The sequence below is a fragment of the Asterias amurensis genome, chromosome 14 (genome assembly GCF_032118995.1).
Source record: "Asterias amurensis chromosome 14, ASM3211899v1".
Lineage (NCBI taxonomy): Eukaryota > Metazoa > Echinodermata > Asteroidea > Forcipulatida > Asteriidae > Asterias > Asterias amurensis.
Window position 1 is genome coordinate 10,411,489 of NC_092661.1, and position 60,272 is coordinate 10,471,760.

Below are 60,272 nucleotides of genomic sequence, written 5' to 3' on the forward strand. Positions count from 1 at the left end.
AGGACATGTAGAAAAATTACCACACAGCACGTCAGATAACCCATTCCACAAACCTTAATAAAATGAGGACATAAAATTTGGTATTTAGACAGTAATTATAAGGAAGTATTTTTAACTGAACTTTCAAATTTGTTCAGGGACACAATGTTTTATCTTCAAATGAGAATTCAGAAACAATTTAGAGGTCTACAGGCAGAGTTTGTCTTTCTATGAAAATAAACATAGGCCTACATAACATTCAGGATAGGGCCATAGAAATTGTTTTTTTGTTAATGCTATGCTGATTTATATGCCAAATTGTAAAGAATTATAGAATAAAAGTCACATTATGTGACAATTTCAGCCGAATACTGTGTCTACTAGTTGACCGAACAGAAAAAAAACTGTCACTGTATTTTCATCCTACTTGAATCCATCCACATTCAGCAAAGTGAAATACCAGCTGCATATCGATTCACAACATTCACCATCGGAAACCAACCATAAAGAATCTGAGAAACGATGCATGCTTAAATCATTTTGCAGATTCAAGTTTTTGGGGTAAAATTTGTTCCAACATCAAAGGGAATCATTTCTAAAATGTTTTATACTGTCACCAAGTGCAGTTATTCATACCCATTAGTTGTTTGGAATCATACTATTTTTCAGTAATACATTACCTACCTACCTATGACCCTACCTATTCATGTATGTTTTAAAGATAACATTTAACAAATTTGTTTATACTATTGAACTTGGTTATTAACGACTGCTAGAAAATCTCATGGCATGTACAGTACAGAGTACCATTTGACAATTTGACAATTGAGTAAAATATTTCATACTGTTCAAGGAACTTCACTGCATCCCCCACCCATAAATACAGAAAGGATAGACAAACAGGTGTGCTTTTCAACTACTCATTTTGTCATCACTTGCTTCACCCCCTCCATCACACACATATTGTATCAATCAACATATTTTACAGTGTGTATGAGCATTTTCATGAGTAACATCCAATATTTTAGGGGAAAACATAGTTTTTAGGCTGCAGTATTTGTGACTGATAAAGGGTACTGCACCCAGGTGTCTTACACACAACGCAACTTAAGCTGTTGATAGCAGTCATGATCTGATAAAAAATCCAAGTCCATTAAAATTGACTGCCGTAAAAAATTATCTCCTTTTTAAGTTAACTGTCTGTCGTCAGGATTCGAACCCACCATCCTCTTGATCATCACCAAAAGAACTTGGGTCCAGTTACCAACCACTTGTAATATTTATCTCCTTTTTTATGTAGATCTCTTGCAGTCAGAAGCTGGACTAATTATTCTCCTGATCTTCACCAGAAGAATCTAAGTCCAGTTCTGACAGCTCTATAAGCTTCTATTTGATGTAGATTATGGTAGTCCGGAGTCGGGCTAATTATTCTCCTGATCTTCACCGCAAGAATCTAAGTCCATTTACGGACTACCCCCATCATTGCTTCACGGTTTTGACTACTTGCATTCAAGAGTCAGACCTGTTATTTTCATGTGGATCATTATTTAACATATGTATCTCCTATGATGCTCATATGATGTTCATAAAGTGAGTCAAGATTACGATCACCACAAAAAAGGGTTGTTTTATACTATGGCAATAAGTGTTGTACATCACCAACATGATTAGTTCATTGAAGAAAGTCTGTTGAAGAAAGCTCATTTCCTCATTTGATGATGAATGTAAGATTACGATCACCACAAAAACGGTTTGTTTTATACTATGGCAATAAGTGTTGTTAGATGTACATCACCAACATGATTAGTTCATATTTGAAGTCTGTTGAGGAGAGCTCTTTTCCTCATTTCACGATGAATGTTTACTGCCACACACTGGTCAGCAACAACATGGAAGATTAAGTAGCTTTGCTTGTCTGAGATGTTGAACACATCCACAAGTAATTTGATTCATGACAAACTAGGTTTCTCCTCATTTAACCAATCAAGTAAAATACATGAGTTGATGACTCCTAATTAACTAATATTCCCAACCGACTGTACATCTTTCTACCATACTGCAAATGCCATGAGAGAAGTCTTCAGCTGAACAAATAACACCTACTTATAAAATACTTATAAAATATCAAACTATGAATGACAACTACTGAGATCAAGATTGATACATTTATGAATCAGGTTGACAGTTAGCCTTTCTGCTTTATATCCTAAACATTGAAGTTGCCTCCAACCCCAACTTTTAGAATAATGTACTTGATTGCAATGATGAGATGTATACATGTCAATGTGACTGCCACCTTTCAGTCTGTGACTGTTCAGTCAATAAAGAAGCATTGAAAGGAGCATGTTGATGTCTTCACTTTTTTTGTTTTCTCAAGTTGCAAAGTTTAAGATTACAGATAGTGTTGGTTTGAGGGAAGTTTACCATTCTGCCAATTCTGAACATTAAAAACAACCCTCATTCAAACTTTCAGAATTATTCACTTGATTGAAAAAGTGAGATGTATACATGTCAATATTATGTGTGTCACCTCTCAGTTAGTTCTCATTCATAGAATGTAGAATGTCACCACATAATTTGTTATTTGTGCTCAAGTTGCACTGCTTGTTTCCAAATCTTACTAAGAAATAAAGTTTCATTCCTAGGAGGTGAAACACAGAAAAATTGCTCAAACCATTCGTAACTTTCACTTGAGTTAATCACTTATAGTGCTTGTTGAATGAAAGTCAGCCTTATTAAGACACTAGGAGCCGCCCCCCTTTTTTTTAAGAATCAATTAATTCATTATTTATGTGTTGACATTCAAAACGTATCTTTGTAAAATAACAAAAATGAAATGTTTATTTGATCATCCTCAGCCATTACAAATTATTTATAAACTGCTTTCAGTGTCAGGGGTGAGAGTCATAGCTGACAAAAAGGCCTGAAACAGGAGGTGTATGTTGAAATTGTGGTAACTATGGTAACCCTACCAGCTATAGAATTATAGAAGCCTTTTAGGAACATTATTCTCAGCCCTACACAATAAGTAGATCATTGTGCATAATTTCTACGAGAAAACCAACGGCTAGTCTTCCCAACAGGCAGACATTAAAAGTGTATTAGTTCACTCAGATAAAGGTCTGACATTTCTCACCCCTGTACATGAAAAGCACATGTTGTTTTTGTTTCACTATTGAAATTTGCAGTTAGTATTTGGAATCATTATTCCTAAGACCATCGTCTCAAGAACCTGATTCCAGTAACTGTCTTCTGCTGGTACATTAAAGGAAACTTGAACAATCTGATTTCTGTGCTCTTTGTTAAAAGTAATGAAACTGCACGAAAGCATGTGAAATAATTACATAATTTGAATAATTCATTAAAAATAAAATTTTTAATAAATCCCTTGGCATATATACTGAACAATATTGCAGGTGTTTTTTACCACTGAACCCCCCCCCCCAACCCCCAATTCTAACCTTTTCCATTGTAACAACATATCCCCTTTATTTTATATCCGATATGAAGTCAGCTTGTTGGTTATATTAATATCCTTCCAATAGCTTTGGTAAATGCACGTAAATTCATGTCAGTGATCCTGATGACAAAATTCTGGTATTTGAACTTTTATTTCAGCAGTCAAATTGGCCCACAGCCTCGAGTATATATAAGTAAAATAAACATTATGATTAAAGAGATGGTCAATCAATGGATTGTATTTATTCCAATCCTCTATAGTTCCCAAGAAATTAAACTAACTTACAAAAAGCTTACTGAACTAAGGTGGGTCTTATTTACAAAGAAACTGTGGTTGATAGATTCTGCATACCCACCTCTTTTCCCCCTTTTTAGAAATCAGCTTTTGATTTTGGATCTCTTGAACTTCAACCATGTCTTTGTACATAACTCTTTATTATATTTGCTAAAATCACTACACTGCAAAAAATTCAGAGTTAAAATGATTCTCTTGGTTATGGTAGGATACTACATAGGGCTGCTGCCAATTATCCCAATTGCTTTTATGTAAACAATTATTTTTTTGTTTTTACCCATACACCGATGTGTTAGCACTGTTTACTCAGTACTTTCCCGAGTCCTGTGAAAACAAATCACAGGCATGTTACTCAGGTGGAATTCGAACCCACGACCCTTGCAATTCTAGAGCAGTGTCTTACAAACTGCAAGGGTCGTGGGTTCAAATCCTACCCGAGTAACATGCCTGTGATATATTTTTACAGGACTCGGGAAAGTACCGAGTAAACAGTGCTAACACACATCGGTGTATGAGTGGAAAAAAAAGGAAAGTAATATTCTTTATCTCTGATGCAAATTTAACATTATAAAATTTCTTATATGCTTTTATGTTGGTGAAGTTAACATTGTCGGTGTTGTCACTACCAAGAGAACTAATTTTAAAACTGTACATTTTCAGCCATCTACTTGATCACAGTTAGACTGAATGATGAGTTGACTGGGCAAAATCAAATTGAAACTATCATCATGTAATACATCTAGGAAAAAAAATATTTAAGGGAGCTTTGTTTGTTACTGCCTGGCAATAAATGAACGAACGTAACTCTGAGGTCAAGTTGTGCTAAATATTGTGAGGTCTGAGAGCAAAGGTGAATAAGTCATTGTGCTAAGTCTGAGCATGACAGAGACCAAAAGCCCAAATTACCAGTAGTTTAGAACCACCAGGAATATGTTTCTAATTATTCCATGGCAGTAAGATTCAAATTGTTTAGAAATATGAATTGATTTGTGTTCACTGGCATTGTAGTGCAGGCCAGTAAATTCAAAGCAATCTTGTATTTGTTACATTTTCCTTTTGTTTTCTTGTTTGATATGTGAGAAAGAGGGTTCAAAAAGAGTGTGCACACTCAGTGCTAATCTAAACTCGTTTCTCTGTGATGAGGATACCCTTCAAGAATGTTTTGTGATTAAGATTTAAAAAAGACAAAAGTTAAGATGACTAAAAGAGGAATATTCACTTCTGTTGTCTTTGAACTGTAAATCAGATCAGGGATTAGCATAAAGGGAGTACAGATAATGGTGAAGGTTTAAAGCAGAAAAGTGATCGAAGAGAAAGAGTGGAGTGTTTTGGTTTTTTTTCTTTGTTTTTTTTTCTTTGTTTTTTTTTCTTTTGGTGGGCTGGTTTAGGGGAGGGGGGTCTCAAAGATGTGGTTTTTTTTTCAACAACAAAGCTCCCACAAGGATATAGTCCAGGTTGGAAACAGCCAATCTTGTTTCATATAAACATTGCTTGAACGTCTATGATTATGAACTGAAAATCAATCCAAACTGTAATGCAAGGTCACAGTGAAATCCTCGACTGGATTCGAACCCACAACCTGCAGTCTAACCACTTCAGGTCTGATCCTTCACAGAGGCAACGGATGCAATTGCCTCCATGCGCCCTGGTCATTGCTCCAGTATATAGAAACTTACAATTTCCTCATAGGGTGCCCTTAACCAATGACAAAATGCCTTGGCGCCCTTGCCCTTTCAAAAAAGAACCATACAGGCATGCACTTGACCATTGGGACACACCACTTAAATCACAATGATACCAATAGTGGAATTGTCTTTCATAAAAGATGAATGAAGAGTGTCCCAATATCCTACATGTACCAGATTGAAGAGAAGTAAAGATTTGAGTAATTGTCTTTCATTAAGGATGAATGAAGAGTAGTGTCTCAACATCCTTACAGACCAACGAGGGGAAACTTTGATGAAGGTTGAATGAGTAGTAGTGTCTCAACATCTTAACAAATCAAAGAGGAGGAAAGTATAGAGATATTGGCTTTGATGAGGGTTGAATGAAGAGTAGTGTCTCAACATCCTAACAGATCAAAGAGGAGTAAAGTATAGAGACATTGGCTTTGATGAAGGTTGAATGAGTAGTAGTGTCTCAACATCTTAACAAATCAAAGAGGAGGAAAGTATAGAGATATTGGCTTTGATGAAGGTTGAATGAAGAGTAGTGTCTCAACATCCTAACAGATCAAAGAGGAGTAAAGTATAGATATATTGGTTTTGATGAAGGTTGAATGAAGAGTAGTGTCTCAACATAACAGATCAAAGAGGAGGAAAGTATAGAGATATTGGCTTTGATGAAGGTTGAATGAAGAGTAGTGTCTCAACATCCTAACAGATCAAAGAGCAGGAAAGTATAGAGATACTGGCTTTGATGAAGGTTGAATTAAGAGTTGTGTCTCAACATCCTAAAAGAAAGAACGACAAGTAGTGTCTAAGAGTAGCAACTGACCTGCATTACAGAAAGTACAAAATATGTGCGTGTATACCAGTGGACGTTGCTCTCTGTGCCAAAAGTCTTCTCCCCAAAACAATAGTTTTAATAGATGAACATTTTTAAAGCAATAAACATTTCAGGGGATTTCAGCACTAAATAAATTGCGATAATTGTTTGTTTTGTTATTAATAGAAAACAATTCTTAGGGGAACAGGCATGTGCTTCTTTTTGTAAACAATGGGGGGGGGGGGTCAAACCATTATGTCTTGAAGTTGACTCTGATAAGTGATACGAATAGAATAATACAATGTTGAGTCAATCATTATCCCACTATGGTAGCATTTCTAATAGTTTGCAGTGCAATTCAAACTCAAATGTTTGTATTGTAAAGTTTGCATATTTTGTTTTTGGTTGAAATCAAATGCTATTAAAAGAGGTATGATCCTAAAACACGGCAGAATGAAATAATATGCAGACAGCTTCAGAATACTCACTGTCCTGTGTACATTGTTTAACTTCCTATTTCTTACTTCATGTAATGTACACCAACCAAAGTATTCCTGGGAAAAATTGGTTTGATAATAAAGGGGACTTGAATTTCAGCCAGGATAAGATAAATCACACCAAGGGCATTGAAGAAACCAAGGAGGTTAAGGTTTGACTTTTTGTGCAAGGTACTGTACGAGCAACAGCCTAACAGGGGAAAAAGAGGGTCTTTTCCCAACAGACAAGACCTTATCTACAAATTCTTTTAAAAAAAAACCTCACAGAGCTACGTAAGGGTCAAAGCCCTTTAATTTTCAACAAGTTTCAGGACCTAACACGAAAAAAAGTTTGTACAATAACACTAGATAGCATGACCAATGTATAACGACAGTTGTCATTTTTTTGTTAACATGTGACATACCAGGATTCTCCATTTGATCGATTGAAATTAGCCTACATTGTGCGAGCATTATGCTAATAAAGAGGTACAACATTTTTTCTTTTCCCAAATCGACGGATTGATTTACGATTTAAGTTTGGCATTTTCACAGAGCGATTAATCTATGTTGATGAATAAGTTTGTACACAGCACTCCACACACCTTTTTTTAGGGGTTCTTTTCCCCATATTTAGGAAAATATTTAAAAAGTTTCATGGTAAACCTTGGGTGTGTTACCTGGCTACATGTACATGGCAGTTAACAGATGCCCGACTTTTGACTTAGCACTAGGTCTAGTAACCAAACAAATATTTTGACAAAATTAGGGAGACTGCTGGCGCCAACAAAAGGCTAAATGTATCTCAGTTAACAGGCTACAGCACGTTCATCTGGAGGTCATTGGTTCAAATCCTGCTCCTTTATTTTTTTTGAGCATTAAGTCAACAACTAAAACTTTATGTCAGTCTTGGTCAAAAGAAAATCATGACTGCTTTCATTGAATGATAAATTAATTGAGTACAAACTTGTGCCATAATGCATCCTCAACTCTATCAGTTCCATTTACAAACTTGTTCACTAAAGGTACTCAAAAAGTTAGTGCCTAACAATTATTCATGTATCCAGTTACAATGTGAAATGATGGCTGAAAGATGTGATAATGAGACAACTTGGATTATGAGGGTCACAATAAAATCATCCAGCACGCCACTATGGCTTACATTATTCTAATTATTAAGATATTCAGTTCAAATAAGCCTGCCTCAACTTGCATCAGTGATTCTCGGCAGTAAAAATTCAAGGAAAATTTTGTTGAGTTGGTGGTTGATGCACTGGTCTCACACAATAAAGACTTTTTTGGGGGGCACAGTACTTATTTGACAGCAACTCGTGGAAGTCAAATATCGACATTCTCTGACACTACTGAAGTCAGCAGCTATAAAGTTAGAGGGTGCACAGTCAAAGTTTTGTCTCAGAAGGAGTTAAGTTATCAACCTTGTAGTGAATTAAGTAATAGTTACGCAATATTTGTCAATTTAAGTTCCTTATCAAACTCACCCATACACATGGTAGAACATGGCTGTAATAAACATGTTAATTAGCAAACTTCCACAATCACATAAATATTTCACAAATATTATTTGTTTTCATATTACAATAGCAAATTTGAGTTGTTGCATTCTAATACTATCCCCTGAAATAGGGAGTGCCCCAACATGTGGACAGATAGCTCATTAGAGCACCAGCCAAGCTTCAAATCCTAATACTCTTATTTTGGCATTGTTTTACTTAAGTTATTAAAAGATACTCAATTCTCTCACAGAAGGAATGAAATGTTTGTTTCACATAACTGCATCAAACACAATTGTTGCATGATCTAATTTCACCTGAAATGAGCAGCAGGTGCCAGAACACAAATGTTGTACTGAAGGTTTTGAGAAAGTAAAAAGTGTTGTGTTTTGACCCTCTGATGTAACGAACCAAAATGATTAAGCAATCATCTGACATAGGTGCAAGATCATCAAAGAACAATGTAACATACCGTACTGCATTATGACTTTATCCTTTTCTATAACTTTCAAAAATGAGAGATTTACTTGAATTTTATCAGCTACTACTTATTTCATGAAAAACACCAAAACACAAAACAGTGTATTAGGGTGATCTGAAGTTTTTAATTTGTTTATAAACATCCACTAAAATGGGAAACATTTATTTTACATTTTTGTTTGAACAAAAAACTTTTGTCTGTCCACTTAAAAATAGATTTGTCTGACCTTTTCAAGTATACTTTGACAATATTTTCACTGGTATGTCTCCCATTGACAATAAAAATACACATTAGATTGTAAGCTCACCTGCTCAGATTGATATTGAAGATTGATGTCACACCAGGCAGGTCTTTGATGACATCATACAGGGCCTCCAGTCTCATGATGCAGTCAATCGCTGGCATGGTATTCGGTTGATGTTAACTCAGTCCGTCCTCATGAAAGACGACTTGTCGTTGGACTTGTTCATTTAATCCATTTGACACCAGTGAGTGTGAAATTGCTAATCCCCATAGCTCATCAGACTGCAGGCAAAATAAAACATATATACATTTTTTTCTTATAAATGTTGCATTGTCAGCTCACTTGAGGCACGCGTTGAAGAATGCCGTGTCTACTTTCTGACGCCATTTCACTGTAAGATATTCAACAATAATGGAGTAGAAATTGATCGTTAAATAAGACTTCATTGCATGCACAGTCGAGTACAGTTCAAACTTATTCATAAAAACACACGCAATCGCAAAGACGATTTTACCTCTGACGTCACTCAAAAACCATAACATGATTCGCGCGCATATCGCGGACAAAACCTTTGTGTTTTGGCAGCCAGCTAGAAAGTGTATGCAATCTTACCATGACTACGCGTCTTTTTGCTTGGCGAATTATGACGTATAATATCCAGTGTTTTTTCAACTGAGAGTGGTTTGAAGTAAACAAAGGTCACATTGTCTATACCACCTGCGCGCGAACCCAGTCAGGTTTTAACCCAGTCTGGTTTGACCATTACGATAGGACACCTATTGACTTTCTGTGGTTCCTGTATTAACCATTTGTACATCTGCTTTGTCATTTTGTCAAATAATCTTTATACAGGCCTCAACCTTTAGCTTCAGAGGGGCAAGGCCACTTGGCCTCAAAAGCTCTAAAAAAGCAAGGGGCACCAAGGCCAACTGAAAGGGCACCAAGGCCATTTTCAAACCTTTATTTGTTGATGATTATGTTAATATACTTTCCACTGATTTCAAGATGGTGGTCAACTTTCAAACCCATATTTATTTCATTGTCGCTGTTTACATGCTATGCAACTGAAATATTTGTTTCTAAATTATTTACAGTTTTTTTGCAGCACTCGAATTGCAAAGATTACCCCAGTAATTAACTTACCCAATTTTACCCCTAACCCCCTCCCCTTATTTATCGACTCAATTAAACTCCCTTCTGCTCATCTGAAAACAAATCATTGCTCCAGAACAAAGAATTGTTGAAAAAATCATACAGAAAAAAATATTAAGAAAATTAGTTCCCTACATGTCAATCTGAAGAAAAAAGATCAATTATAGTCTCTGGCTCACCACTACCCCAACTCTGCGCGACAAACGAGCCCCACCCAGCCCACGCCAAAAACCCACCAACAACCCGGAGGCTCAGCTAAATCCGATGATTTGGATTTTCTTTTTTCTTTTTTATATTTTTTATATTATATAAATATGATTATGAAAGTTAAAAACGAACCCCCTTAGCACAAAATAATTGGCCTAGCATTTAGCTAAACTTGTAAGTTGTATTTTGCCTGCCACGCTAGACTGCGCTAAATAAATACTATAAAAATGTAAACAAACGCACCTAATTAAAAAATGCTTCTAAAGTTGGCACTTTGCTGCCACCACTCCAGCCCTTTCGCCTTCCTGCTTATTTTTGCATCTTTTGTGGGATGGCATACTGATTAACCAATAATGAACTTGATGGAGTATGATGATTTCCAAAATTAGGGCTCTGCCGTTACCTCCATTTAGTCCGATTTTGACGTTTTACAACTCCACGCTTGTTGTGTGTACACAAACATGTGTTTGGCAATGAAAACCAAAGTCGCAAGGCAGGCAGATCACTGGTAGTGGTGGGTCACAAACATTAATCATGTACAAGCCTTGGACACCAGCGAAATAGCCAGGGGGAAAACATAGACTGTATCCAGCCTCCGGCCGCACGCGTCCCCCGCCCCATCCGCTACAAATACAGATCTCAATAGACAAAATCAGTGCGAAAATGCGTAATTTAGTGTAGGGACTTGTGGTGAGTTTATACATTGGAGTAGTCTGGTGCTTCGTTTTAGTAGTAAACAGCTCAACTAAGTTTGATATGGTTACCATGCCACGTTCTCGAAACATTTTTTAGTGCACAGAATCAGCATCAGCATGTGAAAACTAGTGTGCGGGATCGTACGTTCCGAATTTTACCTCCATATAAATTAAATGGGTCACAATGTTAACATTAAATAACATTTTCGAATAAATAATGTTATGGAATCAATGAAAAAGGGCACGACGGCCAAGTGGCCGTAAGGTACGTGATTTTTAAAAGGGCTTCACGGCAATTCGCTGGGGCATCGCGGCAATGGCCGCTGGTGGCCGCTGCAGAGGTCGAGGCCTACTTTATATTTGTTTTTTTTTATACTGTATTTTTGTCTTAATGTTTTTTTAAGGAGCTGATCTGCTGTTGTAATTGCCTGTAAAGGATTATTAAAGTTTTTGTAATTGAACTGGTTTTGTACACAAATGACTAGATGAGGACCCATGAAAACAAAACAAAACGACTAGTGAGAAAAATGTCCTCGAAGGGAAGGCTCTAGTTAATTGTTTTTGTTCAACCCAAAATCATTTATAAATGTACCCAGTCAGTTTCCCTTGTGGTTTATTAGTTGATATGAAATAGTATTAATAATAGTGTCTAATTTGCCTCAATGAGATATCCCTTTTTGTAAAAATGATTGAAAAGTGGTGGCGCCATACGGAAAAATACCCGTTGTAAGTTTGTAAGACGCAACTATTACTTAGATGAAAATTAAAATCCAAAACCTTCATTTGTCTTGTATTGTAACACCCCCAGCCCCACCAAACACCCCCCCCCCCCCCCTATTTTATTTTTAAAAATTAGTTTCTAAGGGCTTTGTTTTTTATCAATTTTACCAGCACGAGAATGTACTCTTCATTTTGCATGCAACGCAATGTCACGTCTCAATTTTCCGCCTCCCCCTCAGCACCCGATGCCCATGAATCATGATGCTAGCGCCGCCAGCGGAGAACTCTGGAGAGTGCGTCAGAAATGGAAAGTTTTTGACTTTTTTAGAATACTTTGACCAAACAAAAACTCACAAATGCAGCTTGAGTATACACCGCTCGGAATAAACATGTTTTCATGCTTTATAGACTTATAGAAATGTATAAATTTAAATAAAGTTTTGGGTTCTTACCTTCGATCGAGTGTTAAGCTTGACGCCATCTTGAAAATCCAGGTCTCTGGCGCGCAGGCGTGTTCACGTGTTGCATGACGACATTCTCACAGTCATTCATTTCTACATTTTATATTACAAGCCGCCAACAAAATAACGGAAGCGAAGGTTGAGAAAGAGAAGTTATTATACCATAACTTTGACATTGTAATTTATAATCATACCCTTTTCTGTCATAAGATTATGACTTGGCCAAAGTAATAATTATGCCAATGTGTTATTCAAAGCCTGGTGTAATATAAAACTTTGTAATTTTGTAGAATACTGAGTGGTCTAGTTGGTAAGAAATCTCCTTCCCGGTCAAAAAGTTGCGGGTTCAAATCCCAACTAAATGTTACAGTTTTTTGCCACAAAACTTTTGGAAAGTTCCGAATACAGTGCAGAAAGACCAAACCAAAATAACTATTATTTTGTTACTTTTTGATTTAACTCTTTAGGCCTTCACCCATACACGAATAAATGACATTTTTTTTGCATAGCCATTTCATTGACTTGTTGAAGTTACTGGAGCGGGATAATTCGCATTGCACTATAATTTTATGGGTCTCTTTATTAAAGACAGTATTGGTCATTGTCAAAGACCAGTGATATCACTTGGTGTATCTCAACATAATATGCATAAAATAACAAACCTGTGAAATAAGCTCAATTGGTCGTCTAAGCTGGGAGAATTTAATGAAAGAAAAAACAACTTGTCACACGAAGTTGTGTGCATTTAGATGGTTGACTTCGAGACCTCAAATTCTAAATCCGAGGTATCGAAATCAAATTTGTGGAAAATTACTCCTCTCTCAAAAACTATGTCACTTCAGAGGGAGCCGTTCCTCACAATGTTTTATACCATCAACCTCTCACCATTACTCGCCACCAAGTTAGGTTTTATGATAATAATCAATTTGAGTAATTACCAACAGTGTCCACTGCCTTTAAACCGTAGCACGTACACAATTCCTGCCTTTTGATTGATTTAAAGTTGCACGTCACATGATTTATACTATCCAATGGCTGCAACAGCAGTTTTGTGGTACCTGGTTGAGAACGTCTATATTTATATTAGAGATGTTTGCGGTTCAAATCTCATCTCATAGTGTTGATTCTGAAAAAACCGGTGGATAAACGACTCTCAACGTTTCGATCAGTATGCTCTGATCGACTCCAAGACGTATTGCTACACATGGGGCCAATTTCGTATAAAGCTGATTGCTTTGCTAAGCACAAATTGAGTGGGGCATCGGTCACAGAATGTAATTTGGGCTGCTAACCTATTTCTGTTAGGCAATATTTTTCAGCGCTTAGCAAGATTTTTGCTTACAGGCTTTATGAAATTGAACCCCGATGCTTATGTACTGCCTTAGGGGATTAACTGATAGCTGGGCTTGGATCGCTCGGTTGTGCGCGAAGGCGGGAACAGGAACTAGATAAGCTCGGCTTAGCTTGGTGTGGGATGGTGAATGGTGAAGCGTGTAGGCTGGAGCTAGCTGGGACTAACCTAAGATTAAACCAACAGGGAATGTGAATTGAATCATTTGTGACAACAGGGAAAGTGGTAGAGGTAGTATCCCTGACCTTCCCTGTGTTTATCACAAACTGTTTAAAGGCAGTGGACACTATTTACTCAAAATAATTATCAACACAAAAACCTTTCTTTATTACAATGGGGAGAGGTTGATGGTATAAAACATTGTGAGAAACGGCTCCCTCTGAAGTGACATAGTTTGGAGAAAGAAGTAATTTTCCACGAATTTGATTTCGAGACCTCAAGTTTAGAATTTGAGGTCTCGAAATCAATCATATAAAAGCACACAACTTCATGTGACAAGAGTGTTTTTTTCTTTCATTATTACCTGACAACTTCGACGACCGATTGAGCTCAAATTTTCACAGGTTTGTTATTTTATGCATATGTTGAGATACGCTAACTGTGAAAACTAGTCTTTGACAATTACCAATAGTGTCCACTGTCTTTAAGTTCACTGAGCACACTCTCTATAATATACCAACTTTAAGTTGGTTTCAGAACTAAAGACATTTCTTTTATGAATTTATGCCCGAGGAATTGAGCATAATAATTGTATTGACATAAGCCATTCTGAGATATGGTGGCTCTGTTTTGTTTACCCGAACTTTGCACTTCGACAGTGTACACCAGAAAGGTATGCCCTTGTTTAGCTCTGATATTTGCAGAAAGTATTATTGTTGCGTCACGCTGTGTTACACAGCCTGTGTGCCAATGGTGGACCTCGGATTATAATACAACTGTGTTTGGCTAAAGGCCTACACGTCACTATAAAGTGCAATGAATGACTTCGCTCTTTTTCTTAGTTATAGCCAAAGCTACATGTTGACCCAGCCATTTCCCTATCTTGACACCGACCAGTGAACACCCTCAGACGAAAGCAAAATGACGACTTACAAGTTACAGTATTTCGATGGTCGTGGTCGAGGGGAGGTTATTCGCATGCTGCTAAGTTTGGGCGGCAAGAAGTTCGAAGATGTGCGGTACAGTATGGCGCAGTGGGGAGATGTAAAGAAAGGTATGTGGTTTTCTCCCTTTAAACACCTTTTGCGTGTGACAGCTCTATGTTCCGACACTCGTGTTCCGACACACCCCTAAAGGCTAATATTCCGAACATGCTTATAGGTTTGGTTAGGGTTTACACACCGTGTTTTGGAACACTGGGGTGTCGGAACACTTGGTGTCGGAACATCAAAGCTATAGGGGTATCCGAACATGGGTGTCGGAACACAGGTGTGTCTGAACATCGATGTGTCGAACCACGTGTAACAATTGATTTACTTTAAGAAAATTAATGCTGTAACCAAGTTCACTTTTTGGGGTATACTGTTGTAACTATAATGTTTAACTGCTTAAAAGAGTGAGCCTGACGCGAACGCTGATTTTGATATAGGGCATTAATTTGCTTGCAAAAGGCCATATAAAAAAATAAAATACAAAAAACGTTGAACGTCTCCGCCCGCTTCCGTTAAGAGGCTGCCTCCTTTTCGGTCTACTTTTTAACGACGAAGAACATACATTTTGAAATAGCCCAGGCGGTTTTTTTTTAAAATGGGGGTTACTAAAAAAGAAAATAATATTTATTATGCTATAATTATTCATGTATTATTGTTATACAGATCTACCGCTTGCACAACTGCCTATACTTTACGTAGACGGCAAACCACTCTGTGATAGTTCAGCCATTTCTTCTTATTTGGCAAGAGAGTTTGGTATGTATCATAAACCATTGCATCTTACATGGGTTTATTTCATAAAACTGTTAAGCAGAAAATTATTTCTTTGCTAAGCAAAATAAATAGCTTAGCAAAAAAAATATATATACATGGTTGGGCACCAGTTCTAACCTTGCAAACTGTATCGAGTTTTTGGCTGGTGATCATCTGTTGAGTATGATTCGTGTGTACTTAGCAAGTTTTTACGCAAACAGGCTCTGAAGGGTCTATGTACTTTTTGTAAAATAAAAAAAAACAATGTCTACAGATTTACACCAAACTTACACAGTTTGTATATAGTGATAGTAGAAAGCTTCCCTGAAAATAGTACTCGCTGAGGTGCTAAAGTTTTTGAGAAATAAGTATTAAAAAAAAAGGTAGCTAGGGGCAGTCAGAATCATTATGATTCAGCAGCGTTAATGCTGGCCTTAAAGGCATTGGATACTATTGGTAATTACTCAAAATAATTTTTAGCATAAAACTTTTCTTGGTGACGATTAATGGGGAGAGATTGATGGTATAAAACATTGTGAGAAACGGCTCCCTCTGAAGTGCCATGGTTTTCGAGAAAGCAGTAATTTTCCACGAATTTGATTTCGAGACCTCAGATTTAGAACTTGTGGTCTCAAAACCAACCATCTAATCGCACACAACTTCGTGTGACATTGGTGTTTTTTCTTTCATTATTATCTCGCAAGTTCGATGACCGATTGAGCTCAAATTTTCACAGGTTTGTTATTTTATGCATAATTATGTAGAGATACACCCACTGTTAAGGTCCACTGCCTTTAAAGAATTATACAGTCGCGGTTTTGGGTCTACCAACACTGTCGTACATGAGGAGGAGAGCAGTTGTGATTCAGGTTTTCCGTATGCTATCAGGCATCGATAACATTGACACCACACAATTCTGTGAATTTCAACAGGAACAGCAGCTTAACCTCTCAATAGTTAATGCTGAATCACTGAACATTTTCAAGAGTTTGCTCAACAAACATTTGGCCAACATTCCAATGAAATTTGAGAACTGGTGTGACACTTCAAGGGTGGCACAAATAGACCAAGTCTAACTTGAGACCGACGTTCCGTAAGTATTCTGTAAGTAAAGGATTAACCAAAATAAATATTCTTCATTCAAGTCAATTCTTTGTCTTTCAGGATACTACGGCAGTAACAATTGGGAGGCCGCACTGATTGACCAAGTTGTGGGCGTAATAATCGATCTGTGGACCCCTCTTGTCATGACAATATTCCTCCCAGACGAAGCAGCTCAGGTAAACACTTGAAAAAAAATACTTTAAAGGAGAATAGTAATCGTAAGCGCAGAATTCGTTGGTAAGCACAGGCATGAAGTTGGGCCTATTAGCTCTGATATTGCATCTTTATCGACAAAGTGGATTCGTTTAACATTAACAGTAGATTTTTTTATGCCAATTTTTTTGTATCTCTTATTATTTTCTTAGTTAGCAAAACAGAAGGAGATCTTTGATGGGAAGGCACACGGTTTTCTGAAGTTTCTTGAAGATGCACTGTGTAAGAATAAAGAGGGAGATGGGTTCTTCGTTGGTGATAAGGTAACTACGTCAAAAAGAGAATCCTTTTTTAACATACCTGGGGCCATTTTCAAAACACTGCTTAAACCAATATCTGATAAGCACAAATACGCGGGGACCAGTTACAAAGTGAGCACATAGTATCTGGCATTATGAATGGTGCGGTAACCTATTTCATTTTCTTGGTTGATATATCGTGCTTGAGCAGCTCTTTGAAATTGGCTTACCATGTGTGGTTGTGGTTTTACACAAGTTTGACAAACGCCGACCTATGACATCACTATCAGGGACCATACACACAATGACTTTTGTTAACCGATTGAGGGCGCGTCTATGAGGTCCTGGGCAGCTCTGTTCCTCTGGGTCAAATCTAAGCAGAAAATAATGCTTGACAAATTTCTATGCAAAGCAAATATTTAGTCGGGAACCAGCCAGACCAATGCAAACTTAATTCAATTTGGACAGGTCACCGTCTTCTGCTAAGCAATAATATTCTGTGCTAAGCAATTGCTTACAGGCTTTATGAAAATGGGCCATGATGAACAACTATCACCGAGGGTGTTAAATTAAACATTATACAATTGTTGCACGCTGTGATGGGGTCCATGGCAGACGAACAAGAAACAATTCCCTCGAACCCGCGGTTGTTTCGTACACAGCGCTGGAAATCGACCAACGCCGGGAACGATCAAGGTGATGTACACCGGTGTAGATCACTTTTCATGTTACCCGACCCCCGAGCCATGTTACATGCGTTTTTGTTGCGCGTCACATGATTGGTTTTTGACCAATCAAACTTCACAGTTTGTTACCGAGGTATAACAATGTATTTTGGTTTCATGTTTGTGTTGACAGATCTCTCTTGCTGATCTAAACTTCCACACTTCATGGGAAACTCTACAGAATCTAAAATACACCGAGAAGAACTTGGATAAATACCCCAAGTTGGCGGCCCTTCAAGCTCGCCTCTCGGCTGATAAAGACCTATCGGGATATCTAGCAGCAAGACCAAAGCATAACGTTTAGACTTTTTCTTGGGAGCAGTCATCATGAGCACAGGAATTACTGGACTGTTAAATCGACACTGTTAACTGATTACAGTGAAATCGAACACAATCAAATACCTCGAAATGGCGAAACTTTTTAAATAATGTCCTTTTTTACCTAAAGTTTATTCGAGTAGGCATAGGGGGGGGGGGCCTATCGGTAACCATAGTGCAGGGCATTGTCCACAAGATAACATTGACCTAAGCGTTGGATTTTCTTTTGTGAAAGTGTTCCTGTGGCACTGTACACGGAATTGTGACCCTTTGCGAAACTACGACTTCGGCTTTGGGCTTTGGCTCCGTCAGATAAACGCGCTTTCCTTAAATTAGAGGAACACGTTGCCTTGGATCGGACGAGTTGGTCTATAAAAAGCGTTTGAAACCGTTTGTTATGAAATGCATATGGTTAGAAAGATGTTTTAAAAGTAGAATATAATTATCCACACAAGTATCACTCAAAATTGCACGGTTTTCATTATACGTCGCGAACTAACACGGTCGGCCATTAATGGGAGTCAAAAATTTGATTCCCATAAATGGCCGACCGTGTTAGTCGACGAGGTAAAAAAAAACACGCAATTTCGAGGAACATTTGTGTAGATCATTGTATTCTACTTTTTCAGCATCTTTCCAACCATGCCAATTGTATAACAAACTGTTGCAGATCGCTTTTCAAGGACCAACTCGACTGATCCAAGACAACGTGTTCCTTTAAGGTGTAAGAAGCCCAAGACCAAACAAAGCCGCGGTTACGCAAAGGCCGGCGTTCACATTAACTGAGTGAGAGAATCCACTTTATACTGGTGTTAACAATTTCAAACTTCTTCCTTAGTGACTGCCATAGGCAGGTGATGCATGTAATGTTCTTATTTTTATAAACATAGCAGCTGAAGAACATCATAAAGTAGGGGCAAGAACATGCCGCAACCAGTATAATTTTTATTCCGGCCACATTTAGATATTCAACATTTTCACCATAATTTTATTGATATCTAATGATAATCAACATTTGTATTTCACAAACATACGAAAAAAAATTGCAGAATTATTATCATTATGTTATGTTTGTATTAGCAAACTAATATCAATACTAAACCGCAAGTACATACAATAAGAACAGTAAAGAAAACAAAACCATGCACATACTAGGAGAGAGAGAAAAAAGTTATTCATAAAACAAGGCAAAAACAAGCGTATAAATAAATTATTTTATTTTTGCAAACTCAATTATTGCCAAGTCTGTTTTATTTCGACTAAAATGATTTATTGTTCTCTTCAGTATAACATTGTTTTGTCAAAACTTCTGTTCATCTAATGACGACGTCATCATGACGTATAGAGTGTGGTCTTGATGTTGCAGTTCAACTTGCAGTTTAATTGTGTAGTTTTTTTGCTGCAGAGACAAGATTGAAGAAATACCGAAATGGTCTTTCAGGGATACTGTAAGTTTGCTTTTCAGGCCGATTGTGCAAACACTGTTTACCATAACCAAAGGTTATAGAGCGCCGTAGGCGCAAGATGCGGAACTCGGGCTGACATGTGAAATCCCACTGGACGCCATTTCGGTGCCTTCGGCGCTCTATAATCTTTACCATGACTAATACGCAACGGTTACTTCTAGGAAGAAAAAAGGTTGTCATCCACAGCTAGTAATAACGTTTTGGAGGTGAATGTTTCCTTTGATGATGCCGGCCTCTGTGACGTCAATTTGCTTCACTCGCAGCTGAGGTCAGAAAAAGATTCGGCTTTTTATTTGAAAGTCGTCCAAATTGGTTTCCTATTATCTCCAAAGTTGTTGGGGTAACTGACCCTTGGCGTACAGGAATGGGTAGTCAGTTAGGTCGGTACTGGTATCGTTGAAGCATCTTGCAGATATAAGGTAACTTATAATGACAAGGGTAATCATTCCAACCCATATCGGCCCCCATTTGGACACAATCCTCGTTACCAGCTGCGTTATCAGGTTGGTTAGGATGCCACCAGTCTTGGGACCCGGTGGGTTGCCCGTCCTGCCACACCCAGTTCCCTTCTATAGCGATGTCAGTTAACCCGATCCAGGCACTACCGTGCTGAATGTACCCAGCGAGGAACGCAGCTTCGTCCGTGTCCAGCACCGAGGTGAGATGGGACTCTCTGCCACCTTGCGCCTGGGCGTTGCAGTTGCTCTCGGCGGTGTTGAAAGTCTCTCGTTGTTCCACGTACAGATAGCAATGCCGTCTATAAGCATCCCATCCCAGCGGGCAGAGACAGCCTGCATGCCCGTAGTGCACGATACCTGCTAGTAGAGCTAACAACTTGAAGTCGAAGAGGAAATGCATTCTTATAGGAGTCGTTGTGAAATAAAGTGTTTATCAGAATGCGTCTCTTTGGGTTTTTTTTTTTTTTTCAAATTGCATTGACCATCGAGTTTAGTTGTTGAAACGATGAACACCAGGATACAAGTGTCTTCTCTTTTCATATAGAGATGTTTATTAAAAGGAGACAACATTTAATATTCATGTAAAATTTATCCACAGTGGAGTTACTGATTGAGTCGAAATATTCGTCGTTTGAGGACTGTCATTCATCAATTATTCATTGTGCTTGTTCTACCTGGTTCAAAATCGTTAAAAAGTATTATAAATTAATGAAGACAGAGAAAAAGAAAGAAAAAATCGACGCGTGGGACTTTGGCAGTGCCCTGTCGTTGTCTAATAATTTGCCTCAGAATGGTAATTTGCCTGGGAACAAACCACCTGTACAAACAAGGCCCCAAATTCATATAAGCGTGTAAGCACAAAAACTTGCTAAGCACGGGAAAATATTGCTTAGCAAAAACGGGTTACCAGCCAAAATCGTTGTGACTGGTAAACTACTCATATTTTGATTAGCAAATAGATTTTATCAGCATTTTTATGAAATAGGGCCATTGGGCCCTTTCGAAACCCTGGCTTGTTGGGCTGCGACATCAAGTTTGGAGCAGTGTAGTGCACAGTGTTTCCAATATCAAACGGAGCCTGGAGCGAGAGCCGGCCAGAGCCAACGCCGAGGTTTGGGAAATGCCCGTACATTACACATTGTTTCCCGTCCTTGGCGCTTTCAAATTATCACTCATTAGTGGCAATAAAAACTTACTTATAGTTAAAATAACAATAGTTTTCGATAATGAGCATTTTGAGGATCATTGCACTTCGAAGAAATGTGGCTGTGGAAAAATTTGTGTCAGTTTTTATCCCCAAAATCTTGAATCTGAAAAACATGTCTGTCAGTAACATTTACTTACTATAATTCCATAACAACTCCAGGTTTTCGGCGATATCTTTCTAAAAACTTTCCCACCTTTCGAAATGAAATTTCCACAGGTTAGTTTACCATACAATATCTACATATTTAAAAGGTTTAAATATTCGATCAGAACGGTTATCACGTGTTAGATAGCTTGAATTAGTGAACGTCCAACACCCAAACGTTTGTTCGTGTTCAACATTGACGGCTATATCGATGCGGCTATGGGTTCCGCTTAGACAACAAGCTTCAACGTTGTTATAATATGACGATTGCTAAAACAGCCAAATATTGCTGAGTAAAACTGTTCAACCCACATCCTCTTAAAGACACTGGACACTATTGTCACTTGGTGTATCCTGACATATGAATAAAAAGAATGACAAACCTGTGGAAAGTTTGGCTCAAATGGTCATCGAATTTGCAAGAGAATAATTAAATCAAAAACACACACACACATGTTGTATGCAATACGTTATGTGCTTTCAAAAATGCGTAATATAAGGCTTCAGCTGAGGTATTTTGTTATTTGAGTGAGAAACTACCTCATTCTCAAAAACTATACGTTACTTCAGAGGGAGTCGTTTCTCATAATGTGGTATACTATCAGCAGCTCTTCATTGCTCGTGAACAAGTAAGTTTTTATGCTAACAATTATTCTGAGTAATTACCAATGTGTCCAGTGGTGAATTCTGGGTAAGATTTCACAAAGCATATCATGATTCTTCTAAAGTTGTTTCAAGTTGCCATAGTAATTTATTTTGTGGCATCTACATAAAATGGTTTGCTTGAAAGGGTCTATGTAACTTTTGAAGGACAAAAACACCAAGTCCACAGATTTACACTAAACTTACACAATTTGAAGATAATGATAGTAGAAAGCCTCCCTGAAAATATTACAACGCTGAGGTGCTGTAGTGTTGGGGAAATGAGTTAAACAATGTCATGAAAATAGTTTTCGTCTCATGAGACGAAAATTGTTTTAATAATTTACAAACGTATTTGCATGACTTTGTTTTACTCATTTCTCAAAAACTACAGCACCTCAGTAAGTAATATTTGAAGGGAAGATTTCCACTATCATTATCTTCAAACCCTGTAGGTTCAATGTAAATCTATGGACATTTTGAAAAGGTACCCAAATCCTTTAACATCAATTTGAACTTAGTTTGTTTGTGAAATCAATTGCTCGGACTAAGTGCACAGTAACTCAGCTATTTCTTCAATAATAATATTTACAACGATACAAGTTTATATATAGGCGAATAAACAACCAGTTTCTTTAAAGGCAGAGGACACTATTGGTTATTACTCAAAATAATTACTATCATAAAACCTTTCTTGATTACAAGTAATGGGGAGAGGTTGATGGTATGAAACATTGTGAGAAACGGCTCCCTCTGAAGTGACATAGTTTTTGAGAAAGAAGTAATTTTCCACGAATTTGATTTTGAGACCTCAGATTTAGAATTTGAGGTCTCGAAATCAAGCATCAGAAAGCACACAACTTCGTGACACAAGGTTTTCTCTTCTTTCATTATTATCTCGCAAATTCGACGACCGATTGAGCTCAAATTTTCACAGGTTTGTCATTTTGTGCATGTTGAGATATACAGCAAGTGAGAAGACTGATGTTTGACAATTACCAATAGTGTCCAGTGTCTTTAACGTTGACTTATGCAAATTTGTTATTAAACAACTCACCACCAATTGGTACACGTGCTCTCTGTCCAGGCACATTCACACTGGTCAACGCGCGTCCACTTTCATAGAATCTTCTGGGTAAAATAAGAAGGATACACTCACAGTGTGGCTAAGCAAAAATTGAGTAGGGCACTTATTTCATGTAAGTTTGGCTGGTAGGCCAACCTGTTTTTGTTGAGCAAGACTTTGTGCTCAAAAGCTTTATGAAGTCGGGCCTTTCTCTAAGAGGTCCAAACCTTTTTAAACTGGTATCGCGTAAATTTACGCAAAAATTGAAAGCAGGGTTATTAAAGGAACACGTTGCCTTGGATCGGTCGAGTTGGTCTTTCAAATGCGTTCTGTAATCGTTTGTTGTAAAATGTATATGGTTTGAAAGATATTGTAAAAGTATAATACAATGATCTACACAAATATGCCTCGAAATTGCGTGGTTTTCTTTTTACCCTGTCGACTAACACGGTCGGCCATTTATGGGAGTCAAATTTTTGACTCCCATAAATGGCCGACCGTGATAGTTCGCGACGTAAAAGGAAAACCGTGCAATTTCGAGTGATACTTATGTGGATCATTATATTCTACGTTTAAAAGATCTTTCTAACCATATGCATTTCATAACAAACGGTTTCAAACGCTTTTAATAGACCAACTCGTCCGATCCAAGGCAACGTGTTCCTTTAATTTGAATTCAAGAAAATAATTATTAGTAATATCTTAATTTCTGCAAATAGTAGCCTACAAACATTAAAACCTGCCATATGGTGCTTAAAGGCTTTTGTTTTTAATATTTGGTTGGAAAATATATTTCATGTTCAAGCTTTCATTACAACAAAATTACTGTCTGAAAAATTACTGACTTTGGTTGGAATTTTTGTCTAAAGTGGACAAAGAAATAATGTACAATTTCTGACGCAACTATGTACCTGAACATTGTTGTCAGTTAGATCTTGCAATGATCCGATAAAAACAATTCAACTAGCTTTGTTATAAAAAAATGTTTACACTTTTACTTCGGATTTAACTGCGAATCTTTAAGACCATGAAGGCCATGTGAAATGAATGTGAGGTCAAAGGTGATTATGGACGTGGGCTTTAAGGCAGATCTCTGGTGTAAATCACAAGCTTCGAAGTGTGACGTCCAGTTCAGGCTAATGGAGCACTAGTGGAGGTCTGTATTGATATCGCTGTAACATCTTACACACGTACGGATACATATTGGTAGAACAATATGGGTAATTCAACCAGTAGTGATTGGCAACATCAGCAAATAGAACACAGTTTTCACCGGTGGAATACGGATAGGGATAATTAGTGCCCCATTTGGAGAATGTGTACGGCTCTCCGTCTGTCCATTGCCATGAGTAGTAGTAGCCTTTAAGTCCAATCCAGAAATAAGAATACTTGTCCACCGATGCTAATTCTGCGATGAAGTCCGCTTCCCTATCATCGAGTACCGAAGCGAGGTGCGATTCGCGACCGTTGATGCTCTTGCTCAGACAGATTGCTTCGGCATTGTAGAAGAAATCCGGCTGTGACACGTAAAGATAGCAGTGCCTGCCGTAGACGGACCAGCCTTTGGGACAAACACACTTTGCGTGCCCTGAAGACGGCAACATCAACATCAGCAAAATCATGAAGAACTTCATGGCGATTGTAAAATGGAATAGACAAGTGTGTTGTCGGTTCACGATTGATAATGACGATCCAATCTTTTTAAACTCCAGTTTAGCAAAACGCCACAGTAGCTCTGCTTCACTTTCTACGAAAGTTGACTGAAGAAAACCCAAGCACCGCCTTATAAATCATCCCCCCCGCATTTCCTCTATAGATGGTGGATGAGTGTTTTGTAACAATTTGTAAATATTAATTTACTAGGCCTGCAGTGAATTAAGTATTGATGGAACTCAACACACATTGGTTATGGCGTGTGATGTGGAAGAGTTTCGAAAATATGAAAATACTTACGCCAATTGGAATTTTCTAATGCTGGTGTGTATGAGGCCGTATGGCAACTGACTCTTTTATTTCGGGTTATACCATGGAGGTAGAATGAAACTGGCATCAGCAAGTCATTCTTTTCACGGATGTTTAAAATATGATACGGGGAGCCCCCTCCCCGTATCATTTTAACGGGGAGTGTTACGTCACTATTGGTGTGGATTAACAATGCATCTGATGTTGGGCGAGCAATGAAGAAAAATTGGCTCCTCGAATATTATTATTGTTTTTTATTTTTATTTTTTTATTTTTATATGTCTTGGCAACGTCAGATTGCATTTAGTGCCGGTGTCGCATGCAATTATGTCCTCTATGCAATACTATCCGGAGGACTATTGCATATGCAATAATGTCCGCCGGACGGTTTTGCGTATGCAATCGTGTCCGCACATTAAAATTGCCATCCTCAAAAATCGTCTTGATTTTATTTTTAAGGATCCCCTATAATCGATTTCGAAGAGATTCCCAATTGAAAAGCACAACAAAATTGCCCCGACTGAAAAGGCCGCAATAAACACGTGAGCCCAGGGGTGAGTCTTGGACCCGAGGTTTCAAGGCACCTGGGCCCATTTCATGGCTCTGCTTACCGCCGAGTTCTGCGCTTACGATCGCGATTCCCCGCTTACGTGCAAGCGCCGAATTTCTGCGCTAGCCTTGTAAGCGTAGAATGCCTAGTAACGCCGCTAGTATTCGCCGCTAACCCGCGAATTCTGTGCTTACGGTAAACAGGGCCATGAAATTGGGCCCAGGTATACTGCTACACACCATCCAAATTATAGATTAAATTAATAAAATACTTGATGCGGGCTTTTTGTTTGCGTTTCGGTCAAAACATAATGTTTAGACATTGTTAAAGCAGCCTAGATCGATGTACGCACATGTCACTTTCTCAACCATAGTCTCGCTAAAGTTTGGTATCGGAAAGCCTCCATTAACTTATTAACTGTGTCAGTAAAATGGCTGCATGACATTTTACGAAATTACCACATTGCATCGTAACGAACTGAAAATGTATGTAACTGATTAATTGAAAACAAATTAGGCCTATAATTTGATTTGTACCAAATTACAGTTATCTTTGTCTGAGAAGATTGCTTGTTTTCAAATATCATAAACAATAACTTCATTCACAAAAACAACACGCTAAAATGTTTTCCTACAAGTATTTATAGACATGTTGTTTCGTTATTAAGTGCAATAGTCACATAATTTTAATTGCATCATGGCAAATGACATGAAAACAGTTTCCTAATCTCTTTCTAACCGTGACACCAAAACAACAACACATTAATTAATGCACGTGCCAGTTGGCACATTAGTCACCGAAATTGAAAGTAGGTCCATTTATCAACCAATCACAAGCCTTATAGTTGCGCGTCTGAAACACCTGTGGTTATGTTGCAATACGTGCGCTTTCTCCATCTTATCACAACAACTTGCAAACAAACAAGCCGAGTATTTTTATCAACCAATCACAGGCCTTAGATGCGCGTCTCAACAAGCCTTAGTTGCGCGTCTCAAACACCTTGTTTTACTAGTAACCAATCACAAGCCTTAGTTGTGCGACTCAAACACCTGTGGTCATTTTGAAATACGTGCACTTTCTCCACTAATTTTATATCACAGCAAGTTGCAATTAAACAAATACATTCGTCCAATGTTATAATGCAAAGTGTTACTATAAACCAATCACAAGCCTTAGTTGCGCGTCTCAAACACCTGTTTTTATTCCGTAATACGCGCACTTTCTCCATCACAACAAGCTTGCAAATGAACAAACAATCATACAATGTCATTATGCCGAGTGTTGATTTGTCAACATAATTAGGCTACTACGGCAAATCAAATGCAAAGTCACGAAGGGCAATTCCAAACGCCTTGGAGTCAACCAACTGCATGCGCTGTAAGGGGAACATTTCTTATTTCTGTAACTCACTATTTCCCAACATAAAATTTCCTTTTTGGAGATTGCCTACTACTAGTATAGGAACGTGCCTTTCGAACATGCACTATTAAACAACTCATTGCATTGATGTTGTTTTAGGGGGGGGTGTTGCTAGTGCTCTCATAAGGTTTTATGCTGATGATTATTTTTTTAGAAACAGTGTCCACTGCCTCAAAACGTTATATTTGCAGTAGTGTCATTTTTGTATAGAGAAGAGTCCGAAAAAATAATTGTTACTACATAAATTACTACCATAACATCTATATTTTGGTGTGGTTTAGTTTAGTAGACGACTATTTTCTTGTGGCATGACAAATTGTAGAATGTCGTCGTGCAACACGTTAACACATGCGCCTGCTGCGTCTGCGCCTGCGCCCTAGACGTTGGTGTTGTACAAGATGGCGTCGTCTTGCTTTAATTAAACAGGTAAGAAAGTTTGTTTTAAATCCAACTTTATTTATCATTGTCACTGTCAATACCACACAGAGACATATTTAAGTTATTCGTTTGTAATTCAAGCTTGACCTAGTCCATATTTTGGTCGGCAAAGTTGGCCATGAATACAGACATTTTACATTTCTGCAAAACGGTCCGTGCGAGCATGACCAAAATTATTTTCAGACAATAGCGGCGCCAGCCATGATGTTGTAAAACTCGACACAGCTAAAGCTTGATTTCTGTGGGTGAGGAAACTTGGTGTAAAATAGTGGTTAATTATATTTTGCTCAGGTGTTACGGGATTTAGTACATGTGGTGGGGTTGGGCGAGGGGGGGGGGGGCCTGACAGCTGTGTATTTTGACAGTTAGATCATGGATGTGTTTTAATATTATTTCTAAAATATAATATTGCAACTATTTAGCTTAACTACTGTGTAATGTATAATAAACACTTATGTTTAAGTGCATAACTAGTGAGTGTGTGTTTCCCTGTTTTGTTGTCCCCTCAGCCCAATTTCAAAAAGCTGTTTAAAGGAAAGCTAAATGATATTGATAGAGCTGCTAAGCACACAAATTTGCTTAGCATGAACTTTCTTCCTTGACAAAAACAACCAAATTTCAAAGTGATTTTCAGGATAATCAACAAACAGCTGAATACCAGAAACAAGCAATACACAACAGTATGGAATTTTGTTTGGTTATCCTGTTTTTATCAAGGAAGAAAAGTCATGCTAAGCACATTTTTGTGCTTAGCAGCTCTATGAAATTGGGCCTTGGTCATGTTTCAAGTTTACAATTTTTGCTAACCCTTCGTCTTTGGTTCATACTTTTGACCACTTATTTTTGACAGGCACTTGTTAGAACTGATTTTAATTTGTCAATAAAGGGATCAAGCAAAGGCATAAACAGAACAACATTTGAATTAATTTCTTCTCAAAAAGTCCAAATGCTCAGAATGCACACAACATCTCTATCACCAAACTGACATTCACATGTCTCTCTTCTTGAACAAAAGCGAGGTGACTTTATTTTCATTTAGTATTTATTTGACATTAGTAAAGTCAAGTCACCCCTTACTCAATCCTTTCCTGTCTTTAGTTAATGCTTGTAAAGGCTGATGAATAGTGTTTACCTCCATCCACCAACATGTTGCCTGATGTACTGGGCCCAATTTCATAGAGCTGCTAAGCACAAAATTGCTTAGCATGAAATTTCTTCTTTGATAAAAACAGGATTACCAACCAAATTTATATTTTTGCATATTGCTTGTTACTCGTATTCAGCTGGTGTTTGTTTATCCTGAAAATCACATGGAAATTTGGTTGGTAATCCTGTTGTAATCAAGGAAGAAATTTCATGCTAGCAATTTTTAAGCAGCTCTATGAAATTGGGCTTAGGTAGTCACGACTATTTTTGTAGCAGTCCTGATCGCATGATTAACTGCGCAGTTTAAAAGTGGTAGTCTCGACTCGACTGAGCAATAAATAGTTGCGACTTTGACACAAGTCGCACTAGTCTACCAGGCTTAATTTACTACATCCCTCTGCCCATCATTGCCAATGATCAGTCATGTGAAAGATACAATGTAATTAAGTTTTGGCAGTTCCAGAACTTTGGGACTTGGTTCTGGTTCTGAAAAAAAAACATTTGAGGTTAAGTTTTAAAGTTTATACTCAAGTGAAAAGAGAAGGAAACTTTTGCTGAATTCAAATTGGGACAGAACAATTTTGATGGTTTACTTTAATTAAACATTATTTCTTGATTATCTGATAATTGATGTGCATCCATTTTCATTTTCATTTTGCAGTGATCCTGATGAGCTACTGAGGGAGAGTGATCTAACTTCTCATGGATGTCACACTGGCCTGGCTTGTTGAGTCTGAGATGAACAATAACTCATGGATGTCACACTGGCCTGGCTTGTTGAGTCTGAGATGAACAATAACTCATGGATGTCACACTGGCCTGGCTTGTTGAGCCTGAGATGAACAATTACTCATGGATGTCACACTGTCCTTGCTTGTTGAGTCTGAGATGAACAATAACTCATGGATGTCACACTGGCCTGGCTTGTTGAGTCTGAGATGAACAATTACTCATGGATGTCACACTGGCCTGGCTTGTTGAGTCTGAGATGAACAATTACTCATGGATGTCACACTGTCCTTGCTTGTTGAGTCTGAGATGAACAATAACTCATGGATGTCACACTGGCCTGGCTTGTTGAGTCTGAGATGAACAATAACTCATGGATGTCACACTGGCCTGGCTTGTTGAGTCTGAGATGAACAATTACTCATGGATGTCACACTGTCCTTGCTTGTTGAGTCTGAGATGAACAATAACTCATGGATGTCACACTGGCCTGGCTTGTTGAGTCTGAGATGAACAATTACTCATGGATGTCACACTGGCCTGGCTTGTTGAGCCTGAGATGAACAATTACTCATGGATGTCACACTGTCCTTGCTTGTTGAGCCTGAGATATACAATTACTCATGAATGCCACACTGGCCCGACTTGTTGGGTCTGAGACCAACTATTACTCATGGATGCCATACTGGCGTGGCTTTTTGAGCCTGAGACGAACAATTACTCATGGATGTCACACTGGCCTGGCTTGTTGAGCCTGAAACAAACATTTACTCATGGATGTCAAACTGGCCTGGCTTATTTGGTCTGAGACGAACAATTACTCATGGATTTCACACTGGCCTGGCTTGTTGAATCTGAGACCAAACAATTACTCATGGATGTCAAACTGGCCTGGCTTGTTGAATCTGAGACCAACAATTACTAATGGATGTCACACTGGCCTGGCTTGTTGAGCCTGAGACAAACAATTACTCATGGACATCACACTGGTCGGACTTGTTGAATCTGAGACCAACAATTAATCATGGATGTAACACTGGCCCGGCTTAATGAGTCTGAAATGAACAATTACTCATGGACCTCACACTGGCCCGGCTTAATGAGTCTGAGATGAACAATTACTCACATTTACTCACTGATGTCAAACTGGCCCGGCTTGATGAGTCCACTGGCCTGGCTTGGTGGACCTGAGACAAACATTTACTCATTGATGTCCCACTATTTTGGCGATGAGCGACCAACTGTGTTGTGCTTCGATGTAAATTACTTTCAGTCATCAAGTTTTATCTGAGCTTTCATCCAGAAGAAAGTCATGCTGTGTGATGTCACCACACATCAAAGACCTTCCTGCTGTGACACCAGTCTTCAACATGAATCTGAAGAGGTGAGTTCACAATCTAATGAGTATGGGTATGTGGTTACACACTGATCAATGATATATGTGCAAGTGAAATTTTCACTGTCCTGTAAGTGAAACTGAAAAATTCAGTTAAACTGATGAAGAAGTGAGGGATTTTGTAGTACACTCATTCATTTCAACAGTTTTTTCAAAGGAAATATTTTCATTACCTTTGACAAACATACAAGTTCATGTTGCCCCAAAACTTTTACATAGGATGTCTATAGCTAAGCAATAATGTCTATAAAAAAAAATTATCATTGTAGTATTTGGTGAAATGAGGAGCTGTCAAAATGTCTTAGATATTTTCCAGCCATTAAGTACCCATTGCATATATTACATTGCAAAAACATGTTTATCCCTTAAATGCATGTTCTTATAAAACCCAAAGATTACAGTTTGAGAATTTCAACTACAGGATCCAAAATCATTTCTCATTCCAAACCATGTTCAACGATTAAGTTATACGTGTGTCTGGTGAAATATCAGCAAACATCACTCAGTTAGACCAATTTTAGTGACGGGCTTTTAGGCCCAATTTAGTCCGCCAAAGGCTAGCGGTTCAACAAAACAATTCATGTATTTGATATGGGGCCATCATTGCTGAAGTGCAATCTCTAGGAGGCACAGTGTATTTTTGCTCAAGAGTGCTGGGCGAAATTTGGTAGCATTAATAGTTAATGCATTTTTAATGAGGTATGGGAAATGTGTGCCATATTATGGCTTTGTGCCTGTACATTTGTAAATGTTGTGAATAACCTGTTTATATGTTACAGCCAGATTCCTACCATCCCATGTAAGGTAAGGGGTAATGTTAAGATGTCAGGTGAAATGCATTATGGTCATCAATGATAAACTTTCACTTTAGTTCAGCCTAAGAGAAACTATTGATCTCTTGAAATAATCCAATAGACCGTATTGAATAAGCCCTTTTTTGTTATGAAAGTCGCCATCGTGTAGGTCAAACCGTACATGCGCGTCTACATGCGTACATCAAAGAACACACAGCTGTCCCGGTTTGATTTCTATGGCACAAGCACACATACGCACACGCTCGCAGACGCCATCTTGTAGGGCAGATATTTGAACGGTGACGTCATAGTCATATTCAATACGGTCTATTGACAGTGGATTCTTAAAGGTTTAATTCACATAATCTAATTATGACCATGCGATCCAATGCAATAGTATCTTAAACTGTGAGTTAATTTGATACATTTGCATTGACATTGTCAATTTGACAATATTTCTTTTAGTGTACTTTGATACATAAATACTTAACAACCAATCAACACACTATATAAGTAGGTGACCCAAGTTGAGTTAATCTATTGGGAATGCATGAAAGACAAAGTTTAAATTTGCATCTTAGATGAAGTTAGTTTTTAACATACTCCAATGTGTAGTAAGCACTGTAAATACTCTGTGCTTTCCAGAGCCCTGGTTGGTTGAGATTCGAACCCGCAACCCCCATAAATCACATTAACGTGGCATGATGAGACTTATTAGGAGGCAGTTTTAACATCTAGTGTATAGACTCGTATCTTGAGGTACTCCTTTGTTTCTAATACTTTCTTTCTCAAAAATCTGTTAAAATTTTGAGGCTGTGGGCCCAATTTTATAAAGCCTGTTAGCACAAAAACTTGTTGAGCACAGACAAACATCGCTTAGCGAGTGGTTATGAGGCGCTACTCTTCATTCAACCTCCAACAGCTCCTTTGATTCTAATGCTTTCTTCCTTATAAATCTGGAAGAATAATGAGGCACTACTCTTCACTTCATCCTCCAACAGCTCCTTTTTTTCTATACTTTCTTCCCTAAAACTGTTAGAATGTTGAGGCATTACTCTTCATTCAACCTCCAACAGCTCCTTCGTTTCTATGTTTTCTTTCTTAGAGTCATAAATCTGTTAGAATGTTGAGGCACTACTCTTCATTCAACCTAAACAACTCCTCTTTTATTCGTATGCTGTATTTCACATAAATCTGTGAGAATAATGAGGAACTAGGCCTACTCCTTATTCAAACTCCCAAACTGTAGTTATGTGCCTAACCAACACATGATTGATACTTGTCCAAATATTTATCCCCCATGAACAGTAGAAATCTCATCTCATCTTCTGACTTTATCACCAGCCAAAAATGTCCACTCAACTCAATGTCCAAATCAAACTAAGATAACACAACCCATTCTTGTTGATGGAGTGCAGCTGGCTTTGTGTTTAATTTTGAGTTCATAATCAACCATGCTATGCTAGCATTTTGATCTTTTGTTTTACAATACCATGATGTCTAGGTCATAATGAAAGGCTTTCAGTTTTAAAAAATAAAACAAGACAGAAATTCTGAAATCCCAAATCACAAATGCCACCAATCTAACCAATGTTTAGTTTAAAACAGTAGGTCATAATCTAAGTGGCGTCACCGGCAGCGAAAACAATAAATTAACTTGTTCTTTTTTAAGTAAACTGTAACTAGCAGGGCCAACAAATAAAGAGTGTTTTGTTTTGTTGCTCTGAGTAATTGGTAAAATAATGGGAGAAGAGAGAAAAAAAAAAAAAAAATAGGGCAGGATTGTAACAGTTTTATGGTCTGATTTCTTGAAAAAAAATATATTAAAAAAATTAAAGCATTTCTACAGCTACCAAAAAGCTTGGATAGACTTTTAGTTCTGTCATGAAGAGAACGATGAATAGTAGGATGGATTTAGGCTAATTTTGTTGAAACCTTAAGTTGAACAAAATTAAATCAAACTTTAAAATATGCTTGGTTAATTCTGGCCAAACAGGATAAATCATAAAGTCTATAAGATTATGATGACACTCTCATGGTGTTAACAATGCGTTGTCTCGTTGAACCATTATTCAGTCTAACTGCAAGGAGTTATGTTAAAGGCACTGGACACCGTTGGTAATATTGTCAAAGACCAGTATTCTCACTTGTATCCCAGCATATGCATAAAATAACAAACCTGTGAAAATTTTGATTCAACTGGTTGAGAAAATAATGGGGGAAAAAACACCCTTGTCGCACAAGTGGTGTTTTTAAGATGCTTTCAGCTGAGGTCTCCAATTTGATTCAGATATTCTAAGGAGAAAATACTTCTTTCTCAAAAAAATGCATTACTTCAGAGGGAGTCGTTTCTCACAATGTAGCAACAGCTCTCCATTGCTCTTTACCAAGTAGGTTTTTATTCTAACAATTATTTTGAGTAATTACCAATAGTGTACACTGCCTTTAAAGGCTTGGTAAAATTATTGAGGTTATTGAAAAGAACAGAAAATGTCACGCATGTGTAGACAATTGTCAATGGGCATACTCTCCCCCCAAAAATAAAAAATAAAAAATAAATAAATAAATAAAGTTTGATTTAACTGATCTTTTTCTCTTCTCTGGCAAGGAAAACAAATCAGATTTAAAATAATATGGATAAAAATTACATGTGAAAAAAACCCAATGTTGTATCAAAAAACTCAGTTGACTGACCTGATTACAGGTTATGTTTATTTTCATTAGAAATGAGAGGATTGGAATGAACACAATCGAAAGATTTACCAAACCTTTAACTATTTTAATTTGTAAATTTTATTTATAGTTTCAACGTGGTTAATTCATGGCTTTGTTATTGTAACAAACATCTCAGAAGTCGAACATTCACTGTTTGTTTTATAGAATCACTTCTATACCCAAAAAGACAACAATTTGACCTAGGATATTAGTGTTACAACAAAGAAGCTGATCTCAGTTGTTTGTTTTGAGGGCAAAAAGCAGGACGACAAATTTATTTGAATCGACACTCAGAAGTCAGATTGGACTTGGATTCTTGTGGTGAGGATTGTGAGAATAGTGAGTCTGAAACCTGACTGCAAATTGAAAAGTTCAGCAAAAACACAAAAGCCTCAAAATAGTATGGAGTATATTGAACAGTTGTCACTTTGAAAAGCTGTTTTATTTAAAAAAAAAATCATGTTGCTATGTAGCCTAAGATGAGATGTAAACCTAGAACTGTAGCATATTTTGATTAAACAAATATTCTGGAATGTCAACACATAAATAAATCAACTTATTTAGATCAAGACTAAAATACAAATGTCTTGACTTCAGAAGAAATTACATGTACATGAGGTCAATAATGATGATTCAATGAGCTTTGTTTTATTTGACGAAAGAGATTTATGTCATTTATATGCTTTATTGCTCTCCACCTGGGAAGGATCTCTACAGATCTTTGAAGTGAACTTTTTAAATTTAAGAATGAAGCATCAATCCATGCACCTTGGAGTCAAATTTTAAATCTTCACAAGCGACTGTCATTAAATTGTGCAATTAAAAGCACAAATAAGATTATGTGGTGACATTCTGAATGTTAGCTAAAATGAAAAGTATACTTTTGGTCAAACTCAAGTCTTCAACTCCTTAAAAAATACAATGAAAGTAAAGGACACCATATAGTGTTGAAGTCATTACATTGTTATTTCACCAATATTTCAGTGTGTCTTTATCAATAATCAGATACGCTTAAATTTACACATCAGATCATTGCAATCAAGTGAATTATTCTAAAAGTTGGAGTTGGTGTCAACTTCAATGTTTAGGATAAGCGATTGGTAAACTTTGTTGCCAAATGCATCAAACTTGATCTCAGTCACAATGTACTACAATTTGATATTTTAGGTACTAAAAGTGTCCATGTTGATACAACTATGATCCTGTCATTGCTTCTTTATTGACATAATGTTCATAGACATGTTCAAATATACACCAGATCATTGCAATCAAGATATTGTTCTGAAAGTTGGAGTTGGAGCCAACTTCAATGTTTAGGATAAGTAGACTGGTTAACTCTTCCCATGGTTGCTAAATGCTTCAATCTTAATATCAGCAATGAACCATTATTAAGACATTTTGAACAAAAGTGTAAGTTTCTAGTTCAAGGCTTCGTTATGGCATGTTCAGTATTGTGGAAAAATATTATGTAGAATGGGATAAAACAATTCAATTGATTCAATCTTGAATTTGGTTGGTTAAGGCTTGGCTTAGGTGACATTAACTACAGTTATGAAATGATTTTTGATATTCAAAAGTTTTTTCAAAGAGACAAAGTTTCCATATTTGTCATGGACTCATAGGTAGACTCACGTGAAGATGTTTACTACTGACAAGACAGCAATAAGTAGCTTAAGAGTCTTGAATGTACTTTTGATGTTTGTTGTAGTATACAGCAACCATAACTAGAATTTAACTCTTCAAAAGTATTTATTATTCAATTAACATAGTGACCCAGAAATGACATGGTATAATGGGGACTTTTACTCTTGAGGCATTGGTAAATTAAACAGAAATGGGTCAGAATCCTGATATCAAATTGTTGAAATCTAAAACTAAAACATTTGTCAGTAATTGGACTTGGATTCTTGTGGTGAAGGTCATCGGAATAGTGAGTTGAAATCCTGACAGCAAATCTTCAAAATCATTCAGCAGAGATTCAGTCTAGATGGTCATCAGTAATAATATTGACTGTTGACTGCAACTAGTAACATGAAAGAGATATCAGGGGCTGTCAGTGAACCTAGATTCAGAGTAGGGAGTTCAAATCCTGACAGCAAAAACTCAAAATCATTCAGCAGAGATTCAGTGACTGAATGGTCATCAGTAATAATATTGACTGTTGACTGCATCTAGTAGCATGGAAGAGATATTAGGGGCTGTCAGTGAACTTAGATTCAGAGTAGGGAGCTCAAATCCTGACAGCAAATATTCAAAATCAATCGGCAAAGATTCAGTAACTGGTCGGTAGTTAGTAACAATATTGACTGTTGATCAGTAATATGAAAGAGATATAGGGGTGGTCAGTGGACTTTGGTTCAGATTAGTGAGTTGAAATCCTGACAGCAAAAACTCAAAATCCTCATTCAGCAGAGATTCAGTAACTGGATGGTCATCAGTAATTATATTGACTGTTGACTGCAACTAGTAACATGATGTAGATATGTACATGCGTTAGGGGTGGTCAGTGGACTTAGATTCTGGTGTCGACGGGCGTCAGAGTAGCGAGTTCAATTCCTGACTGCTGTAATCAACATGAAAAAGGCGGGCCTGGAATAAGACGGAGGCCATGGCTTTCATTGCCCCTAGTCTTGGCTTTAGTGCCCTGTCAAAAGTTTCACATACAGACTTTATGATTTTCCAATACAAATCAAAATGGCCTTGCCCTTTCAGAGATAAAGTTCAAGGCCTCCAACCAAAGTCACAAATTAAGAAATCTGTCAGAAATGGCCTTTGTCTGTCTCTATAGCAAGAAAAGGCTCATTAAAACACTTGAAGAGTCTTAGTTTATTGAAGCTGCTTGAGAGGGTGTAGCACTTAAAGACAAATACACAAAACATCTTTTTTTATGGGGGGGGGGGACAAATTGAAACCATCATTAGTGTGGATAAAATAATAACTTAATAAGTTAATATTTTAAATGTTTTCACTGTACTGTGCATGCCATGAGATGCTAAAATAAAATTATCCATTAAGTTTTTAAAGTATCATTTTTTCATCAAAATGAAATATACATGAAAGTTTAATTTAATGAGTGAGATAAATTTATAAATATAAAATCTAAGTTTGTATTTGATAGACTTGTAAGAAGTATATACACAATGTCCGATTACATTCAATCTGATGAGAAATGTCCACTAGGCAAAGTTTATCTTTGAAACATAGAAACATCTTTCTAGTTACAAAGTATATCTTTATGATAATGAATTTTCAATCTTGCCAGTGGCTGTGTGGTTGATGATCTATGTATCTTTCCAGTTGTAAGAAACACAAAGAAGAAACAAAATTCTTACAATAGCGCTCAATTTAATCACTCGGTTTTTGTTTTATGCTACAATTGCAACAAATAATTTAATGACACGAAGCTTGTATGTCTGAAAGTAACACAAACCCACATCAGATTCGTAAACATGTTTATAGTGCTTTCCTGGTCACATGTAACTTTAGGGACTTTGTAAGGGTAGCGGGTAGCGGGAGCTACTTCAGGATTGACACTCCTGCCCACGCAATGTTACAGGTCCACTTTCCCTCAGTGGTTCCACCTGGTTGGGCCCTACCCGGGGTTAAAGGGTTGTTTGCGGTAACTATAAGAACTGAGCAGCGAAGAACAATCAAATTCAATCGTTCAAAATGGCAGCTGAAATTTTCAACAATAAAGAAATGCAGAGATGTGAAGAACTTGAACAAAGTTATCCCTGTCTGCTTCAATTACCCTCAAAGATGCATTCAAATGAGACAGCGAACATTACTTTCAGAACAAGTGAGATTCTGAGGAAGAATTCTTAGGTTTTACTAAAGGAAGAGATTGACAAACCCAGAGAAGACTTGCGAACATAGAGTGTTACAGTATTGAGGACATACTGCCACCCAGGACCCAGTCATTACAAGACGCTTGAAACCAATGGAGGATGAATGTATCCATTGCTAATAGTGTATTGATGACATCAAGATCCTTACAACCTGTTCATCAATCCTGCTCCCATTCCAGACACTCTGATTTAAAGAAATGGAATCCAATTCATCAGCATCAACTAACCTGTTATCGATAACCACTGGAGACCCTTCAAAATGATTGAGTACGGTTTGATGATTTCAAGGAACGGAATCACATTCAACATCAGCTTGACTGTTATCGATTCCCACTGGAAACCCTTCAAAATGATTGAATACAGTTTGATGATTTCAAGGAATGGAATCAGATTCAACATCAGCTTGACTGTTGTCAATAACCACTGGGCACCTTCAAAATGATTGAACACAGTTTGATGATTTCAAGGAATGGAGTGACATTCAGCATTATCAAGAGAACTGTTTTCCGGCAGTGGAACGAAGATGAACTTATTGCTCGAAAAGACAGCATTTCATTCCAGTCGTCCAGTCCAATTAAATAATGTAATAATTACTTATGCATGTGACTTGGATAGCTGAAAGTTTATTGTAAAAATGTTCATTAAAGCTCAACATTACTTTCAATATTTTATGAATCAGTTTTATTTAAGGGGAATGGACCTGATGAGTACGAAATACAACCTTGTTCAAAGCAAAGTGAAGCAATTTGTTTTATACTTGCAATTATAAGTTTGTTGGGTTTTGCATTTTTAGAATGCCAATTCAAAAATTTTTCTTCAAAACAGTGTCAGAATCATAATGGATATTTACATCCGAAATCAATGGTTCATTCCTCCTAAATGAATAGGGTTCTTACAATTGGATTTACAGGTGGACTGAATAATTATATGTTACGCAAAGTGCAACAATTCTTTAGTTATTTTACTACCATTAGGATTTATTCTGTTTGTCTAGAATTAACCAAGCATGTTTTCAAAGTTTGATTTGATTTGTTTCAAGTTAAGTTTTCAAGATATTAACCTAAATTCATCCTACTGTTTATTGTTCTCCTCATGACAGAACTAAAAGTCAAAATCAAAGTTCTTGGTCGATATAGAAGGGCTCTATATATTTATTTTTCTTCAAGAAATCAGATCATAAACTTTTACAATCCTGCCCTATTTTTATTTGCATTTTTCTCTCATTAATTTATCAATCAGAGCAACAAAACAAAACACTCCATAATTGTGACCCTGCTAGTTACAGTTAACTTTAAAAAACTTGATTATCAATTTTGTTTGCTGCTGGTGCTATGTAGGTTGTCGCCACTAAGATTTATGACCCACTGTGATATCTAAAAACAATGCATTGGTTAGATTTTCAAACCCCTTCCCAAGATTAGGGTTTATGTTCCCTCTCTTCAAACTCTCTTCTCGAACCAATCCGTTTTGTTGGCCCTTCTCGCTAATTAATTGGTTACTGTGTAGTTACAGAAACTTGTTTACTTCTGTGGTTGCTTCGGATATTTTTTTGCTCTGCCTTCTCTAAAACCTGTCCACACTGTCTTTGGTTGGGCTTCCATTTTCTTAACAAGTATTTTGTGCTTTTATTCATTTTTTTCAAACTCTCTTCCAAATTCATGGACTTGTGATCTTATTGTGTGTAAACCATAGCAATCGCTCAAATTAGAAAAACTTGTAAATTCACTCATGATTTTTACTGATGAGCTTTGATCTCTTTAGGCAAAGCTTGTATTATTTATTTATTTTGGTTGTACATCCCTGCCTGTAATCTCCGAAGACATGGGGTGATAATCCACATGGATGTCAAATTTCTTCCTAAATTTCTTGGTTTTCTTATTTTCTCCTTCCTAAAGCATTTCCACTTTGCTATTTTAAGAATCTTGAATCAATAATAAAGGTCAATTAGGAGAAAAGGGTATTCAAGTTTAGTAGCAAAAAATTTGCACTCATACACTCTTAATATTAAAGAGCTTTCATCTTTAGATAAAACATGAATCACAAACATAATGTCAGGAACAACGATACTAAGTTCAACTTCTGTTTTCCATTCATTATGATGGCCCTTGCCTTTCATTTTAAGAGCTCAAGATGCTAATCCACTATCTTTAAATAAGACAATCCCTTAAGAATCTCCTGCTTTTCAACTGTCCTTCAGTCTTCAAGTAAGATTTTCATCTTCTAAATTGTCAAGCAAATAGAACTTCTGCTGGTCCTTGCCTTTCATCTCTTAAGTCTCATCAGGGTGATACTCCGCTATATCCTTAAATAAGACATGGATCGGATTTCCAATCCCGTCTAGAATCTCCTCCCTTTCCTCTGTCCATTAAAGATTTTCCTCTTCTGAATTGTCTAGGTAGTAAAAAGACTATGCAAAGCTTAATACACATCGGTGTAAGGGTTAAACAAATTATATTCTTTATCCTCGATGCAAAACTAACATCAAGTTGATGAGGTACAAGATGCAAGGGGTTCGAATCCCGCCCGAGCGATTTGTCTGTGGAGTCTCTTTTCACTGAAATCGGAAATGTACTGAGCATATTTTGATTAATACACATCGGAGTCAGGGTAAAAATAAATTATGTTCTTTATCCCTGAAATTAATATCCATCAAATCGTTACGACCGGGCTAACTCAGTGGTCTAGTGGTAAGACATTTGCTCTAGAAATGCAAAGGTTGAGGGTTTGAATTCAACCAAGTGATTTGCCAGGGAAAGCACTGACTGGTGTAAAAACTAATTCCAATAGATGTTGTTTTCAGGAAATATTTAACATTACCCATTGACTTTTAGCAAACTGAGTTGTGTGACATGACCATTCACCATGCGTTCGTTAAGGTCGCAAACTGAGTTCTGTCACATGACCATTCACCATACACGCGTTCGTGAAGGTCACAAACAGAGTTCTGTCACATGACCATTCACCATACACGCGTTCGTGAAGGTCGCAAACAGAGTTCTGTCACATGACCATTCACCATACATGCGTTCGTGAAGGTCGCAAACTGAGTTCTGTCACATGACCATTCACCATACACGCATTCGTGAAGGTCGCAAACTGAGTTCTGTAACATGACCTTCACTATACATGCGTTCGTGAAGGTCGATCTGCTCCACTCTCATCGCCCTAAAGTGGGCTGTCTCAACTTGTTGCACATTAACTGCACAGTTGGTTAAAGTGTAAACCATCGTGAATATTCAAGCAATATTTGAAAGATTTATGCAATTTCATTGCGGGGTACATAGATGTACATGTAATATTTACAGACTTTATTCATCAACTAGAATACAGTCGCTGTATTGAAATGACCAAGTTGTGCGCTTATTGTAATGACTTCACTACAGAAATAGTGTTATGGAAATATTGTATGATGGATGTGATTCCAAGGCAGGGTACAGGATGTTTTATAATCACATAACCAATATAGTTCACATGTACTAAAATTTACTTCACTCTTGTCTGATTGCTGAGTGAACAATTTGAAAGTAATGGTATAACTGAAAAGATTTACTTCATTCACCCTTGTTTACATTCTGAGTGAACAATTTGAAAGTAATGATAACTGAAAAGCACTTCATTGTAATTTCTAAGGATAGATCCTCTATTTTCATGTAGAGAGTGCATTTTACAACAACTCCCAATTTTCTATGAATTGCTTTTAGTATAACAGCACAGCAAGAAATGTTACCGATAACTTTGTTATGAGAAACGTTTAAAACTATGAACATTGAGAAAATAGATTTTTCTGGAGAAAATCTTGAAATTATAACGTTGCGGTCGAATCCTGTACCCTGTCTTTCAAAGCTTTACTATCTTGAAAATCTAATGCATTTATTACATTTTATTTGCAGTGAGCTTTTGGTGTTGAGGAGATGGATCAGCTCTGGATGGAACAATTCTTGATCATTGATGTCTCATCTCATTTGTCTGGATCTTCAGTGAGGTCTGCAACAGCCTCCTTAGTAACTCACAACAAGGCAATGGGAACATGTTATGCAGTGTGTTATAATGGAAGAGCAAATCCATGGTAGTGGAAAGGATATAAGGTTATAAGCTTAAAAACCAGGCACATGGTAGAAAAGGGCCTTTACCAGCTAGAAATGTGTAAAATACTTCAATCAAGCTTAGTAGAATGTCTTGCTAAGTTATGCCTAAAAAGCCCACTACACTTGTACAAAGAAGTGCTAAGATTCAAAAACTAAACTTGAACAGCGAGTTGACTTGCTGAAAATGTTTTGAAAATTAACTAAAAGTTTCACTTGGTAAGTTAAAACATATTGCAGCAACTCATTTGAAATTTGTCACAGTGTTTTTGCAATTTCTGTTCTGGCCAAACAGAAATTACATGCAGAATAGTTTTCCTGAGGTAGAGGGCATTATGATAATTTATGTACAATATAACAGTGACAAAATTGCATTTCAACAAATTTTGTTAAACTCATACTTGCGAGACATCAACCACATTGGTAATTTGGTGAAAAAAAGGCTTGATAGATTTTCTCCATGTGCCTGGTTACAAAGTCAAAGCACAGCATCCATTTATTCATTGCAAAATATATCAAATACTTAGGTCTTATATAGCTCTTTTATCACATTAGAAAGGCATCTCAAAGCACTCATTATTTTTGCAACAGATATTAAGAGCTTATTTTGATTCATGAGATCCATTTATATAGCACCTTGTTAAGGTTTAAGGTGATGCAGCGTAGTCTGCTGTCAACCATGCCAGAAACACTGAAGCAAACCCTTTCTCTGAATGATAAAGTGTATTTGGTTCCTTCAAATTAATTTTACCCCAAATAGAACCTCCAACTTTACATCCATTCAAAGGATGAAACAGTTATGGTCCAGTGTTTTGCTCTGGACACAAGTGCCAAAATGAGACTTTAACCTAATCACGTCCACCAGAATTTTTGTCTAGCGCAATAAAATGAATTTTGAAGGGTGAAAAGAAAACCCTCAATCCTTAGTTCGACAGATATTAGGAATGATCAAAATTTGACATTCCAACCAATCATTTGAAGCTAACTTGTCATCTCATTATAGCAGTACCTTCTAATTGATGTGTTTCATTGAACTTGAAACTCTCTCAACTCAAGACAAGAATACATGAAGTTTGACACTGTCGGTGCACCACCTCATTTTTGGTCATGGTGAATACTTTACATTAACAAGGATGCTGTGCTTTGGCTTTAAAAAGTTTACGAAGGGAATTTTAATGTGTTATTTTATCTATCATGATCTATTACTAGTTATAGTGATTGAGTTTTGAATTAGATAGATTGAATTGAATATAAGACTTTGATAATGATGAAAATGTACACTGGCACATCATATTTCTACTTGTAATCCAACTATAAATACTGGTCAAAATGTAGCTTTTATACAGATCCAGTCGGGTAAAAGAGCAACTAAATAATGTGAGTCGTTAGACGTCATGGATCACCATGAACTTCAGACAGAGTACTGTAGTATATTCCACTAGCAGTGTACTGCTGTGCATGAATCTCCAGAGAGCATAACAACTTGTGTAAAATCACAAGTAGAGAACTTGAGTTTGTGCATTCATCCCACGCACATCGCTACAGTTAGCGTTTGAGTGCGAAGCGCTACAATGGTGAAACGAGCACTGATAAAGCGCTAAAGCTGAGCAAAGAATGGCAAAGTGTCACGGTGTTTTTATTACACACCAAAAAAACTGATCGAGAATCAAACCTCAAGCAAGCCAGTTAACAAACCAAGGCTGGTAAGCTAGCTATTTGCTAACAAGCAGCTACCAGCACTGATATTGATCACTCTAACCTAAAGAGTGAAGGAATTGCTCTCAAAAAAGCATCTGATTGCAGTGTTACAGAATCGACACGACTCCGATTTCTGTGATTTTACAAAAAACGCAAACCTGCATTGACTGCAATTGTACTCTACTCTAATACTCCGTCCTCCCGCGACTGTCATGTATCAATAAGTGAGCTGACAACTTTATGAATACATGGTACACACACTTCATCTTGGTCATTCTGTAGAAAACACTTTTTGAGAGGAAAAAAAACCTTTACATGTCAATGTATGAATTGTGTTGCATTCAAAAACTATCTTTGAAACAGAATTGAATCAGATCAGTCTGCTAGACTTGAATGTACATATAGTAGGTGTTCATTGTGAAAAATTCAACTCACTTTTCAGTTATAAAATCATTCAAGATTCAATGGTGGTGTGTGTACCTTTAGTAAGAAGGAATATGATGTGCCAGTGTACATAGTGTTGATATTTAATAAAAAAAGAATCTATTGTTGTGTTTATTTTGTTGTCTGTTATGTGTTGGGAAGCATCTGCTTTCTATTTCAATCTTGTTGCAGCACTGGACCTTTATCACGCAAACGCCATCTTGTTTTTATTATTGATTTTTTTTTTTCTTTCACGGTAAAAAAAAGCAAGGCTGAAAAAACAGAGTTTAGCCATTTACATGTTCGTTGATTGATCTGTCTTGAAGGCACAAGGAGTGATATATGATAGCATTGATATATTGCCGGTGCTGTTACAGCAATATTGCTAACAAAACTTGCAATTGTGGCCAATCCAAATTATGAGTCATCTTTAGTCACAATGTGATGGGCAGAGCAGCATTGCCAATGGCATGTAGTCAGACTGCTCTCGCTGTTGATGAAGTCAACCAATTTCTGAGACCAAGTTGTTGTTTCAAATACAGGGACAATTGAAGAGTGTAATCTGTTTGTACTCAGATGATGAAACAATGCAACATTATCTCACCTGAGCAATGAACAAAAAGTTCGATATCATATCTTAATAAAAAACATTTTTTTAGGGCAAAGCAACGTCAAAAAGATGGCATAATTGAAGTGTTCAACCTGTGTGTACACAGAGAATGAAACAATGCCAAATCAAGTCACCAGAGCAATGACCTGAAAGTTCAACATCAGATCATTAATGAAGCAACGTCAATTAGACACTTGTTTCAATTACTAGGCATAACCAGTGCCCTTACAATGGACACAGCATACTCTCCGAAACTTGAGTCCACCGGTTCCAGCGGAACCAAATACTCAAAAGAGAGATTTTTACCACTTGCATTCTTACTTATCACCAGTGTCATCTGATTGTACTCAAATGACGAAACCGCAAATCCGATCATGTGAGCAAGAAACAAAGGCAAAGTTTTAGCTTCACTTAGTATGCAATGAAAACCTTATTTTTTACCAAAACAAGTTGCTTTGCCCAACAAGATGGCGTGATAAAGGTCCGAAACACTTCTTGTATATATGTGAACGGTGAGTGCAAGGGAAGGTACAATGTTAGAAACAATTTACCAAACTACGACCAAAAGGTCACAAGGTTCCTTAATTGAAGGAAACAATTCTCCGCTAAAACTACAAAGAGTTGTTGGACAACATCTTTTTGTAACACATGAAAACCAACATGTGTGTTTTCTCACAAAATGGTGAAATTTCAAGGAGACACGTTACTTTCAAAAGTGTGAAAAAACTTCTTGGAAAAATTTAAATGCAAATACTTTATCACTAAAAATGTGTCTTACAATTCGATCAATATTTTTTACTGTTTGAGCAGTTTAAATGCAAGAAAAACTTGCATTTTAATCTATAAAAGTTGTCTATCAATTTCAACCAACAAAAGTTGTCTAACAATTTCAACCAAATTTGTGGTGCTGTTTAAGCACTTAAACGCAAGAAAAACTTGTGTTTGCTTTATCTTTAAAAGTTGTTTTACGACTTTAACTAAATTAGTTAAGCTGTTTGAGTATTTTAAGGCCAAAAAACATGGCCGACAACTTCAACTTAATTTGTTATGTTGTTTGAGCATTTCAGCACAAGAAAAACTTGTGTGAAGTTGACATCTCTAAAAGAGTCGCACAATTTTTACCAAAATTCAAACTGTTTGAGCATTGTAATGCAAGAAAAGTTTGCGTTTTTATCTCTAAAAGATGCCTGACAATTTCAACCAAATTTGTTGTACTGTTTGAGCATGTTAACATAAGAAAAACTTATGTTTTTTATCTCTAAAAGAGTCGCACAATTTTGACCAAAAGTCACACTGTTTGAGCAATAAAAACTTGCTTTTTTTTTATCTCTCAAAGAGATGTTTAAAAAGGCCACAAATAAACTGTTACAATTTCTATGAAGTTTGTTAGACAACTTAAACTCCTTGAAAATAGTACCTTCCCTTTAAGTTCACATATAAAATAGTGCTGCAACTTGTATTGAAATAGAAAGCAGATGCATTATGGGGGGCCTAGGGACTTTATATATGGGGAGGGTAAGGACTTAGAGGGCAGTACACACCACTTAGAGGGGCAGCAGAGTCTGAAATAAAGACTAAGTATACACCAGAGTTCATGTCTCTTGTTATTTATTCACATGTGATCATGAATATTCATATTAAAATTTAAATTTGACCTTTGAACTTTGACCTTTAAAAAAAATAAAAAAAGGGAGTAGCACCCCAGTGAATGCAAGCCCCCCCTGATGCTCACACAAGTGTTCCCCGCCCACAGGTGTCAGCAGACTTAGTCAGTGAGTGCCCTCTAATCAACACCAACCAGTGAGTGGCTTACAGCAATGTGTTCAGCAAGTCCCAAGACTAAGTCTGTGTGGCCAAGGCCCCTCTGTTGACCATAACAGGGAAGGATCTAATGAACTTTAATAATCAGTTAACTTAAACCATAGAGTCGGATGTAGTCTATCCACCATTCTCGGAATTATTCATGTCGAGAAACGCCCACAACGCCAACTCTGAAATCTCTCAACCTGGTTATTAAAGAAGTTACATAATTGCATCATAGCTTTAAATCAAATCAAATGAATTTTTATAACAAATAGGGAACATTTTTGTGAGCTTTCTACAACAGTTTAACGCAATCTTCAGATATACAAGTCACTTTTGTTTCAGCTGCTCTGAACGTACTTTGGCATTGTCTCATTTATTAACTCATAAACCTCTGCTTTAAGTTGTGTCTGTTACCGTAAAATATTAACTTGGTTGCCACCATGTTTGGTTACCTCACAAGAAGTAATAGTTTAAAGTTGAGCAAGTTAGTAAAAAATTTGCATATTTTGTGTTCTAACGCCTTAATTTTTAAAGTTACATGTATCCTTAACGATAACTGTTCTTTTTGAAGGAAACTACGCTAAAAGCTCTGCTTAATTTAGGTTGTGTCTGTTACCGTATCGTTTGCCATTAAGTTTGTTTACCTTACAAATAGTAATTGTTTTGAAGTAGAGTAAAAATTGCATCTTCAGTAGTGTTCCAACGACTTAAGATTCCAAGTTTTCCTTAAAGTTTATGGTTCTTTTCAACGGAAATGAAACTAATGATCTTGCAGTAATAACCCACATGTTTTTTTTTTCTGAGAACGGAATTCAAAAGCACAAACAGTGAAATATTATATAGAAGAGTTTGCGGTAACACCATGTAATAACAATCTCTAAATGAGTTGGGGTGGTTCTGAAAAGAACCGTTGGGTTAACTCAACGTTTCGATCAGTATGCTCTGATCGTCTTCATCAGAAGACGATCAGAGCATACTGATCGAAACGTTGAGTTAACCCAACGGTTCTTTTCAGAACCACCCCAACTCATTTAGAGATTGTTATTACATGGTGTTACCGCAAACTCTTCTATATCTTATCTCCACCATGCAAAGTTTCAAATCCTACTTAGTGAAATATTACTTCAAGAAAAAAACGCGGGGAAATGTTCGTAGATATTTGTTTAACGTGAGTTTCAAAGGGTGTACAAATAGTGGTTAAAGTTACCATGAACGAGTTGCCATGGTAACAAAAATTCTATGACACAGAATTTTTCATAGAAACTAATCTTTCTTTCCAGAGGTTTTAAATACTTGTATTTCTTTCTACTTTCCTGTTTTGTTTGTTACTTGTAGGGCAAACAAGTTTAGGAATTTGTTTAGCTTTTACAAGAATGAAATTTGCGCATGTTATCTTAGTTTGCATTTTGCCTTAATTGGCGCTGATAACTTCCAATCATTTACAGCTTTCATTAGTTGATAAAGTTACCTTTTTGCTTAAAACTACGTCAGGATTGTAATTATATATCGTCTAATTTGAGGCAATTCATAGATTTGAATGTACTTTCCTTTCTCGAAATGAACTGTCTGTGGCAATTTGGAAATTTTAAACTTTCTAGCTTATAGAGTCACCTTTGTCAGGCCTTTTGATTTACGTTGTAGCTACCCAACAAAATGCGTAGGATTTTATGTGACGCTAAACTCTTCTGCTACTCAAAAACAATGCAAGTTGGCTACTCATCTACGCTCACATCCCATGAGTGGTTTTGAAACAGTGGGTTGTTAAACACAACTGTTCCTTCTGGGACAATTGACAAGGCTTTAAATCTCTCAATAGAAGGGATTCCTTAATATGGATTGCAAAATTTCTAAAGCATGGTTGCATTTTATACTTGGGCATTTTGGGTGAACGCAAGTCGCAGGTGTCCGCAAGTCATGGGTGTTTACAAGGGGTGGGTGCACCACGTGTTGTACACAAGTTTTACACGAACTTTCAAACGAGATGTCATGATTTTTTGACACCAACAAAACTAAACATTTTCAAAGTTGTATGTTTATGTATGTTCAAAAACAGGTATCTGCTTTTACTGTCAAGTTGATGAAACTAGAACTCCAGTTTCTTTTATTGATGCAGCATTTCCATCATGCCATGGCTAACTCTTACTCTACTGGTAAGTATTTCTTTTTTGTTTCAATTTAACATACTATGGCCCTATCCTTGCATTGTTTTTGAGTAACTCATTTCCCCTGTACTACGGCCCAGTGTGCCATTACTTAACACCATACTCAGTTTGTGGCGCCATTTGTTGACGATGTGGTGGTAATTTTGAATTTTGCGGATCCAGTGGAGATTCAACGCTTCAGTTGAATCTCCCCCTTACTTCTTCTCTGGGGCAGTGTGTGTGCCGGATAGTCCTGTTAATTTCTACCTCCCTAGTGGATTGTCACTAGTGTTTTTTTTTTTCTACAACATAGGGGAGGGGCAAACTTTTCAATCTTATAGTTCTAAGTTTTTCTATAATACGATGTGATTGTAATCCCAAACAACAATAATTTGTAACAGTTTATGCTTCAATTCTGCTTGGAGGAAAAAAGTTCACTTTAAACATGCTTAGCATTTAAGTTCCCAAGAAAAAAAACTTTCTAACACTTTTAAAAATTTGAAATAGATTACTTGCTAGTAACCTATTTCCTCATTGGTCTCAGGGAATACCAAATACTATCCGGGCCCAATTCCTTAGAGCTCCTTGCACAAAGAATATTATTGCTTACACATTTTCTGCTAAGCAAAATTGAGCATGATACCAGTCACAGTATATGAAATGGTACAATGGATGGGTTACCTTTTTCTGGTAAGCATAATTTTGTTATGCTTAGTAATTTGACGTGCTTTATAAGCAGCTCTATGGTATTGGGCCTGCATGTGCATTTGTTCTTTAGTTGGGCTGTTGTACACAACACACTGTTTTGTGTACAATTAGCAAAAAGGGGTAGTTTTTGTTTGTGGAATTAATTTGCCTCAAATTTGATAATTTTTCAACATCTACAATGTCAAAGTAATCCATCTGGACTTCCTCAACATCTACATGTACATGGATTGTTTCTACGACTTCTATTCCAATTTCTATCTACTTGTTCCTACTTACAACGCCCCTCCCCTTTTCTTCCATTTTCAACAGGACGTCCGGCCAATTTACACCCCCTACTTGGGCCTGGATCCGCCCTTTTTCAAACTGCCCCTCAGTATCAAGGGAAACTATGGTGCCTTTTATTGACACAGGGTTTGCCAGTCCTGCCTGTATATGTCCATGGTAAGATTAATTGATGTTTTATGAATTCATGCACTGTACACATTACTATACATCCTCATGTGTATCGGAGTATGCTGTATGCATAACCACTATACACTAAGCTCACATGTAAAACTATAAGCAGGCCCTGGGAACAGTCTACATCACAAACAAATGTTTTTTGAAGTATTCAAAAATCGAACCACGATAAGTCTGGATTCCATACCGTATTCAAGAACTTTAATGACTTTTTATCCCAAAAAGAATCTTTACCAAGAAACAGGGAACCATGTTCAAAAAGTTGAAATCCATTCCACTGGGACTAAGAGCAACGGACATGCTCAAAGGCCCTCTTACTTTAACTTCCTGATTAGTAAAGATTGGTTTGCATTCATTACTGAAATGATACACAAATTGATGTTAGTGTTTTCATTGTTGGGATCAGTGGTATTACCAGATTCATGTGGTAGGAGGATAGTAGGGGTAAAGACGTAATTTAGAGGGGCTGTTTAGTACACAATCATTAATTTATACATGGGTGGCGGGCAAGAGGGGTGGCGGGCAAGAGAGGTGAAAGGGAGCCACCTCCAATTGCAAAGGATTTGTTGATCAACAAAAGAATTAGGCTACTCAGTCAAATACATTGCTGAGTGGATAAAAACACCAATTGATATTTGTGTTTTCACTGTCGGGACATTTTCAATAAATGCTAGAGGAATCCAAACTCGTGTTCTTCCGGGTCAAATAATGATAATGATATGGTACAGCATTTACATAATATGGTACAGTATTTGTGGTTCTGTGAAAACTGCTAAACTGTAACCAGTTTGCTGTTAAATTGAGATTCATATTCAGCCATCTATTACATGAGTTTTATAGCCAATTCTGTTTTGTGTGCACGAGGCCTAGATTGAAAACAATTCACTAAATTTACTAACATGATAACCCCCCCCCCCCTATCATTCGAACATGAAGCATTGATTCTTACTGAATCAAAATGGTTTTGATGGTAGTTGAAATTGGTGTCCGGTATTAGTAAAGTGTTTTAAGAAATTCATTTTGGACGCCCCTTTCTTTTGCAGACATAATTTGGTCTGCTTCCTTCATTGGCATGTTTTAACAGCACCCATCCCCAATGCATAGACAAATGTTATGTTTGTTCTCTTTTGTTTATTGGTCTTTTTACATTAATATTGTTCTTTGATCACCATAGATTGATGTACTCATGATTAAGAGCTGTTTCTATGGTGCTTTGAAACAATTTGACTTTGGAATTTGACTATGGAAAGATTGTGTGAGGAGCTTAAACAAGGTTAACTAGAAACCAAATGCTGTACCATATCATTATCACATCCACTTCAGTGATCCTAAAACATGTTACAATGTAGCTTCCCATGGCCTGCTATAGTGTGTATCAATGCATATGACTGGGGTCGATTTCACAACAGTTTTCCTAGCTTAGGACTCGTCCAGACTCCTAGGCAATGCTGAGAGATATGACCACACCTAAGTTAAGACCAGTTACTGGTCCTAACTTCAGGTAAGGCTAGTCTTATCTCTTTGTGAAATTGGCCCCTGTACCTTTCACAAAACAAGAGTCACCTTGACTTTTGACCTTTGAGACAATTTCTTGAGCACTAAACGCAAATGAGGATCTGACCACTACTTGGCCAAATAAGACTGTCACCTTTCTAAATTAAAGCATCAATTTGCCAGAAAAGAAGTTCGCGCTACTTGGGCTACCTATCCTAGTTGGACTAAATCCACCTTCCTAAATTTTAGCTTTTTAGTGTGCGAAGAAGTTTTCCACACTTGGAATACTAATGGAATGTACACTTCAGTTGGGATGTGATAGGGAGCCTAGCTAATAAATAGGCTGTTGAACTAAAAGCATGAAAGCTTGAGAGAGCGCAAAAGCTTGTGAGCGCGAAGCCTGCTTACTGTACATACATTTATCTTTGGATTTAAATACTCTTATCTGCAATCTGGGGCATTCAATATGGTTTTTATCTTCATGTTTTTATGAATTTAATAATCTAAATGAAAAGAAAACCAAAACTGGGGGAAACAAGATTTGTTTTCTTCATTTATTGGGGGTGTACACAAAACGGATTTCCAGTTAAAAACAGAAAAATGACACCCCTGCTTACTATATTGAAGCTTGGTTGACTTTTTGAGGTAGGACTTCTTAGTTACAGCAGCTACTTTGTTCTTGAAAAACCTTTCTAAATTATCATTGTTCCTTTCTAAAAATGTTTTGGCTCAGTTCATTTTTTGTAATATAAACCTTTAACCACCTGACTCATAGTGACCGGTGCTCCTCTTTAGAAATTGTGACAAAACAGGTACTTTACAAAGTTATTATGCATGATACTGTAGGGCTGTATACACCATTGGTAAAAAGATAGTGGTCGTAGCATTTGGTCTAGAAATCAAGGAAATTAAATGGGAATTTAAGTTAAAATTCTCAAGTTGGGAAAGAAGATTTTCAAAGTGCAGTTGGTGTCAAGTTTTCTTGGCGTCAAATTTTGTATTGAGCCAGAACATTTTTTTAAAAACAAGATATACAAATTTCACAAATCTTTGCAAAGTTTGTTGGCAAGTTTTTCCAACGATGTCAAGTAATTCTTATCTTAAAATTCTGTATTAACAACCAAAAAGTTTTGGCCAAGATATCAAAACTTCACAAATCTTTGCAAAGTTTTTCCACATTTTTTTGCCAATAACAGTGGGGTTTATTTTCAATCCCCTTCATGATTAATTTCAGAATGAGGTGACATTTGTTTCCCAGGCTAGTGTTTTCATTTCTTTCAAGCTGGAGGGTTAAGTAAAAACACTCTTTAAATTAATTTTATGCTTTTAATTAGTTTTGTACTTATTATTGTTGACAATTTTCAGCTATATTTCAAGTTCTAAAAACCCAAGCTATGTAATTTGTGTTTTTTTGTAACCCCCAATACTTCACTACAGTCAGAACAATCTAGACATCAGTTAATCATTTAACTTCCCTTTGCACTTCATGACTAAAGACCAATGATGTATACAGCCTTCTACTACATGGAGCGTAGTGGTAGTCTTCAATCAAAGGATATTGACCTATCGTCATTTATAGGATTGCCAATTACTGTTCCTAGGTCACATCACATGACCAACCTGATATAAGACAATGGAAAGTGCTTGTCATGTGTTCCGATGTTTGTATATGTGACACACATTGTGTCCGATACACAGAACCTAAATGCAGAAGAGTAGGCTGACTCATCCAAGTTGTCTGGCGTACATCTACATTAACGATTGTCAATGTACATCAACTGGTATGCCTAATGAGTGATGTGTATGTAATCTTCCCACAATGTCTCATTCGCAACTTTAAAAAGCTTGCCATGCTATCTTTTTCGAGTACAATGGATTCACAGGCATGTTATGTGTAATGATTTGCTCATGGAGTGAGGGACATCAATTCACCAAAATGATGCTACATTCTATACTGATGTTTGGCGCCAAGCAAAAATTGATTCATTAATGCATTGTCTAATTGTCTTCTAAACTGATTCATACACTTACATACATGCCATATGCATTGTGTGTATGCTCGTTGTCTAAGGAACACTGTCAGCAATACCAAATAGACGATAGGCCAATTACAAACCTCATTCCCATATTAATCCATCTCAACTTATTCCCTCTGGTATTAATGTACCGTATCCAAGAAACTTGGATATTGTTATGAAGTCAACTTGATGTCTGTTATAGTCAGACGGGTGGATGTGAATCTTTCTGATTCACACCCTTAGCACAGTTGCATGAAGCCTGTAAGCATACAAACTTGCTAAGCACAGAAAAATCTTGCTGTATAGAAACTGGTTACCAGCCAAAACTCCATAAAGTTTACATTTTTGCAACTGGTGTCCTACTGATATCTGGCTTAGCAAAGAAATTTACTAAGCAGTATTTTCTTCTTAACAGCTTTATGAAATTGGGGACTTTATTGTTTCCAGGACAAACTGCTCTGTCCATCATTTATACATAATTTGTAAATGAACAATCTAGACATCGAGTTCTCTAAATTTTAACAGGTTTGGACAGGCTATTTTTCTGTTTCCTGCTAACAGTTGCTGTGCTGCACAACTTAGTGTTTTTTTTTTAACTGTTTGCTACAGACAATGGATCCACATTTTGGACCAGGTTTTGGCATCTATAATGTAGAACGTACATTATAGTCTGATGCTTTGACTTCAATCTTGAACAGCGCATGCTGTAGTATGTGGTACATTGGGAACCAACACAATTGATTATCAATTAACGATGTTGAGACTCATTTAGCCCATCAAGGATCTGGGGCTCACTTAGCCCATCAAGGCTCTGGGTCTCACTTAGCCCATCATAGGCTCAGGGATGGAATGAGGTTTGATCAATACCAAGCAGGGTTTTCACTATGTCCTGAAAGTTCTTCACCTCAAACCAAGTGTCGTGCCTAAACTAAATTCACATCACACAATGATGTAGGCTCTACCTGGAGTTAACAATCTCTGCAGGGCCAACTGTGCATGAAAAAAGGGATGTTCTTGCCAGGATACAACAACACTACTAGGTTATATGGATATTGTTTACCCATTTTGGATCTGAACTTTGTTTCTTCAAATGAATGTCCTATGTTTTTTGTTAGTTTGATACTTAACTGTTATTTTCTCTTTCTTTTCAGTTTTAAAAGTTGTTGATAAGGAACTCTCATAGTCAGGTTATTAACTTCATTCTTAGCCAATGAAGGCCACTGCAGCTCGAAGCTGTATACTCTTCACCAGGGAGTACTGATGAGAAAAACTCTGAGAATGATGCTCACATTTGTGCTACACCCCCATCCGGAGTACTCTCATCCTCATGCAACAAACTGGGAACCTTTGAGTCACACCCCAAGACTGTGTACCTTTGAGCCACACCCCCAGACTGGGTACCTTTGAGCCACACCCCCAGACTGGGTACCTTTGAGCCGCACCCCAAGATAGGGTAACTTTGTGCAGCAACCCCAGACAGGGTACTCATGGTAAGGGTGAGTAAGTATCAATTATTATAACTCTGGTTCATTGGTGTACCCTTTATCATGAGCTACTTCATTGGCCATAAGTTAATAGTTGTGAGCTTTTACTCATTCCTCAAGTACACACTTATTAAGAGTGAGTTCAGGAAACTAGTTCTAGTTTTATGTTGGACACAGGTGAAGAACTTTCAGGACTTGTATTAATAACTAATGTGCTCTGAATGGCTTTCCTAGTACTAGACCCTCCAACCACTAGTGGTTATCTGTAAGGAAAACGGGCCTTCTAAAGTCCATGGATTCAATCCCATTAAGAACTTCTCTATGATAAATTGACATGCTCGGCAAGTAACCATTCTTAGGGCCGGTTTATAACCGGTTTATAGTCGGTCGCACGATGGAAATGTTGACGCGCAATCCTAAGACTGAGGCCTAAAAGCTGTGTCTTTTTATGATCGCGTGTCAAAATTTCCATCACACGACCGACTATAAACCGGCCTTTACTGTGTACCACCAGGCTCTCTTTGATTTCAAAGCTATTTCTAGTGGCTAGTATTCACAGTGTTGAGTGTGCAGCAGCCATCTTTGATTCCACTCCACTCCATCTTTGTGAATCAAACTGAGGCTTTTCCCATCCAGCAGAGAGAGATGTAAGAATGTTACATCTCTTCTGACAGATGAAATAATTTCTTCATCAATTCAGTTATGTCAATTTGCCTTGAGAGGAGTAAACTGATGTCAAGAGTTGCTACAGTTCTACTGTAACAACTCCTTCATTAGTTTAAAGTTATTATTGTTTGAAAACCCTGCTTGGTATTGCCTTTGATTGAAGACTACCTGTTATGCATACTACTCCTAGATACACATTATTGAGGATGTATAGTTACAGTACATGAATTCTTACTTCAATTAAAGTTACCATGGACCTATCTAACAGGACTGGGACCCCTGTGTCGACACCACAGTTTTACCGGTCGATACTGAGGGACCCACCACATCGTCCCATGTACAGCCCTAGTTTATAGTATAGTGCTCTACCTTAGCACACCAGACCTCTACTTTACAGGGAAACCGAAGAGTTTAGCTATCATTGTTTTTTATCCTGTATGGGATTTGTTGCAGTCTTGACAAAAAATGTCAGATTTCAAACCCACTTTCAAAACTTCCTCATATTTGGAAGATTTTTATGACGGCAACCAAAATTAGATTTCCAAAATGACTTGGGGAGCTACAAGTTATTCAAGATTACTGGATATAAATCCTGTTCAAAATGTGGCCATCTTCATTTTCATAGACTTATACAAGTCCAGGATTCGAAAAATGGCAATGTCCAAAATAGACTGGTGCCTTTCTTTTATTCTAATGGTGACTGATTGATTTAGTCTGGTTATCAGATGAGATATTTCTTTTGAACTGTAGCTAATACTACTTTGTTCAATCTTTTTTAAAGTTTCCAAATTCATCAGTTGAGAGATTTGGGCACAAGACAGACAGTTCACAATTCAACTGCGTTTGGTTGTATAATTTGTGAACCTTATGTTTAACAATGGTATCATTTTATCCATGGCTTATTGTACATTCAGATCCGTTTTCAATAGGATTTCAATTTTGTTCAACATCACTTTGTTTTGATGTTAAAACTTTCTTTAAATCTAGAATTGCCTCTTAATTTATCAGTGTTTTTTAATCTAAATTCTGAAACATTTTTAAGTTTGTCTAACTCAATCATTTTTGATTCATCAAATTTAAAGGAGACGTTTTCTTTAAGTTTATCTGTGAGTTATGCAAAAAGGCAACCATTTCAACTTTTTTATTAGAACTTTTTAAGCTTGTTTCACCTACTCCAACTCTGGAGTAAGAGTTAAAGTCAATTTGATTTTGTTGTTCATATCTCAGTTTGTTTATAAAGCTATAGATAATTTTGGTCACTAAAAGTTAAGATTTATCTAATTACATTTTTCGTTTTATATAAATGGGTTCATGCTAAGTGCTTTGGGATTTAAATTCTTTTAATCTAGCAGAATGACTTTTCTGGGTGAATAATTATTTTTTAGTTTACGCGACTGGAAAAAAAATACTTAAAGCATTGGATCACTGTTTGTGCTTATGAAGGTTTTTTTGAATGTATGGTAGAATTTACTATGGATATTTTTCACTTCTTTATCAATAATCTATTAATTTTTTTTATCAAACTTGTAATTTTCCCTTCCCAAATTACCTAGGATAATTTTGTTCATATCAGAAACTCAAATATTTGCATTTTGAGATGATCAGCAAACTATTAACGACTTTCATGGCATGAATGGCAACGTGTTTTTATGTCAAAGATAAGAACTTTGATTTAGAATTTGAGACACAACATTTAGCAGAGTTTCAAAGTTGTTATGAGACTATTCACCATTTCTGAGCGGCACGCTGAGTTTAAAGTGACTGTAATCTATTAGATTTGCAAACTTCTGAGAAATACATCACAAAATGTTCCATATTTGTACAAAATTCACTCTCATTGATTGAAAGACCATGATGCAACATGAACTCCTGAAATCTCCAGGGAGAAGTTTCACAGCAGGGTTGAAGGTTTTCTCTCCATGAGCAATCCCTGGAATGGAGGACAGGTACATCCTTGACTCTATGGAAAGAAACTGATTATTAGAGTTCAAAAGACCCTACCATGTTGTAGCCAACTTTGGGTCCTTGATTCATCCAGACTACAGGATCGGGAAAGATGACACATCACAAACAGCCAATCGCCAGTTAAATGCAGACAGAGGGCAACTCACCGACCAGCCTGCCGACACCTGCGGGCGGAGAACACTCGTGCGAGCACCAGGATTGCTTGCATGCACCGGGGTGCCGAAAGGGGAGGGGATACATTCATGAGCTGTTGGTAAAGTACAATTAAATTTCTCATTAATAACAGATATGAAATGGCATTTAACTTTAAACAAAGCAAAATCAGTTAGCATTGTGTTGAGCATTGTGTAAAAGGAAGATCCAGGATTGAAAAAAATGAGAAACAAATGTTTCCAAAGCTTGAATTGCCGGGTACAAGACTGGTTAGTGCAGTATACAGAATGAAAATGTAGACTTTATGGTAATGTCTTTATCATGTGACTAGGTATTAGTTTCTGCATATGATTTTCTGAGCTAAAAGAAAATGGATATTGAACTTTTAACCAGATTAGAATTTATAGTTTCTTACTTCTTTTTCTGCTCTTTACTTTACGTTCTAAAATTGTTGTTAACATGGGCAGTTAATTTTTTAACTGCAAAATTGATGCTTTAATTCACTACTTTTTAACTGAACTGAATTAAATTGAATAACAGAAGAAAACATTTGACTGCTTGTTAAAACAAGGTCATTCGATACATTTTCCAGACAGTTAGTTTTGGTTTTTAAAATAAGATTTTCCACAGATATGCACTCGACCAGATCATCTGATCCAGCTAGTGTAATTAAACGCTAGTTGTTTTGTTTTCCAGAGTGTTCACATATTATTTTCCTGTGACATTTAAGTTTTTACCTACAGATGATGTTTTACCAATCTTGCACCCGGCTACATGTACCAACAAGCATTCATGAATATTATACCCCCCCCCCCTACAATTATTATATGAGTTAATACAATTACAAATTATAACAGCCCCTCACAAGTATGCTTGACCATTCTAAATTGGTTGTATCCCTTGTATCTGTCTTAGTCAATCTGAAGGACTGATTTACTTCCGATTTGGGTGAACTTCTCTCAAATGTAAATATAACACATTTTGTTTTGATTTAGAAATTAGTTTAGTTCCAAAACCAGTGTGTGACAATATCATCACTTGTTGTTTGAAAAGGAGGTACTTGTCAAAGTTATGTTGAGTTAGTTCAAGCTTTTAGGAATTTTTAGTTGAGGAATTCGGAAGTTTTTTGGAAATGTATGTATTTTTACACACATATAGTTAGTGGTAAGTTGAATGAACTCTTGGTTTCAAAATATCAAATTTTGTGTTAGGATTTTTTGGTCTGGTAGAGAAGCATTCTAGTGTGGATTGCGAGTTACACCATGTGCATGAGCAGGCCCGCAGTATGACCTGAAACTTTGCTCAGTGGAGATACAACCTAGTAAGGTTTGCAGTTACACATTTAATTTATCTTTAAAGGCACTGTACACGTTTGGTAATTACTCAAAACAAATATTAACTTAAAAACTGACTGGGTAATAAGCATTGGAGAGCTGTTGATATTATACAAAATTGTGGGAAACGATTCCCTCTTTAATTCTCACTTAAATATTAAAAGACTTCTAGCTGGAAGTCTTTTATTCCTATCTGAAAGCACACAATTCGTCCAACAAGGGTGTTTTTTCTTTCATCATTTTCTCGCAACTTCAATGACCAATTGAGCCCAAAAATTGTTCACAGGCTTGTTATTTTATGCTTATGATGGACTGGATACACCAAGTGAGAAACTTGGTCTTTGACAAATACCAAACGTGCACAGTGCCTTTAAAAGAACTACTGATGTGGCAAAAATGAACACTTAGTTCCTGTGAGAGGCTGTTACAAAATTTAGGCTACTCCTAATAGTTGCATTTCAAATAATATTTAAACAAGCAATGGAGCACCATACTACTTAAGTGTTTAGAGACCAAGCATCATACTAATAAATAGGCCTGTCTAACCCATAGAGTAATATTTAAGAACTAGAGGGGGCACTGGCCTATATACGCGGCCTGCCCGGCATGCGGCCATTTTCTAAGTTGACAAAACACCATCGCACAGCGTGTGTTTGTGCGGCCATTTTGTAAGTTGACAAGACAGCATCGCGTGGTGTTCAATAAACACAAACTCCAATGTGTACTTCATATTCAACGCGCATACAAATGGCGCGCGCATGTCTCTTTGCTGTCCCGTCGCATAACTTTTGCTTGGTTTTCATTTTTACAGATAATAAGTTAACTTGGGCAATGTGTAAAATTGTCAATTCAGGACATGACCTCTTAAAATGACCTTTAGGCCCATCAAATTTTGTGGCTCTTGGCAGCCGCTTTGGGCATTTTTGTGCAAGCCTTTTGTGGCTGCTACTAAGGTTTCAAACGTGTTAAACTGTTTGTAAAACTCTATCATGACATTGGCTTTAATGGCCTCCTGTGTATTAAAGATTTATTAGTAACTCCTACTGTTGTTGCCCATTGCCCTCTCCTAAAAGTATTTAATAGTTTAGTTATTACTTCTGAAAACAAGTCAGTTGGCCAAATGCCAGTTAAAATACCTTTGGGTAGGTAAACATTATGTCAAAGAGGTTCAGAAGGCCACTCAGTTTATTGTTTCTATAAGCTATTTGTAAACCAAAGCATTCACAGATT

At 37.0% G+C, this 60,272-nt stretch overlaps 3 protein-coding genes across 3 annotated transcripts; 1 reads left to right on the plus strand and 2 right to left on the minus strand.

Annotated features, from left to right (window-relative positions):
- Positions 1-14,488: 14,488 nt before the first annotated feature.
- Positions 14,489-19,254, plus strand: LOC139947014 (S-crystallin SL11-like). The gene is made up of 5 exons (XM_071944830.1): positions 14,489-14,731; positions 15,333-15,425; positions 16,587-16,702; positions 16,892-17,002; positions 17,837-19,254. Exons 1-5 carry the CDS (start codon positions 14,599-14,601, stop codon positions 18,005-18,007), a joined length of 624 nt encoding a protein of 207 aa, XP_071800931.1. The 5' UTR covers positions 14,489-14,598; the 3' UTR covers positions 18,008-19,254.
- Positions 19,255-19,342: 88 nt separating this feature from the next.
- Positions 19,343-20,377, minus strand: LOC139947584 (perlucin-like). Its single transcript, XM_071945531.1, has one exon. The coding sequence runs from the start codon at positions 20,343-20,345 to the stop codon at positions 19,860-19,862; it is 486 nt and encodes a 161-aa protein (XP_071801632.1). The 5' UTR covers positions 20,346-20,377; the 3' UTR covers positions 19,343-19,859.
- Positions 20,378-24,140: 3,763 nt separating this feature from the next.
- LOC139947394 (snaclec 3-like) lies at positions 24,141-24,638 on the minus strand. The gene has a single exon (XM_071945298.1). It carries the CDS (start codon positions 24,636-24,638, stop codon positions 24,141-24,143), a length of 498 nt encoding a protein of 165 aa, XP_071801399.1.
- Between the last annotated feature and the right edge of the window lie 35,634 nt (positions 24,639-60,272).

What these genes read in the sequence shown, in the direction of transcription:
- LOC139947014 (XM_071944830.1), top strand. Translation starts at nt 14,599, where the DNA reads ATGACGACTTACAAGTTACAGTATTTCGATGGTCGTGGTCGAGGGGAG. An exon ending in TTATTTGGCAAGAGAGTTTG is followed by an intron (nt 15,426 to 16,586) that starts GTATGTATCATA and finishes TTTGTCTTTCAG; the next exon opens with GATACTACGGCAGTAACAAT. An exon ending in TCCCAGACGAAGCAGCTCAG is followed by an intron (nt 16,703 to 16,891) that starts GTAAACACTTGA and finishes TTATTTTCTTAG; the next exon opens with TTAGCAAAACAGAAGGAGAT.
- LOC139947584 (XM_071945531.1), bottom strand. Translation starts at nt 20,345, where the DNA reads ATGCATTTCCTCTTCGACTTCAAGTTGTTAGCTCTACTAGCAGGTATC.
- LOC139947394 (XM_071945298.1), bottom strand. Translation starts at nt 24,638, where the DNA reads ATGAAGTTCTTCATGATTTTGCTGATGTTGATGTTGCCGTCTTCAGGG.